At 45.6% G+C, this 71,391-nt stretch overlaps 2 protein-coding genes across 6 annotated transcripts; both read left to right on the plus strand.

Moving 5' to 3' along the window:
• Nucleotides 1-3,836: 3,836 nt before the first annotated feature.
• Nucleotides 3,837-13,348, plus strand: anapc15 (anaphase promoting complex subunit 15). 2 transcript variants are annotated; one of them, XM_072576749.1, is made up of 5 exons: nucleotides 3,837-4,001; nucleotides 7,121-7,241; nucleotides 8,208-8,267; nucleotides 10,625-10,765; nucleotides 12,409-13,348. In XM_072576749.1, the coding sequence occupies exons 2-5, from the start codon at nucleotides 7,122-7,124 to the stop codon at nucleotides 12,454-12,456; spliced, it is 369 nt and encodes a 122-aa protein (XP_072432850.1). In that variant the 5' UTR covers nucleotides 3,837-4,001; nucleotide 7,121; the 3' UTR covers nucleotides 12,457-13,348. The 2 variants fall into 2 exon arrangements, with proteins under 2 accessions (XP_072432850.1, XP_072432851.1); XM_072576750.1 differs by having other exon boundaries at nucleotides 10,628-10,765.
• Nucleotides 13,349-25,365: 12,017 nt separating this feature from the next.
• On the plus strand, nucleotides 25,366-59,364 carry folr (folate receptor). 4 transcript variants are annotated; one of them, XM_072576754.1, is made up of 5 exons: nucleotides 25,366-25,421; nucleotides 37,617-37,746; nucleotides 41,587-41,775; nucleotides 47,011-47,146; nucleotides 54,917-59,364. In XM_072576754.1, exons 2-5 carry the CDS (start codon nucleotides 37,621-37,623, stop codon nucleotides 55,207-55,209), a joined length of 744 nt encoding a protein of 247 aa, XP_072432855.1. In that variant the 5' UTR covers nucleotides 25,366-25,421; nucleotides 37,617-37,620; the 3' UTR covers nucleotides 55,210-59,364. The 4 variants fall into 4 exon arrangements, with proteins under 4 accessions (XP_072432855.1, XP_072432852.1, XP_072432853.1 ...); XM_072576751.1 differs by lacking the exon at nucleotides 25,366-25,421 and adding an exon at nucleotides 26,946-26,989; XM_072576752.1 differs by lacking the exon at nucleotides 25,366-25,421 and adding an exon at nucleotides 27,757-27,803.
• The last annotated feature ends 12,027 nt before the right edge of the window (nucleotides 59,365-71,391 follow it).

A 71,391-nucleotide genomic window follows, 5' to 3' on the forward strand; every position in this document is an offset into this window, starting at 1 on the left:
GGGGGGAGGGAAAGAGGGAGGGAGGGAAAGAGGGAGGGAAAGAGGGAGGGCGGGAGAAGGAGAGGGAGGGCGGGAGAAGGAGAGGGAGGGCGGGAGAAGGAGAGGGAGGGCGGGAGAAGGGGAGGGAGGGCGGGAGAAGGGGAGGGAGGGCGGGAGAAGGGGAGGGAGGGCGGGAGAAGGGGAGGGAGGGCGGGAGAAGGGGAGGGAGGGCGGGAGGGAGGGCGGGAGAAGGGGCGGGAGAAGGGGAGGGAGAAGGGGAGGGAGAAGGGGAGGGAGGGCGGGAGGGGGGGCGGGAGAAGGGGAGGGAGGGGGGGAGGGAGGGAGGGAGGGAGGGGGGGAGGGAGGGAGGGAGGGGGGGAGGGAGGGAGGGAGGGCGGGAGAAGGGGAGGGAGGGGGGAGGGAGGGAGGGAGAAGGGGAGGGAGGGAGGGCGGGAGAAGGGGAGGGAGAAGTGGAGGGCGGGAGGGAGAAGTGGAGGGAGGGATGAGTAGGGAGGGAGTAAGAAGTGGAGGGAAGGAGTGAGAAGTGGAGGGAGGGTGGGAGGGAGAAGTAGAGGGAGGGAGGGGTGGAGGGAGGGAGAAGTGGAGGTGGGTGGAGGGAGAAGTGGGTGGAGGAAGGGAGAAGTGGAGGGCGGGAGGGAGGAGTGGAGGGAGGGAGGGAGGGGTGAGAGGGAGGGAGACGTGGAGGGGTGGAGTGAGGGAGAAGTGGAGGGAGGGAGGGAGAAGTGGAGGGAGGGAGTGGGAGAATTGGAGGGAGGGAGGGGGAGAATTGGAGGGAGGGAGGGGGAGAATTGGAGGGAGGGAGTGGGAGAATTGGAGGGAGGGAGGGGGAGAATTGGAGGGAGGGAGGGAGGGAGGGGGAGAATTGGAGGGAGGGAGTGGGAGAATTGGAGGGAGGGAGGGGGAGAATTGGAGGGAGGGAGGGAGGGGGAGAATTGGAGGGAGGGAGGGAGGGAGGGGGAGAATTGGAGGGAGGGAGGGAGGGGGAGAATTGGAGGGAGGGAGCGGAGATTGGAGGGAGGGAGGAAGGAAGTGGAGGGAGGGAGGGAGAGAGGTGGAGGGGTGGAGGGAGGTAGAAGTGCAGTGGTGGAGGGCTGGAGGGAGGGAGGGGGATGTGGGTGGAGGGAGGGAGAAGTGGAGGGAGGGAGGGAGAAGTGGAGGGAACGAGGGAGGGGGACGTGGAGGGAGGGAGAATTGGAGGGACGAAGGGGAAGGATTGGAGGGAGGGTGGGGAAGGATTGGAGGGAGGGTGGGGAAGGATTGGAGGGAGGGTGGGCGAGAATTGGATGAAGGGAGAAGTGGAGAGAGGGAGGGAGAAGTGGAGGGAGGGGCATGAGAGTGGAGGGAGGGAAGGAGATTTGGGTGGAGGGAGGGAGAGGGAAGTGGGTGGAGGGAGGGAGAAGTGGAGGGAACGAGGGAGAGAGAATTGGAGGGAGGGGGAGAATTGGAGGGAGGGTGGGGTGAGAAGTGGAGGGAGGGAGAAGTGGAGGGAGGGAGAAGTGGAGGGCGGGAGGGGGAGGGAGAAGTGGTGGGAGGGAGAAGTGGAGGGACGGGGAGAATTGGAGAGAGGGAGAAGTGTAGGGAGAAGTGGAGGGAGGGAGGGAGAATTGGAGGGCTGGAGTGAGGGAGAAGTGGAGGGGGGGGAACGATTAGAGGGAGGGAGAAGTGGAGGGAGGGAGAGGAGAAGTGGAGGGAGGGAGAGGGGAAGTGGAGGGAAGGAGGGGAAGTGAGTGGAGGAAGGGAGGGGAAGTGAGTGGAGGGAGGGGGGAAGTGAGTGGAGGGAGGGGGGAAGTGAGTGGAGGGAGGGGGGAAGTGAGTGGAGGGAGGGGGGAAGTGAGTGGAGGGAGGGGGGAAGTGTTGGAGGGAGGGAGTGGGAAGTGGGTGGAAGGTGAGAGGGGAAAGTGGGTGGAGGGAGGGAGAAGTGGAAGGAGGGAGGGACAAGTGGAGGGAGAGAGGGAGGGACAAGTGGAGGGAGAGAGGGAGGGAGAAGTGGTGGGAGGGAGGGGATGTGAGTGGAGGGACGGAGGGAGGGGGAAGTGGAGGGAGGGAGGGAGATGTGGAGGGAGGGAGAGAGGGGGAAGTGAGTGAGGGAGGCAGTCGGGAGAAGTGGAGGGAGAGGGAAGTGGAGGGGGTTAGCGAGGAAAGAATGAAGAGAGACTTGAAAAGGCAATGAGGTCGAGGTCAGACGAGATGAGCACATCCACAGAGAGTTGTTGAGGGTCGGGGGGTGATGTTTGTCATTTGGGAAGAGCCATGATCACAGTGGGGGATGGGGAGGGGCAAGGGGAAGGGGGAAGGGTGAGGGGGAAGGTTGAAGGGTGAGGGGGGAGGGGGGAAGGGTGAGGGGGGAAGGGTGAGGGGGGAAGGGTGAGGGGGGAGGGGGAAGGGTGAGGGGGGAGGGGGAAGGGTGAGGGGGGAGGGGGGAGGGGGGAGGGGGAAGGGTGAGGGGGGAGGGGGAAGGGTGAGGGGGGAGGGGGGAAGGGTGAGGGGGGAGGGGGGAAGGGGAGGGGGAAGGGTGAGGGGGGAGGGGGGAAGGGGAGGGGGAAGGGTGAGGGGGGAGGGGGAAGGGTGAGGGGGGAGGGGGAGGGGGAGGGGGAAGGGTGAGGGGGGGAGGGGGAGGGGGAAGGGTGAGGGGGGGAGGGGGAGGGGGAAGGGTGAGGGGGGAGGGGGAGGGGGAAGGGTGAGGGGGGAAGGGTGAGGGGGGAAGGGTGAGGGGGGAAGGGTGAGGGGGGAAGGGGATGGGGAGGGGGGAAGGGGATGGGGAGGGGGGATGGGGAGGGGGGAAGGGGATGGGGAGGGGATGGGGAGGGGGGAAGGGGATGGGGAGGGGGGAAGGGGATGGGGAGGGGGAAGGGGATGGGGAGGGGGAAGGGGATGGGGAGGGGGGAAGGGGATGGGGAGGGGGGAAGGGGATGGGGAGGGGGGAAGGGGATGGGGAGGGGGGATGGGGAGGGGGGAAGGGGATGGGGAGGGGATGGGGAGGGGGGAAGGGGATGGGGAGGGGGGAAGGGGATGGGGAGGGGGGAAGGGGATGGGGAGGGGGGGAGGGGATGGGGAGGGGGGAAGGGGATGGGGAGGGGGGAAGGGGATGGGGAGGGGGGAAGGGGGTGGGGGGGGGGGGTGGGGAGGGGGGAGGGGTTGGGGGGGGGGAGGGGTGGGGGAGGGGGGAGGGGTGGGGGAGGGTGAGGGGGGGAGGGGATGGGGAGGGGGAGGCGGGGGGGGGAGGGTGGGGGGGAGGGGGGGGGGGGGAAGGGGATGGGGAGGGGGAAGGGGATGGGGAGGGGGAAGGGGATGGGGAGGGGCAAGGGTAAGGGGGGAAGGGGAAGGGGATGGGGATGGGGAGGGGGATGGGGAGGGGGAGGGGGAGGGGGAGGGGGGAGGGGGAGGGGGAGGGGGAGGGGGGAGGGGAGGGGGAGGAGGGGGAGGGGGGAGGGGGAGGGGGGGGGAGGGGGGAGGGGGGGAGGGGGGAGGGGGGGGAGGGGGGAGGGGGGGGGAGGGGGGGAGGGGGAGGGGGAGAGGGGATGGGGGAGGGGGAAGGGGAGGGGAAGGGTGAGGGGGGAAGGGTGAGGGGGGAAGGGTGAGGGGGGAAGGGTGAGGGGAAGGGGGAGGGGGAAGGGTGAGGGGGAGAGGGAGGGGGAGAGGGAGAGGGGAAAGGGGCGGGGAGGGGGAAGGAGAAGGGGGGATGTGGAAGGGGAGGGGGAGGGGAAAGGGGGGAGGGGGAGAGAAGGGGAGGGGGGGAAGGGGGAGGGGGGGGAAGGGGGAGGGGGAGGGGAAGGGGAGGAGGCGGGGGATGGGGTGGGGGAAGGGTGTGAGGCGTGGGAGGGGGAGGGGATTTTGTTTTCTCTGCTGCAAGCCCTTGGTTCCGGACACCGTCTTAACCCGCCCGGACACCGGAAGCGCTGCACACGGGCACCGGAATCGGAAGTGGTCCCATTCCAGGTTCGCCGTGTCCCCGCTCCGGGTGCGGGTATTCAGCGGCGGAACCGCTTCCGGCGGCCGCTCAGGTAGGCGGTGTGCCTGGGTCGGGGTATGAGCAGGGACCGGGCGGAGGAGATCGGTCACCCTCACCTCCCCTTCCCCCTCCCCCCTCCCCCTCCCCCCGGCCCGCGTCAGGCTCCGCCCACAAAACCGGCCCCACGTGATGCAGCTTCTCCCTGCAAGCCTGAACCAAATGGGCTGAAGGGTCTCCTCCTGTGCGGTGTCTCCCTGAGGTTGAGGAAGGGTTGCTCTTCCTCATCATCATTGTTGCTGTTGAATCTCTAAGAAGCCATTCAGCCCATCTGAATTCTTCAGGACCACAGCACAGTGTCTGGTTTCCTCTCTACCTTTGCCTCCTATCCTCGACTTTTTTTTGTTTTAGTTAAAAACCATCAGTCCCACATTTTGATCAATTACAATTCGATTCGTTGGATGGATTTACACTCCACTTCAATCCCTTATTTGGAGCAAAGAGTCTTCCCCTCATGAAATGTCCCACTTTATACCATATCCTCCAGTGCTAAACACCTATAGTTTTGTTTTTGTTTATTCATTCATTCATGGAACGTATCTGTTGCTGACAAGATGTATTTGTTTCTGGATTAGTGGTGCTGGAAGAGCACAGCAGTTCAGGCAGCATCCAAATAGCTTCGATTTCGAAGCTACTTGGATGCTGCCTGAACTGCTGTGTTCTTCCAGCATCACTAATCCAGAATCTGGTTTCCAGCATCTGCAGTCATTGTTTTTACCAAGATGTATTTGTTGGCTGTCCCTATGTGTGTTGAACTGAGAAGCTTGCTTCGGTCAATTCAGAGGTAGTCGAGCAGGATTCTGGGAGGTGGAGAAGTCTGGGAGCAGGCAGCATCAGGAGGTGGAGAAGTCAATGTTTCAGGTGCAACCCTTCAGCCGATTCGGAGGGAAAATAAGAATTAACTACATTGCTGCATTCCTGATGAAGGGCTTTTGCCCGAAACGTTGATTTCGCTGCTCGTTGGATGCTGCCTGAACTGCTGTGCTCTTCCAGCACCACTAATCCAGTACATTGCTGCATGTCTGGGCTACCAGGTAAAGATGGCAGATTTCCAATTCTATAGGACATTAGTGAACTAGATGAGTTTTTAAAACATTAATCATCGTTAGAAAAGCTTTTAAATTCCAGAATCATTAACCGTGTACCCTAGAACTCCTGTGAGAATCTAGAGAAGTGAATGCTGGGCCTTTTGCTGAGATATTTGTATTATCGATAGTCACAGGTGAGGTGCCGTAGACTGGAGGTTGGCTAACGTGGTGCCACTGTTTAAGAAGGGTGGTAGGGATTAGACAGGCAACTATAGACCAGTGATCCTGACATCCGTGGTGGACAAGTTGTTGGAGGGAATCCTGAGGGACAGGATGTACATGTATTTGGAAAGGCAAGGACTGATTAGGGATAGTCAACATGGTTTTGTGTATGGGAAATCATGTCTCACAAACTTGATTGAGATTTTTGAAGAGGTGGGACTAGATTGAGTTGGGATATCTAGACGGCATGGACGGGTTGGACCGAAGGGTCTATTTCCATGCTGTACATCTCTATGACTCTATAGCAGAGCAGTAGATGTGACCTATATGGATTTCAGTAAGGCGTTCAACAAGGTTCCCCATGGGAGACTGGTTAGCAAGGTTAGATCTCACAGAATACAGGGAGAACTAGCCATTTGGATACAGAACTGGCTCAAAGGTAGAAGACAGACAGTGGTGGTGGAGGGTTGTTTTTCAGACTGGAGGCCTGTGACCAGTGGAGTGCCACAAGGATCGATGCTGGGTCCTCTAGTTTTCGTCATTTATATAAATGATTTAGATGTGAGAATAAGAAGTACAGTTAGTAAGTTTGCAGATGACACCAAAATTGGAGGTGTAGTGCATAGCGAGGAGGGTTACCTCCTGTTACAACAGGATCTGGACCAGATGGGCCAATGGACTGAGAAGTGGCAGATGGAGTTTAATTCAGATAAATACTAGGTTCTGCATTTTGGGAAAGCAAATCCTAGCAGGACTTACATACTTAATGGTAAGGTCCTGGGGAGTGTTGCTGAACAAAGAGTCCTTGGAATGCAGGTTCATAGCTCCTTGAAAGTGGAGTCGCAGGTAGATAGGATAGTGAAGAAGGCGTTTGGAATGCTTTCCTTTATTGGTCAGAGTATTGAGTACAGGAGTTGGGAGGGCATGTTACGGCTGTACAGGACATTGGTTAGACCACTGTTGGAATATTGCGTGCAATTCTGGTTTCCTTCCTACCGGAAGGATGTTGAGGCTTGAAAGGGTTCAGAAAAGATTGACAAGGATGTTGCCAGGGTTGGAGGATTTGAGCTATCGGGAGAGGCTGAACAGGCTGGGGCTGTTTTCCCTGGAGCATCGGAGGTTGAAGGGTGACCTTATTTACCAAATTGAGGGGCATGGATAGGTATAGTAGACAAAGTCTTTTTCCTGGGATCAGGGGAGTGCAGAGGTTTAGGGTAAGATATAAAGAGACCTAAGAGGCAACGTTTTCACGCAGAGGATGGTACGTGTATGGAATGAGCTGCCAGAGGAAGTGGCGGAGGCTGGTACAATTGCAACATTTTAAAGGCAAATGGATGAGTATATGAATAGGAAGGGTTTGGAGGGATATGGGCCAGGTGCTGGTTGGTGGGACTAGATTGGGTTGGGATATCTGGTCGGCATGGACAGGTTGGACTGAAGGGTCTGTTTCCATGCTGTACATCTCTATGACTCTATAACTAAATTCAAATTTATCCATGTCACATTGGGATTCAAACCAATGTCACAGAACGTTAGCCTGGGATTCTGATGTTTACTTGTCAGTGGCGTTACATGTGCACCACCACTACCTTCCTTAAATAATGAGGAAAATATTTCTCTCTATCTACTGTACCTGGTCCCATTGCCCTTATAGAACTTTGAATGCTGATATTTTAAGAGACTACATGAAGCCTGGTTTGGAGCAAATTAATTGAAAACCTAAAATGCTTTAGAACTCTTGGAGGAGAAACTGCAAAGGTCACAGACTTCCACTTCCTGTCCAAGTGTATAAACATCCACAAAGGAAAGGAAGCACCTCCACTTTCTCTCTTTCTAACTGCCCTTTTATTTTCTGTCTGTTGAGGATGTCAACACTTTTTCCCTCACTCTTTCCCCGAGTGACAGAGTCTTTGTGGTTTAACCTTGATCGACCATGTGTGGATGAAAATGAACTCCAACAACAAGAGAACCAACATCAGGCTTGGGTCAGTGTCTGTGTGTGTATATGCGGATTCGTATGATTTTTTCAACTTCTGTCTCTGACAGTTGTTTTAATTCATGGGATGTGGGCATCGCCAGTTAGACCAGCATTTGTTGCCTATTCCAATTGTCCAGGGGGCAGTTAAGAGTCAACTACATTCTATGGGTCTGGCATCCCATGTAGACGAGATTGGGTAAGGACAGCAGATTTCCTTCTCTGAAGGACATTAGTAAATCCGATGGGGTTTTCCTGACAGTTGACACTGGTTAATGGTCATCATTAGGTGCTTAATTCCAGATTTTTATTGAATTCTTCCATGGTGGGACTTGAACCTGGATCCGCAGAACATGATTTAGGTCTCTGGATTAATAGTCTTGCAATAATACCACTATGCCATTACCTCCCCTCTATTTATATAGCTAGTCTAGAATGTTGATAGTTAGGCATTCTTTGATAATAACACCATTTAATGCCAAGAGGTAATGGTTAGACTTTGCCTTGATGGAGATGGTCATTGTCTGGCACTTAATATTTATCAGACAAAGCCTGGATATTGTCAGGCAATTTCTAGCACTGGGAATGAAAATTTAAGCAGAGAATGCCCTCCGTTTGAAACAGCACTCACACGTTCCAGTACAGAAACAATGGGCCAAAAGGCCACCTCCAACATTACAATTCTGTGATTTTAAACAACTCTTCACATATTGATGTTAGTAGGAGGAAACAATTAAAGTTTAAAGTTGTAACAAATTAAAACTATTACAGTGAAGAATATTTCTCGTTGTGCTATATGTTCCAAACAATGTGAGGGATGAGGGTCAGATGTTGAGGAAACTCAGGTTGTCATGAGTAATGGGGATGAGTGAGCTGCATTTTTAGAGTGTCGGTTTCAGTAGCATGCTGTTCCAAATTTCATTTCTCTCATTCTCATTCTCTCTCTCTCTCACACACACACACATCCTGTACACAGCTGCAGAGTATTGCTGAGAAGAACAATACTTTGGTCCCAATTGGAAAGCCTGCCTCTGAGGTGAGTGTCTGACTGGGTCCTGGCTTTTTGTAATAAACCTTGTTGTTAGATTCGCTGAGATCTCTTTGCGTTATGAGGTTAGGGAAATGCTGGTCAAGAATGGAGCAAAGACTCAGCATAAGGGGTTGGCTGTTTTGGAATGAATTGACGAACATTGCACGGAGGTATGTGAATCTTCTGAATTCTCCACCCCAAGAAACCTGCGATATTCAACTAAATCAGTTAGGATTGTATTCACTGGAGTTTAGAAGAATGAGGGGGAATCTCATAGAAACCTATAAAATTATAACAGCACTAGACAGGGTAAATGCAGGAAGGATATTTCCGATGACCAGTGAGTCCAGAAGCAGGGATCACGGTCTAAGGGGTAGGCCATTTAGGACTGACATGAGGAGAAATGTCTCCACCCAGAGAGTGGGTAGTCTGTGGAATTGTCTGCTACAGAAAGCGGTCAAGGTCAAAACATTGTGTGATTTAAAGGAGTTAGATATTGCACTTGGGATGAAAGGGATCAAGGGACATGGAAGAAAAGCAGGAACAAGTTATTGAATTGGATGATCAGCCATGGTCAAAATGAATGGCAAAATAGTCTTGAAGGGCCGAATGGCTACTCCTGTACTTTTTTTTTCTATTTCTATCAATAAATTTCTGATCTCAAAGGAAATTAAGGGATACAGAGACTGGGCAAGAAAGCAGAGTTGATGTCAGGGCTTGGGCTGGATCGTATTTAATGGCAGACCAGGTTTGAGGAATCAAGGGAACAATGCCTGTTCACATTCATTATGTTTTTAGGACATTGGTTAGTTCAGTCGGTTAGACAGCTGGCTTACAATGCAGAGTGATGCCAACAGCATGGGTTCAATTCCTGCACTGGTTGAGGTTCCATGAAGGATTCTCCTTGTCAAACTCTCCCTTCACCTGAAGCATAATGACTGTCAGATTGTACACCATCGGCTGTCTGTCTCTAAAAAGGTAGCAGCCATATGGTCTGGTAAGACAATGGTGACTTCATCTCATGAGAGGGAGTTCAACAGAGTTTTGGCAATACGGCAAAGTATTTTTGGAAACAATTGTATTTGAAGTTTAAGTGGTGATCTAATTAAGATGCTTAAAGGGCTGCATTGAAATTTTTTCATCATTCATTCATGTGATTTACACATCACTGGATGGGTCAGCATTTATTGCCCATCCATAGTTGCCTTTGAGAAGATGGTGGTGAGCTGCCTTCTTGAGCTGCTGCAGTCCACATGATGTAGATAGACCCACAACGCTGTTAGGGTGGGCGGTTGGTGGAATGGTTCCTAAGATCTTGAAGAAATGGCAATATATTTCCAAGTCAGGATGGTGAACAACCGGTATCCTTCTGACAAATAGAACTGAAGGTTTCAAAACTGAGATTGTTGGATGTTTCTTGGATGAAGATCATGATAGTTATAAAACCGAGCTGGGAGAATGGAGTTAAAATACAGATCAATTGTGATTTAAGTGAAGTGAAACAGGTTCAAGGCCTGTAGACCATATACCATAGGAGCAGCCCTTTTGAGTCTGCTTCTTCATTCATGACTGATCTGATAATCCTCAACTCCATTTCCCTGCCTTTTCCCCATAGCCCTTGATTTGCTTCCTGATTAACAATTTCTCTATTTCAGCCTTGAATATACTTAATGACCCAGCCTCTGCGATAAAGGATTCCATAGATTTACCACCTTCTGAGACAAGAAATTCGTCCCCATCTCTGTCGTAAATATGTGCTCCCTTTGTTTGGAATGATGCCTTCTGGTCCTAGACTTTCCCAATGGGGAAGCAACTTTTCCAAATCTACCCTGTCAAACCTAAGATGTTTCAATAAGGCCACCTCGCATTTTTCTATATTCCAATGAGTACAGACCCAGCCTACTCAACCTCTCCTCATAAGACTGAACCTCTATACGTAGTAGCAACTGAGTGAACCTTCTCTGGACTGCCTCCAATGGCAGCATATCTTTCCTGAGATAAGGGGCTTTACACTGTTCATAGTATTCCAACTGTGGTCTGACTAGTGCTTTGTACAAAATCTCCGTATTTTTATCTTCCATTCACTTTGAAGTAAAAGCCAACATTCCACTTGCCTTCTCTATTACCCACTGTACTTGGATGCTAGCTTTTCGTGATTGGTGGAGAAGGAGTCCCAAATCCCTCAGTGTTTCAGTTTTCTGCAGTTTTTCTCCATTTAAATAATATTCATGCCCAACGTGAAATATAATTAGGGTATATAGAATATCTTCCGTATATATCTGGGATTTTTCAATTAAATATTTAAATGTGTGGTGTGCAATGAGGAAGTGTCGTCAGTCTGTTTTGTGTTTGATGCCTCACAGCAGAACTATGATGATGAGGAAGAGGAGGATGATGAGGATGATGAGGACAGTGAAGAGGACTCTGAGGAAGATGAAGACATGCAGGACATGGATGAGATGAATGATTACAACGAATCTCCAGATGATGGAGAGATAAATGAGGTGAGTGGGGTAACGGCCAGAGGAATGGGTGCTGGAGCACAGCAGGGTGGGATCCCCATCTGTTCTAGTACAGAATCACTTGTACCCCATTGGGGAAATAGTTTATTTACAGGGCTGCTATGTTATATTTGTCACAAGTGAGTCAACTGTTGAAATGAGGAGGGGGTTTGGTAATGAGAATTGCACAAGCTTAAAGAAACACAACACTGCGTTTTGTTTGTGAGGCCTAGATAACCTCAACATTCACCCCTGGCTCCAGTTCCCAGCTGAACTGTAAAAAGGTACTCTCTGCTTGTGTTAATGACTGCCCTTGTTCTTAGCTATTTCAGTCAGGAGATCTGCTGTCATGGTCTATCAAATTTGTCTGTTTTTCACTATCACTATCCATCCACTTCTCGCATCCAGTGTCAACAGTCTGTAAGTGCTCTGCGAGTCATTCAACTACACCTTTCTGCCCCACTCCCAACTCCAATGGGTTTGTTTTTCTTTATTCAGGGAATGAGGGCATCACTCGCTAGGCCAGTATTTCTTGTCCATCCCTAGTTGCCCCTTGAGAAGGTGGTGGTGAGCTGCCTTCTTCAATTGCTGCAATCTGTATGTTGTTGGGGTAGACTCTCAATGCTGTTAGGGAGGGAGTTCTAGGATTTTGACCGAATAAAACAGGTTATATATTTCCAAGTCCGGATTGTGAGTGGCTTGGAGGGGAACTTGGAGTGGGTGGTGTTCCCATATATCTGCTGCTCTTGTCCCTCTAGATGGAAATAGTGGTGGGTGTGGATGGTGTTAACTAAGGAGACTTGGTGAGTTTACTGCAGGGCAGAGCATCTCTATTCATTGTTATGTTGAGATCTGGCAATAACTCACTGAACCTCTTAGTCATAGTCATAGAGAGGTACAGCACAGAAACAGACCCTTCAGTCCCAACTCATCCATACTGACCAGATATCCCAACCCAATCTTGTCCTACCTACCAGCACCCGAACCGTATCCCTCCAAACCCTTCCTATTCATATACCCATCCAGATGCCGTTTAAATGTTGCAATTGTACCAGCCTCCACCACATCCTCTGGCAGCTCATTTCATACACGCACCACCCTCTGTGTGAAAAAGTTGCTCTTAAGTCTCTTTTATATCTTTCCCCACTCACCCTAAACCTATGCCCTCTAATTCAGGACTCCCCAACCCCAGGGAAAAGACTTTGTCTATTTATCTTATCCATGCCCCTCAAGATTTTATAAACCTCTAAGGTCACTCCTCAGCCTCCGATGCTCCAGGGAAAACAGCCCCAGCCTGTTCAGCCTCTCCCTATAGCTCAAATCTTCCAACCCTGGCAACATCCTTGTAAATCTTTTCTGAACCCTTTCAAGTTTCACAACATCCTTCCGATAGAAAGGAGACCAGAATTGCATGCAATATTCCAAAAGTGGCCTAACCAACGTCCTGTACAACTGCAACATGACCTCCCAACTCCTACACTTGAGGCTCTGACCATTAAAGGAAAGTATACCAAACACCACCTTCACTATCCTATCTACATGCTTCTCTACTTTCAAGGAGCTATGAATCTGCACTCCACGGTCTTTTTGTTCAGCAACACTGTCTAGGACCTTACCTTTAAGTGTATAAGTCTTGTTCCTTGCAGATCGACATGGAAGGTGCAGAGCAGGATCAGGACCAGTGGATGATCTAAAAGGCCTTCAACTGCGCTCTTCAAATCCAGGCATTGACTTCAGTTTATTTTCCAACTTTGATGCTGGGACCAAGAGACATGAGTGGAAAAAGACCAGTCCAGTCACAAATACTTGCACCCTTCTCCTCCATCCTCCACTCCCAGCCCTAACCTTGACTCCTGCATATCCCTTAGGTTTCTCCAAATGGCTAATGATCGCTCTCTTCCAGACTAAACGGGAAGCCATTCAGCCCCTTGGGTTTGGTCATAGCTGTTCTGTCTCTCCTCCACATGCTTAGGTTCTACAACCCTCGAAGATGTGATTCCTTGGCCTGGTGAAATCAACTTCCATCTTGAGGTTTCAGTTGACTATCTCCCTCCTTTCCTCAGACAAAAAGTTCTGGATTTACACCGCCTATTCCCACGCCAGTGAAATGATGTTTGTGGAATTTGTGGAATCAATTATCCAGTGGGATGTTGCCATCCTGTCTTATGGTTTGTAGAATCAAAGGGGTTTTTGGAGCAGGTCTCTCTGAGATCCCAACCTCAGCCCAAAGGTCAAGGACCTAAGCTGAGACCAGGTACAATTTGTGTGACATGCAGCCCAAATGCTCCATGCTGCTCTTCATCACACCTTTTTGAACTTCAACTTTCAGCACACCCTTCCCTCCCTCCACTTCTCCTTCAGCTCTTTTAATTTACCTTCAATGCATCTCAGCTGTTCACCATTGAACCACTGTTTGCCGTGGCAAGTTCCACATTCTCACCAGGAAACTGATTCTCCTCCAAAGACAGGACTGAAAGCAACCTTGCTCTGTTCATTGCAGTTTTCTATTTACTGCCTCTATTGAACAATTCCTTGAGGATATTTCTGGTGAACTTTTAAAATAAAATGTTTTCTTTTGAAATCTCACTGGTCCTCCCTGTGTGTTTATTTTGTAATTATCTTTAGCCTCAGTTTGAAACACTCTCAGGACAGGTTCTGGTACTAAGACTGGCTCTAATGTAACAAGGGCTATGTCAGGTTCCAACCGATCGATTGTGATAGGGAACTCTCTAGTCAGAGGCATAGACAGACATTTCTGCGGCTGATAGCGAGAAATCCGAATGGTGTGTTGCCTCCCTGGTGCCAGAATCACGGATATTCCTGACAGAGTGCAGAATATTCTCAACAGGAAGAGGAACCAGCAGGGGGTCGTTCTACACATTGGAACTAATGACATAGAATCTTGTCCTTTTCTCTTTCTGAGAGAAGAAGATAGAGATCAGTCTGAGACTGGTGCTCTTGTGAAAAGGAGCAAGTCAAACAGGGCAGGCAGGAACAAAGCAGAGAACGAGTTTGGATTGATAAATTAAACTGCATTTATTTCAATGCAACAGGCCTAACAGGGAAGGTAGGTAAACCTAGGGCATGATTGCAAACTTGGGACTGGGATATCAAAGCAATTACAGAGACACAGCTCAGGGATGGACAAAGAGAAAGTGAGGACTGCAAATGCTGGAGATCAGAGTTGAGAGTGTGGTGCTGGAAAAGCACAGCAGGTCAGGCAGCATCCGAGGAGCAGCAGAATTGACGTTTTGGGCATAAGCTCTTCATCAGGAGGGCTTATGCCCGAAAGGTTGATTCTCCTGCTCCTCGTATGGTGCCAGACCTGCTGTGCTTTTGCAGCATCACGCTCTGGGATGGACAAGACTGGTAAGGAGGATATTTCTAGGAATACATCCAGGGAAGGTATTAGGTGGAACTGAGAAATAAGGAAGGGATGATCACCTTGTTGGGATTGCACTTGGACCCCAGTAGGAAGTTGAGACACAAATTTGTAAAGAGATCTCTGTTATATTAAGAATAATAGGGTGGTTACGGTAGAGGATTTTAACTTTCCAAACGTAGATTGGGACTGCCATAGTGTTAAGGACTCAGATGGAGAGGAATTTGTTCAGTATCTACAAGAAACTTTTCTCATTCAGTATGTGGATGTACCTACTAGAGAAGGTGCAAAACCTGACCTACTCTTGGGAAATAAGGCAGGCCAGGTGACTGAGGTGTTGGTGGGGGAGCATTTTGGGACGAGTGACCATAATTCTACTAGTATTAAAATAATGATGGAAAAGGATCTAAAAGTTAAAGTACTAAATTGGAGGAAGGCCAATTTTGATGGTGTTAGGCAAGAACTTTGAAAAGTTGAATGGAGGCGGTAGTTTGCAGGTACAGGGATGGCTGGAAAATTGGAAACCTTCAAAACTGAGGTAACAAGAGTCCAGAGACAGTATATTCCTGTTAGGGTGAGAGGAAAGGCTGGTAGGTGTAGGGAATGCTGGATGACTAAAGAAATTGAGGTTTTGGTCAAGAAAAAGAAGGAAGCATATGTCAGCTGTAGACAGTAGAGATCAAGTGAATCCATAAAAGAGTATAAAGGCAGGAGGAGTATACTTAATAGGGAAATCAGGAGGGCAAAAAGGGGACATGAGATGGCTTTGGCAAATAGGGTTAAGGAGAATCAAAAGGGATTCTAACAATACATTAAGGACAAAAGAGTAACTAGGGAGTGAATACAGATCCTTAAAGATGAGCTCCCTCTACACTGTCCCCATCAAACACTCCCAGGACAGGGATAGCATGGGATTAGATACAGAGTAAACCTTCCTCTATACTATCTCCATCAACTACTCACAATACAGGGTTAGATGCAAAGTAAAGCTCCCTCTACACTGTCTCCATCAAACACTCCCAGGACAGGGACAGCATAGGGATAGATCCAGTTTTTCCCTGGACTGTTTCTAGCTCTGTTATGTTGTATTCTGTTTTTCAGTGAGATTAACAGTTTAGTTCCAGATAACTGTCATCTTGGATTCAGTCCTATAACTGGCTTCACCTTTCACCCAGATTCATCTCATGCCTTTATTTTAGCAGAGAGAGAGAGAGAGAGAGAGAGAATTGGGTTGAGCTTGTGACTGTGGACCTGATGTATGTCAATTATTTTTAATAATTCACTGCTTCTTATTGTTGGTGATAAGCCCAGCTTTACCTATTGATTAATTACCCTTGAAAAGATGTTGTTGTGTTGCCTTAGGAACAGGAGTAGACCATTCAGCTCACCGAGCCTGTTGTATCATTCTGCATGATGATGGTATATCAAACATTTCAATGCCTTTTACTCTCTTTGTCCCCATAACCCTATATGCCACTGGCAATCATAAAACTATCAAACGCTACCTTAAAAACATCTTTAAAGACTAAGCTCTCACAGCTCTCTGTGGCAGAGAATTTTCAAGGTTCATAACCTTTTAAATAAAAAAACTTCCTTATCTCGATCTAAGTGGCATGTCCTTATTTTTAAATTGTGCCTCCAGGTTTTGGACTCCCGATCAACCAGGAGAAACCAAGAGAAACAATTAATCTCTTTGTTGTCTGTACTGGACTCCCACACCAGCTGCTCCTCCTCTCTGTCTCTGTCAAAAATGTATGACCCACCATTTCACTTCCAGTTCTGAAGAAAAGTCACATTGGACCTGAAACGTTACCTCAGTTTTATTCTTCAGAGATGCTGCCAGACCTACTGAGTTTCCCCAACATTGTCTATGTGAGGATTTAGTTCTGGCAATTCTTTTTTAAAGACTGTAGGTCAAGGAGAGATTTGATGGGAGGCCCATTTTGGATTTTGATAGACGGACGAGGGAATATGGTTTCCCTCAGCAGAGACATTGGTAGCTAAAGGTGATAAAATTAAAACAATCAGCAAAAGAACAAGATGGTTTTGACAGAAAATTTCTTCTGAGAGAGGCTTGTTAGGATCTTGAATAAGCTGCCTGAAAGGGCAGTGGAATCCAATTTCACAGGATCCTCAAAATTGGACATTTGCTTGAACAGAACAAATTTGCAGAGCTATGATAAAACATTGGAGTTTGGATCTCATTGGGATAGTTCTTTCAAAGAGCCAGCTCAGGCACAATGGACAGAATGGTCTCCTGCATAAAGTCACACTTTATTTATTGTTCATTTTATACCAATTCCACGTGAGGCTCATCTTACATTGTCCCCCAGTTTCATCAGCCAAGGTTCAAATAGTGCCTTTTCAATGTACAATCTAAGGATGTCAGGCCAGATCCCTTTGCCTGTTTCTGCAGCATTGAGCCATGTTTTGTACCACTACAGAAAAAGAACTTGGATTCCTCCAGAGCCTGTCTCATGCTCAGTACATCCCTAATCAACATCTCACAGACAGACATATTTTAGCCATGCCACAGATAATAAAGACTTATTTTATGAATAGTTATAGACTACATTACTGTCAATTTGAACACAGGAAGATCCCACAAACAGCAATGAGATAATGAGCAGGGAATCTGCTGATAGTATTCAGGTATAGTGACTTCAGGATCACTGACTGTCCTCACCCAAAAGATAAAGACAGGCACTTGTGACAACTTCCTCAGTACCACAATGGGACTCATCGAAATAGGAGTGGGCCATTTAGCCCTTTGAGCCTGCTTCATCGTTCAATATGACCATGGTTGATCGTCCAACTCAGTTTTTCTTCCCCAATAGCCTCCAAGAAGTATATCTAACTCCTTTTTGAAAACATTCAGAGTTTTGGCATCAACTGCCTTCTATGGCAAAGAATTTCACAGGCTCCCCACTCTCTGCATGAAGAAAGTTTTCCTCATCTCAGTCCTAAATGGCCTACCCCAAATCCTTAACCGTGCTCCTGGCTCTGGACTCTCCAATCATCAGGATAATCACTCTTGCATTTATCCTATCTAGTCCTGTCAGAATTTTATACATTTCTAGGAGATCCCTCCGCATTCTTCTAATGAATTGACTCAAAACCATTCAGAATCTAGAACTGGTATGCTGCAGGAGGCTATTCGGCCCATTGTGGCTGCATAGGCCATCCAAATGTGGACTAGTGTCATTCTCTTACCTTCTCCCAACAACCCACATCCTTCTAACCAGGAGGAGGTGGAACCTCCCTCGCCACAATTGACAGGATGCAGAGATTGTAGGATGGATGTAGGACAGGACTGCAGCAGTTCAAGAAAGTAGCTCACCACCACCTTCTCAAGGGTATCTAGGGAAAGGCAATAAATGCTGGCCCACCCAGTGACATACACATCCCTTAAGTGAACTACAACAAGCAATGTCAGTCAGGCTAACACGGATACCATGAATGCCAACAATTTGCATTTATATGTCATCTGGAACAGTTTAAAAAATTTCAAGGTACCCTACATGAGAGATAATCAAACATAATCCAACACTGAGCCACATAAGGAGCTATTAGGACAGTTAGCCCAAAGCTCAGACAGAAAAATGAAAACTGAGGTTTTTTGCAGTCTGGGATTGCAGGAAAAAACATGTTTTGTAAGCAAATCAGCCACAGCTGAAAAGATACAGGATGAGAAGTAGAGAAACAGTTAGATAAAACACAAAGGATTGAGTTCAATAAAGACCTTGAGACAGTTCCGATAAAATAAAAACCTTCCAGCCAGTCTCAACCTCTGCATCATTAAACTACTCACTACTGTTTTGTTTTTGGTTCAAAAATAGCATACAGGTGCCAACATTTGTCACTGATGACTAATTGTCTTTCAGAAGGCATTGGGCACAACAGAGTGGCTTAAAGGCCAGACTGGGTAAAGGTGATAGACCACCCCTTCCATAAATATAGCTGATACAGAAATCTCCAAATATTAATTCACAGAGTGCTGTTCTTTGCAGATAAAAAGCAACTGTACACACACTGCACCAGTTTCAATTCAACAAAATAAGTGGGCCATTTTTTGGTTCAGGAAATGTCTTGATTGATTTGAGTCAACTTGCTAGGTTTAAAATTTAACAAGGTTTAGTAGTTAAATGTCAGAAGGCAAATGTTCTATTGGCCTTCACTGCAGAAGAAGGAAATCTTGTTGTGGCTATACATGGCCTTGGTGAGACCCACAAGCCTATGGGTCAAGTGCTGGAAATGAGATTAGAATGGATAGATGGTTAGATGGCCAGCATAGACACAATGGGCTGAAGGGTCTTTTTAAAGATTATAAAAACTCCATGACTGTATTGTGTGCAGGTTAGGTCTTCTTATCGAGGGAAGGATGTATCTTCCATTGAGGAAGTGCAATGAAGGTTCACCAGATTGATTCTTGTGTTGGCAGATCTGTTGTTTGCAGAGAGACTGGGTCAACTGGGCCTGTATTTACTGGGATTTAGACAAATGAGTGGGAATCTCACTGAAATGTTTATAATTCTGTTAGAGCTGGATAAACTGGATGCAGGACTGACATTTACACTGGCCAGTGATTCCAGATGAAGGGGTCATGATCTCAGGATATGGGGCAGGCCATTTCAGACTGAGATGAGCAGTTTGTTCACTCGGGGGTAGTGAACCTGTAGGATAAATTTAAAAAGACTGAGGGGAATTTCTTTTTACACAGAAGGTGGTTCGTGTGTGGAATGAACTTCCTGAGGAAGATTAGATTAGATTAGAATAGTTACAGTGTGGAAACAGGCCCTTCGGCCCAACAAGTTCACACCGACCCTCTGAAGAGCAATCCACCCAGACCCATCCCCCTACATTTACCCCTTCACCTAACACTACGGGCAATTTAGCATGGCCAATTCACCTAACCTGCACATTTTTAGACTGTGGGAGGAATCTGGAGCACCCGGAGGAAACCCACGCAGACACGGGGAGAACGTGCAAACTCCACACAGAGTTGGAAGTGGTGGATATGGGTACAATTACAAAGTTTAAAAGATATTTGGATAAAAACATGAATAGGAAAGGTTTGCAGGGATATGGGGCAAGGAGGAGGCAGGCAAGACTAGTTTAGTTTAGGATTATTTTCAGCATGGACTGGTTGGACTGAAGGGTCTGTTTCTGTGCTGTATGACTCCATATGGAGACAAAGCTATTGAATATGTTAAAGAAAGACTTATTAATAGATTTCTAGAGGCTAAAGATATCCTTGAACCCTTGAGGGTCCTCAAGGGAACCATGGCATTTCTCCCCCCTGTCCAATTTCTCAGCTAATTCCTCCAGCATTTCCATCCGTTGGCCTCAAACATTCTCTCTGCCTGGAGTTCAGGTTGCAAAACCTTCCATTGAAACCATATTTGATTTGTACAGTTTCCCTTTAGGAGAGAGATGGATTTTCAGAATATCAGATGCTGCCTGAACTGCTGTGCTTTTCCAGCACCACTCTAATCTAGACTGTCGTTTCCAGCATCTGCAGTCACTGCAGGAAAGAGGGTACAGAACAAGACTCACAGGCAGATTTGAAAAGAAGACAGCAGTGCTGTCGGGACAGAAACTAGTCTGAAATCAATAGATGAGGTGGGAAGAAGAATATTTTGCCCTGCCTACTTTGATCTGAACATTATGGGCACATTGTGAATGCCCAAAAATCAGGCCCTTTTATTACCAGTCTCGTAACATATCCACTACATGACCATTGCCAATGCATAGAGAAGATAAGATGGGAAAGTGATGGTCTAGTGGTATTATCATTGGACGGTTAATCCAGAGACCCCAGGTAATGTTTGAATCCTTCAAATGCAGATGGTGGAATTTGAATTCAATAAAAATCAGGATTAAGTGTCTAATAATGTCAATTGTTGGGAAAAACTCATCTGGTTGCTTCATGGAAGGAAACTGCCATCCTTACCTGGTCTGTACTACATGTAATTCCAGACCCATGGTGATGAGATTGACAGTTAACTATACTCTAGGCAATGACGGATGGGCAATAAATGTTGACCTGGCCAGCGACTCCCTCACTCCTGTGAATGAATAGAGAAAAAAAATTAAGAATGATATTTCAGAGCTATAATTTCCCTTTGTCAGCTGTGACCAATATCTCTGGGTCAGAATATTGAGGGTTCACTTTAGTTACTTTTTTAAAATATTCATTTGAGAAATGAATGCGTTGCTGGCTATGCCCACATTTATTGTCCATCCAGAGTCAACCACATTGCTGTGGGTCTGGGGTCATATGCAGGTCAGACCAGGTAAGAATGATAGTTTCCTTCACTAAAAGAACATTAGTGAACCAGATGGGTTTTCAACTGGCAATGGATTCACAGTCATCATTAGACGAATAGTTCCAGATTTTTATTGAATTCACCATCTGCCACTGTGGGATTTAAACCTGGGTCCCAGGACATTACCTGGATCTCTGGATAAAACAGCCCAGTGATAATAACACTAGGCCATCCCCTCCCCTAAATTTGAGCATAGAATGCACGTTGACAGGGCAGCACTGATTCAGTAGGCGAAAGTGAGGACTGCAGATGTTGGAGTTTAGGGTTGAGAGTGTGGTGCTGGAGAAGCACAGCCAGTCAGGCAGCATCTGAGGAGCAGGAAAAGGCTTTTGCCTGAAGCACTGATCCAGTGTCAAGCTGTTAGAGATGTCGTCTTTCAAGGGAGATCTGAAACCAAAGCCAGCCTCAGATTAACATAAAAATCATTATTTGAAATAAAATGTTATCAAGTATTGTGTCCAACTCTAGGCACTGAATTTTCAGAAGGACTTGGAGAGGTTGCACAGGACATTAACTAGAATGATAATAGGGTGAATGTCTCCAGTTATTGTGCAGACATTGGATAAACTTGGATTTTTCTCCTTAGAGTAAAAGTAGGGATGTGTTGTTGCGAACATAAAAGGCTTTGGTGAGACCACATCTGGAGTACTGTGCACAGTTTTGATCCTCTTACCAGAAGAAGGGTGTAATTGCATTGGACACAGTTCCGAGAAGGTTCACTCAATTAATTCCAGAGATGAAAGGCTTGTCTTATGTGGAGAGATTGAACAGTTCAGGCCAATACCTGCACAAGTTTAGAAGAACAAGAATAGACCTAATTGAGATCGATAAAATGCCAAATGAGATTGGCAAAAGTGACAAAGACAGGACATTTCCTCATGTGGGGCAATCTAGAACAAGAGATAATAATTTTAGGATAAGGGATAGCAGATTTAAAACAGAGATGAGGAGGAATTATTTCTGACATTTGGGTTGTGAATCTGTGCGATTCACTCCCACAGAATGCAGTGGATGCCAGGAGAGACAGGTTTTTAATTAATAATGGGTTAATATGTGGTGGAGAGTGGGCAGGAAAGTGGAGTTGAGATCAAAATGAGAGCAGCCATGACTGTATTAAATGGAGGAGCAGGCTTGAGGGGCTGAATGGCCTACTCCTGCTCCTAGTTCTTATGCTTTTAGAGCAGGGAAGAGAGAGTTGATCGACCATGAAGGGTTTTGGTAGAGTCAATGAGAGGAAACTATTTCCAGTAGTGGGAGGGTCAATCACCAGAAGGATACAGTTTGCAACCTGAGGACAAGATGAGAGTATATATTAAGGTAGCAACATGCTGCCTGAAACAGCAGTGGGAGAAGATACAATGTTTTCAGACAGGAACTGAATAAATACTTTACATGGGAAAAATCTACAGGACAAAGGAGAAACATTGGGGTAAGGAGGAAGAGGATCTAATTAGAAAGCTCCTTCAAAGAGCTAGTACAGGCTCAATGGTTTCCTTCTGTATGAAATTATTCTACAATTTTAAGAGCAGAGAAATTCACCCTCAAACAACAACACCAAAGATTACCTGGTGACTCAGTGAGATTCTGATAATTATTATACTGTATAAATGTATACCTTAGCCACAGGAGTAAGCCACTGTGCTGAGAGACAAGTGACAATATGTTAAATAAACCTAAAGCTAATCTAATTTTTCAGCATCCCCTTACTTCTGAAGAATCACTCTCGTTCTCTGCCTTAAAAATACTCTCAGCCTCTGCTTCCAACACCTTTTGGGGGAGAGAGTTCCAAAGCCTCACAATCCTTTGAGAGAAACATGTCTCCTCATCTCTGTCTTAAATTGAAGTTGTAAACAATATTCCCAGGTTCTTGACTCTCTCCCAAAAGGAAACATCTTGTTTATCCATTTTAAGCTTTAATATCCTCAAAAGGAACTTCAGTTCTCCCTCAGGTTTTGCATAATCCAAAGTGCCTCAACACTGTGTGAGAGTGAGATAAATTAACGTACAGGTTAGGAAATCTCTTTTTCAAACTTCACAGAGAAAAGACAAAACAACTGTAGAAACAGCAACAGATAAGCTGGAAAAAGCAGTAAAACTTGCATTGGCCTGTCAGCCATGCCATTTCAGTGTTCCAAGATTAACATTTGAGTTTAAAACAGTGTCAGATTTGCTGAGCATTTTGTTTCTTTTTCTGATGCTGGTGATTGTGCTGGGAAAGTTCAAAAGTGTTTTGCACACAGTCTGCTTCCAGGCGAGTATTTTCCTAATTCTTTCAGAGGATGTGGATGTCGCTGGCTAGGCTAACATTTACTGTCCATCCCAAATTGCCCAGAAGGCAGATAAGAATCAACCATATTGTTGAGGGTCTGCAGATACATGTAGGCCAGACCAAGCAAGGATGGCAGTTTCCTTCCCTAAGGACATTAATGAACTAGGTGGGTTTTTCCCCAACAATTGGCAACAGTTTCATGGTCATTAGACTCTTAATTCCAGACTTTTAGTGAATTCAAATTCAAACCTGGATTCTGAGAACATTAGCTGAGTCTCTGGTTAATAGTCTAGCAATAATACCAATAGACCATCGGCTCCCTCTGAGTATCCTTCACTTTTGGAATCAACAATAATTCACTCTAAAAGACAGTGGTCTGTACCCTGTTGAATAAGTGATTAATGTTTATCACTCCGATTAAAATCAATTTTAGAATAATTGAAACGAAGAACAGATATAGCACAGAAGGAGGCTCTTCAGCCCCATTGGGTTTGTCCTGATTCTTTGCAAGAATAAATGAGCTCATCCTGCTCCCCAGCATATTTCCCCCATTCTCTCATAGAGTTACATCTAAATCATTTATATAAATGACAAAAAGCAGTGGTCCCAGCATCAGACCGTGCAATGCACTGCTGGTCACAGGCCTCCAGTCAAAAAAAGCAACCCTCTACTACCATCCTCTGCCTCAGACCTTGCAGCCAATTTTCTATCCAAATGACTAGTTCTCCCTGTGTTCCATGTGATCTAATCTTGTTAACCAGTCTATAACGAGGAACCTTGTTGAATGTTTTACTGAAGTCCATATAGACAACATTCACTGCTCTGCCTTCACCCATCCTCTTTGCGACTTCTTCAAAAAACTCAATTAATTTGACTATTTGCAATGAAAAATCTCTGCAAGCTGGATGCCGATATTGCAGAATGTAAATGTTTATGGTACAGTGCAATTGTGGAATGTAGGAGATCTTTGATGCAGGAAAACACATTTTCAGGGTTTGACGTTTGAGCAGATTCAGCTCAAAAGTTTATAAGCTCAGAGGCTGATTATAGTCACTACAATACTTCAGAGAGGAGGAATGTTACCTGGATTCTTTACATAGGGGTAATCGTATCCTTTAAAATAGGATCTTCTGATTTGATCAGCGTTGAGGGAAAGGAAGTTGTGACTGTGAATGAGGCAAGTAGGGAGACTCAGAGTGTAGGAATTTTGGCATGTCTGCCTCTGCAATTGTCCAATAGGTTTGAAATTCTGTAGCTCTGTTGGATGGGAACAGGGTGGTTATGCTAAATGACCATGGCTTGTGGTACAGGAAGTTATTCAAGTGGAGGGAGCAACAAGGAATGTTGTGGGTGTAGGGGACTATATAGTGAGGAGGATTGACATTATTCTTTACAGCTAAGAGTGCGAGTCCACACAGCTACCCAGTACCGGAATTTGGAACATCTGTTCAGGGCTGGAGAGGGGGAGAATCCAGTGGCTGTGACCAAACAGGAACCATTGTCACAGCTAGGACAGATTACAAATGAGGAGGTTGGAGAAATGGGAGCTCCATTTTTGTTTGTTTTTCTTTTTCCTTTCTGTAAATAAAAGCTCATATTTGCACTTGTCTGATTGCTTGTCTGTCTGTGGTGTTCCCTGACTGGATGGTAACAAGCTGCGGGCCTAAACTGGGTAGCGCTGACTTAGTGTTCAGATGGGAAAGTAGCTACAGACTGGTAAACTGTGTGATGTGGTGTTTAAACTGCAATGTGGGTGAAAGAATGGGGTTATCTGTCTGAGGGTGTATTGGCCATGTAGATGCACAGCATCCTTTCTAAGATGGTACAGCTGCAAGGGATATTGGTATTAATGTGGATGTGCACGTTATTCTGGGAATGGCATGTGGTAAGATGGAGCTGGAATTAGATGCCATGGGCCGGTATATGTATTTGTAGCAGTAAGTTTGTTAACATACAGTGAGAGAGCTCGCTAGACCCTGTGGCAAAAAGCCCTCCGCGATACATAATGCAACCTGGATATCCAAAAAGTAAGGTTCGGGCTGATGTAAAACAGCATTTTGAAAAATTCAAGATAATCAGGCAGGGTCAATCTGGTTTTGTGAAAGGGGAACCAGGTTTAACCAATCTATTGGGTTTTTTGAGCTACTAATATCTTATATGTTGTGGATAAAGGGGATGTGGTGGATGCCCTCTACTTAGGATATGCAGAAGGCATAAGGTGACAAATTGTACGTTATTGTGGAATGTAAAAGCTCATGGTATAGGGGGTAGAGTATTGCCATTGACTGGCTAATAGGAAACACAAGAGGTAGTGGATATGGGGCATTCTCAGGTTGGCCAAATGTAATCAGTGCAACAAGAGATCAGCGCTACCCATCAATTTATACCAATGATGTAGATACTGACAAGAAACGGGACTGCAGGAATAATAAACTAAAACAGATTCTAACTGAAAGCAAAGAACGGTGACAGAAAGAGTCAATCAATGCCCTTACCCCGAGACCAGCCCAAGGTTAACCTGGGCGAAGCGCGCCCGAGCCCTGGCCATGAGACACAGCGCGCGCATGCGGACAGGGGGAGGGGGTGGGCAGGGGCTCCACGTGGGTCGAAGGAGGAGGACAGGGAAGGAGGGCGCACGCGCAATCGGCTGGAGAGTGCGCCGCGTGCAGCCGGTTACAGGTGAGAGGGAAACGGAGGGGAGTGCGCGCGTGTGACAGGTCTGACCCCTCAGCCCTGGGGCAGTGTCAGGTAACCCCGCCCCCCAGCCCGGGCAGTGTCAGGTACCCCGCACCACCCTCCAGGCTGAGCAGTATCTAGTAACCCCATCCCCCCTCAGCCCTGGGCAGTGTCTAGTAACCCCATCTTCCTCACCCCAGCCCCGGGCAGTGTCTATTAACCCCATCCCCCCACCCACCCCCACAGCCCCGGGCAGTGTCTATTAACCCCATCCCCCCACAGCCCCGGGCAGTGTCTAGTAACCCCATTTCCCACCCCAGCCCCGGGCATAGGGAGTGACCCACGGACATGAGCACCTTTGGAGTGCAGCTTTTGGAGAGAGTCTGCCTGGGCAGCTCCCCCTCTCCCCTCCCCTCTCCCCTCTCCCCCCCCTCTCCCCTCTCCCCCCCCCCCCTCCCCTCTCCCCCACCCTCTCCCCTCTCCCCCCCTCCCCTCTCCCCTCTCCCCCCCCTCCCCTCTCCCCTCTCCCCCCCCTCCCCTCTCCCCTCTCCCCCCCCCTCCCCTCTCCCCTCTCCCCCCCCCTCTCCACCCCCCTCTCCCCCCCCTCCCCTCTCCCCTCTCCCCCCCCTCCCCTCTCCCCTCTCCCCCCCCTCCCCTCTCCCCCCCCTCCCCTCTCCCCCCCCTCCCCTCTCCCCTCTCCCCTCTCCCCCCCCTCCCCTCTCCCCTCTCCCCCCCCCCCTCCCCTCTCCCCCCCCTCCCCTCTCCCCCCCCTCCCCCCCCTCCCCCCCCCCTCCCCCCCCTCCCCCCCCCCTCCCCCCCCTCCCCTCTCCTCCCCCCCCCTCCCCTCTCCTCCCCCCCCCTCCCCTCTCCTCCCCCCCCCTCCCCTCTCCTCCCCCCCCCTCCCCTCTCCTCCCCCCCCTCCCCTCTCCTCCCCCCCCCTCTCTCCCCCCCTCCCCCTCTCTCCCCCCCTCCCCCTCTCTCCCCCCCCCTCCCCCTCTCTCCCCCCCCTCCCCCTCTCTCCCCCCCCTCCCCCTCTCTCCCCCCCCTCCCCCTCTCTCCCCCCCCCTCCCCCTCTCTCCCCCCCCCTCCCCCTCTCTCCCCCCCTCCCCCTCTCTCCCCCCCCCTCCCCCTCTCTCCCCCCCCCTCCCCCTCTCTCCCCCCCCCTCCCCCTCTCTCCCCCCCCTCCCCCTCTCTCCCCCCCCTCCCCCTCTCTCCCCCCCCTCCCCCTCTCTCCCCCCCCTCCCCTCTCTCCCCCCCCCTCCCCTCTCTCCCCCCCCCTCCCCTCTCTCCCCCCCCCTCCCCCCCCCTCCCCTCTCCTCCCCCCCCCTCCCCTCTCCTCCCCCCCCCTCCCCTCTCCTCCCCCCCCCCTCCCCTCTCCTCCCCCCCCCCTCCCCTCTCCTCCCCCCCCCTCCCCTCTCCTCCCCCCCCTCCCCTCTCCTCTCCTCCCCCCCCTCCCCTCTCCTCCCCCCTCTCCCCTCTCCTCCCCCCTCTCCCCCCTCTCCCCCCTCTCCCCCCTCTCCCCTCTCCCCCCAAGGCTGGCTCTGAAGTGATTGCTCGTGAATGACTGAAATGTGAGTAGATTTGTGATGGAGTTTGAGAATGGAGAGGGCTGTGTAGGGGAGATAGGGATCTGGGTGTGAGGCTGAGGTGGCTGAGAAGGGAGGGTACTCAGTGAGTTTGTGGTGGCAGTGGGTGGTCAGAGTTTTGTTTCCATCCCTCCCTCCGTTAATCCATATTTCACTGCATTTCCTACTCGAATGAGTCATACAGATGTGCCACCGTTAGAATTTGCCACATTGAGTCTGAGCCATCATTGGTTTGGTAATTCTGTACCGTCCTGCGTGACATTTTCTGAGTTTTAAAACAAAAAAAAACCCTGAAAAGTCCTTGCGAAGGTTTGTTTGTGTCAAGTGCTGATGATGTGACTGGCTTCTGCCTTTCCAAGTAAATGTTCTGGCTCTGTGGTCAGTCAATTATTCAATCTGTTGAAGATCGGTGAGCTGAGTAGAGCCCAGGCTTCACGCCAGACTCCAGCCTGTACTAAGAGTGCAGAGTCAGAGGGGACATTTTAAAAGTAAAACTATATGCTGGAGATTAATCTTTTCAAACTGAGTGTTTTACTTGAGAATTTGCTTAACTTTACATTAAACTGCTTAAAATGACTCTGAGCATCAGGAAGGGTTGTAGATCAAGGCCAATAAGTCCTGTAAACCAATCTTGTCCCTCAATTAATTAGTTAATATCATTGGAAACAGATGATCCAACTGTTTTCATACTGTAGTTTGTGGGGCTTGCTTTGTGTAGATTGGCTGTTGCGTTTCCTAACCAGCGAGAACTCCAGAAGCACTTCCAAAGCGATTTGCAGCGTTCTCTGGAAGACAGCATGTAGTTTGTATTTTTTTTGCATGTTTTGAGGGAGCCTGTTAACAGTGAAGTTTGATATTTTGGAATACTTTTTGGCTGATTTTATGAGTTAGTTGTAACAACGGAGAGGAAGGCTAGGATTCTCTACATGCTGGAGAATGGATGTCTTGCTCCTAGGGTGTGGTACTGCATATACTTGGTGGGGTGGTGGGAGGGATGTAAATTTCTGATACCTTGGGCTATGTATGAGATGGCAGAGTGCCATCTGCACATGATGGGGAGATAAGGTGTGTTGGCACATGTGGAAGAAACAAATATCTGAATAACAACAAAAAACTTAAATTTGAAGCTTTATTTTCTTTTTTTGTGCATGAAATACATTTGTATTTTTAACTAACATTGTCTTGCTATCCACATGGATAAAGATTAGCGGATTCATACTCTTAAAATGTTTGTTGTATTTGCACCTATGACGACCAGAACTTCAAATGGAAGGGTGTATAAAAGAGCAAATATCGCACACACCGTTGTTTGCTCATAAACAGCAGAAAGATTGGCAATGTAACTTTGCTAACTTCATTCTCATCTAATTGTTCTTCCTTGCTTTCCCTCCCTTGCTTTCCTTCTCATGTAGCCCACCTCACTCCAATCCATTCAATTCAGAAGGCAACTTGTAGATATGTTTAGAACGGTTTTTGTATTGCTGACATTTTTGTTTGAATGTGACTTGGTCGAATAAGTGGGTTCTGCCGACCTTGCTATTTGAGTTTTTCATTCTCTATTTGAATTGCTCGGCTTTAGCTGGGTGACTATTATAAACAAAACCCAAAATAGGATAAAGTACATTCAACTTCATTGGTCACTGAGAGGGCAGTTCAATCACATTGCTGTGGGCCTGGAGTCACACGTAGATTAGACAGGGTAAAGGTGGCAGGTTTTCTTCGCTAAAGGACATTGACAATGGTTTCCTGGTCGTCATTTGACTCTCCATTCCACATTTGTTTAATTGAATACAAATTTCAACCTGGGTCCCCAGAACATTACTTGGATATTGGGGTTAAGAGTTTAGAGAGCATACCACCAGGCTTTCATCACATCACCTCATATTGCAAATGTATTTATCTTTTAAATTTTGGACTAGGACTTAAAATATGAACTCTTTGTCTCTCCATAAATGTTGCCAGACCTGTTGAGTTTCTCCATCATTTGGTTTTTCTTTCAGGTCTTCAGCATCCTCAGTAGATTCATAGAATTCTATGGCATGGAGACAGGCCCTTTGACCCAAACTGGTCCAAGCTGACCAAAATGTACGTCCATGCCAATATGGAGGAAACTGCATGATATATCAAGTGTGCTCTCATCAATGTAACTGGAGCACAAACTCATTATTTCTGTACTCCAAGCCCCTTGCAGCAAAGGCCAACATGTTTTTTTGCCTTTCAAATTGTCCTATAAAACACAAGTTCCAGGATTTGTCATTGTGATTGCTAACCTAATCAGTACAATGTAATTATTCATCAGGTCTTTGTATCTAAGTGGCAGGCATGCTGAAGGTGTTTGGTTGGAAGTACTCATAGAGTCATATAGTCATAGAGATGTACAGCATGGAAACAGACCCTTCGGTCCAACCCGTCCATGCCGACCAGATATCCCAACCCAGTCAAGTCCCACCTGCCAGCACCTGGCCCATATCTCTGAAAACCCTTCCTATTCATATACCCATCCAAATGCCTCAAGTGTTGCAATTGTACTAGCCTCTACCACTTCCTCTGGCAGTTCATTCCATACCCGTACCACCCTCTGTGTGAAAAAGCTGCCCCTTAGGTCTCTTTTAAAACTTTCCCCTCTCACCCTAAACCTATGCCCTCTAGTTCTGGACTCCCCGACCCCAGAGAAAAGACTTTGCCTATTTACCCTATCCATACCCCTCATAATTTTATAAACCTCTATAAGGTCACCCCTCAGCCTCTGATGCTGCAGGGAAAACAGCCCCAGCCTGTTCAGCCTCTCCGTATAGCTCAAATCCTCCTAACCCTGGTAACATCCTTGTAAATCTTTTCTGAACCCTTTCAAGTTTCACAACATCTTTCCGATAAGAAGGAGACCAGAATTGCAAGCAATATTCCAACAGTGGCCTAACCAATGTCCTGTACAGCCGCAACATGACCTCCCAACTCCTGTACTCAATACTCTGACCAATAAAGGAAAGCATACCAGACTCCTGCCTTCACTATCCTATCTACCTGCGATTCCACTTTCAAGGAGCTATGAACCTACACTTCAAGGTCTCTTTGTTCAGCAACACTCCATAGGACCTTGCCATTCAGTGTATAAGTCCTGCTACAATTTGCTTCCCAAAAATGCAGCACCTCGTCTGTTTGCTTGTGGTCTGTAATTTCCCCTTGTATTGTATCATCTGTGTCTCAGGTATTTCTTTTCTTTACTGACTCTCTCACTATTTCCTCTCAGTTAGTCCCCTTCGCTACATCTAGACCTATTGTCCTCATCGTTTTCACTCAGATTACATGCAATTTGTTTGGCTTCTCGTCTGACTCTCCTGTATTTCCTTCTCGTCCAGCAGCCACAATTTCCTGTCTGGTCTCTGATTAGACATGATCACTCACGCTCTGACTGTTGCTCTCGCTCTGGCTTTCTCATGCTCTTTCTCTGTGCTGTGGTAGCCCTGTGAGATTATAGGGTGTCTGCAGAGCAGTTTCTGAAATGAGGACGTTCCGTTGTATTGGGTGGGGAGTACATGGGAGTTCAAGCTGATTCACTAATCCCCTTTTTATGGAAGGAAATCTGCCATCTTTACCTGGTCTGCCCTACCTGTGGCTCCAGACCCACAGCTATGTGGTTGATTCTTAACTGCCCTCTTGGCAGTTAAAGCCAGAGGATAAATGCTGACCTGGTCAGTGACACCCATGAATGAATAAAAAAAGAATTGGGGAGCCGTGAAAGGAATATAGGGGTCCAAAATCTGGGGTCACACTGCTAAAGGTCATGTGTGGGTGGGTCTCCACCATTACTTTCTCCAAGGCCATTCCACATCCAGTTATAGTGGTATACCACAAGTTTTGGTGTTGGGTCCACAGCTGTTTGTTATTTTTATAAATGACCTGGATGAGGGCATGGAAGGATGGGTTTGTACATTTGCAGACGATACTAAGGTCGGTGGAGTTGTGGATAGTGATGAAGGATGTTGTAGGTTACAGAGAGACATAGATAAGCTGCAGAGCTGGGCTGAGAGGCGGCAAATGGAGTTTAATGCGGACAAGTGTGAGGTGATTCAGTTTGGTCGGAGTAACCTGAATGCAAAGTCCTGGGCTAATGGTAAGATTCTTGGTAGTGTAGATGAGCAGAGAGATCTCGGTGTCCATGTACACAGATCCTTGAAAGTTGCCACCCAGGTTGACAACGTTGTTAAGAAGGCATGTGGTGTTTTAGCTTTTATTAATAGAGATATCGAGTTCCGGAACCAGGAGGTTATGCTACAGCTGTACAAAACTCTGGTGCTTGGAGTATTGTGTACAGTTCTGGTCACCACATTATAAGAAGGATGTGGAAGCTTTGGAAAGGGTGCAGAAGAGATTTATTAGGATGTTGCCTGGTATAGAGGGAAGGTCCTACAACGAGAGGCTGAGGGACTTGAGGCTGTTTTTGTGAGAGAGAAGAAGGTTGAGGGGTGACTTAATAGAGACGTATAAGATAATCAGACGGTTAGATAGGGTGGACAGGGAGAGCCTTTTTCCAAGTATGGGGATGGCAAGCACAAGGGATCATAGCTTTAAATTGAGGGGTGATAGATATAGGACAGATGTCAGAGGTAGTTTCTTTACTCAGAGGGTAGTAAGGGTATGGAATGCTTTGCCTGCAACGGTAGTAGATTCACCAAGTTTAAGTACATTTAAGTTGTCATTGGACAAGCATATGGACGTACATGAAATTGTGTAGGCTCGATGGGCTTCAGATTGGTTCCATAGGTCGGCGCAACGTCGAGGGCCTAAGGGCCTGTACGGCGCTGTAATGTTCTATGTTCTATCCAATGTTCAGGATGATGGAGAAATGAGAGTGAGCTAAATAACTTTTGTAGATGGGTTGGCATGAAGAAAATGGGTAGAATGATTGTCACCCATGCTGTAAACACTCAACAGTTGAAGGTATGGGTGCATGGTAAGTGATGGAAATTGAAGGTGCATGAGATGAGTCTGAATTGAAACACAGTTATTACCTTAGAGGGCTTTACTGTCTGTGCCTTTCTATTGTGGAAATTGTGCTGCGCACTAACCTTTAGCAACTTGTGCACTATAACACCAGGGTCCCTTGCACATTGGAATTCTGTAGTTCTGTTTGTGATAATACTCTATTTTTTTAATTTTTCCTGTCAAAGTGAATAAAACTATGCAAGAAACCAAGTACCCTGTCTTTCCTGATTTCATTCTCCCCAAATTGACCGTGCCACCTAGATGGCTGGTGCCCTAAATTTGGGAAGTCTCTTTTGAGGTCCTTCTGTCCTTTCAGTGACTTTTAAACCTTCCTGTTTTGATTAAGCCTTCAGTCACCTACCTTAATGTCTCTAGTGTAACTCAAAGTTTTTTTCAATTCAGTTTGTTTTCTGACAAACTGCGATCATTTATTTTTGTTTGATAATATTCGAGTGAAGCAACTATAATATTGGTCCTCTATAAATGAATTTTTAAAGAGGGAGTGTGTTATGGATTTAAAATAATTTCAGTGTTCAGTAAATGTACTCTATTTTCCAGATTTTGGAGGAGACTGAGATTTTGAACTTAACTGTAGGTTAAATTACACCAAAGTTCAATGGCATTTGTACTTTGTAACTCGGGTGAAAGTTGAGTGATTGGAATAAACCTTGTGTTGAGATAAACTTTCAAGAAATGTTGATGCTAGGGAGGAGTATTGGAACAAACTGAGACATAGTGTTGTAGAGCTCAGCGACCGAACACTTGATCACGGCTGCTCGAGACAGGAACTTGATTCAAAACCTTAGAAGGGATTGAAGGAATTGGTAGGTCTGTTTGAATGTTTTCAACTGTACTACTTTTAATCCTGTTGGCTTATTTTTTGTCAAACCACTGACAACTTGTCTTTCAGTTTTGCTCAAAATACATGTTTCTGACCAAGTCTTCACTTTACTCTGCTACAGAGCTACTGTCCTGTCTTTGTTCTGTGAAATGTCAAAAAGTTTTGAAGAGGAATCTTTACTCTGTGTCTTACCCCAGGCTGTCACTGCCCTGGGAGTGTTTGATGGGGACAGTGTTGAGGGAGCTTTATTCTGGATCTAACCCCGTGCTACCCCTGTGCTGGGAGAGGGAGATGGGGGTGGAGAGGATGGAGCTCCCTATCTAACACCATGTTGTGCATAATACTGTTTCCTTAAAGTTGGAACTTTCTTCTAACAATATGTCACCTTGATTCACAGCAAAAATCCTCAATTCTTAAACTTCGAGGACAGAGTCCTGAGTTTCTTGTTGACTTCTGACTCTGTTCCAATATTTCTTTGTAAGTAGAGTTGGCTGAAACTCAGACTTTCTTCTGCCCAAGGTCATTTGCTGAGCAGACAAACCATAAAGGCAACAATCAGATGATTAACTTTAGCAAACAAAAACTGAAATTATAATGTACAGAAGAGGGAATCAAACCATGAATCAGCAGAATTGTACAAATGGCTTATCAGCATCTGGTAGTATCAAGATAGATTACAGTATATATTCATGGTATGGCCTGAGGCCATTCAGTCCATCATATCTGTATAGTGTAATCCCACTGTTCAATGCTGAGTTTTTAGCATGGCTGGTTTTTGATATTTAAGATGTTATCAATACTGGAATACACATTTTCTGCCTCTATCAAAACATTTAACAAAATTGATCACCCAGTTAAGGAAATCTAAATGCATTACAGTTCAGAGAAGGTTTGCTGACTAGTACCGTAAGGGATGTGAATGTTCTCAGGACATGGGTTGAAATCCCATCATAGCAGATGGTGAAATTTGAATTCAATAAAAGTCTGGAATTTAAATATAAAAGCTACCCTTATAGTGACCATCCAACCACTGTCAATTGTTGTAAAAACCCATCTGGTTCATGAATGTCTTTTAGGGAAGGTCTTTACCTGTCCCGCTGATATACGACTCCAGACCCACAGCAATGTGGTTTGAATCTTAGGGTGGTGATAGACATTGGTCGAGCTGTTTAAGACAAAGATTAGGAGAATAATTTTCTCATGGGCATCTTAATTTTGAACTCCTATTTCTAGACTCTTCCACAAAAGGAATTGTCCTGTCCATATGCATCATATCCGACCCTAAGGATGGGTGAACCAAAATGGATGGATGAAAGAAAAAAAATTAATCTGCCATCTCCTTATTTTGCATTAATAATTTCCCAGGTACATTCTTTTGAGAACCAAGACTCATTTACTCTGGCCTGAAGAATCTTATGTCAGTTCTTATATTTTTAGCTAGCTTTTTCTCAAGCTAATTTTTCCCTCATTAATCTTTCGGAATATTTTGCTGTTTTTAAATTCTAACCAATCTTGTGACCTGTCTTCACAAAAATATCCATTCATCTTTACAAAGTGATGTACATTTTCTTTAAGTTGATATTATCATTAACTTTTTTAGACACACAATAGCCATCCTTCCCCTAGAATCTTTCTTTCCAACCTATCTTTGCTTATCTATTCGGTCCAATCTATATTGTTATGGACATACCCAGGCCACTCAGAACATTTTTAATCAGGCAGCCCACACCATAACTTTGCAATTTGTTTCGGTAAGTGTACAGTGAAAATTGTCCGGAGTGAGGTAGCTAGGTTGACTACCAAGTTTGAAAACAGATGAAAATTTATTCACGTGATTACACAGTGAAACACAAAGAACAGAATAAAGAACTCCTACAGAACTCAATCTATCCAAACTAGATTTAATTTTGCTGTTCCAAATATACACAATAGACCTAATAAGCAATCCCTCTTGAAACAGTTTAAAAAATGGAACAGATGCTTACAGGTTGAAGTTAGAAGAGCAGAAGGACAGAGAGTGAGTTTCCATACAGCTTACTATTGAACTCTCAATTAATTCTGGACTGAACTGAACTGCTCAGCTAGAGAGCTAACTACTCCCCTTTGATTATACACGTCACTTCTGAAACATGACCACTTTGGCCTGAAGTCTCATCTGTTTACATAAAAAGAAAAAGGCACCTCAATACCCTTTAATTTCTGTACCAAACCAGTTTAATTAGCACTGGCAGTGGTTTGCAACGCCTCTGGAAAAAACCAATGACATAATATCCTTGAGAAAAGGAACAGCTTTTAGAAGAAAGGAAACCAGCTTTGTGACAATATGGACACTAGAATAAACCATGATAATTGCAGTCCACATGTTTCTTCCTGTAGATTCAATTTTAGAGTGTGATTAGTGTTTGAAGCTAGATCTTACTACTCCTCGTAGTTGACTTTTCTTTGCTAGTTATAGTCATAGCATGGAAACAGACCCTTCGGTCCAACCCATTCATGCCGACCAGATACCCCAACCCAATCTAGTCCCACCTGCCAGCACCCAGCCCATATCCCTCCAAACCTTCCTATTCATATACCCATCCAAATGCCTCTTAAATGTTGCAATTGTACCAGCCTCCACCACTTCCTCTGGCAGCTCATTCCGTACATGCACCACTCTGTGTGAAAAAGTTGCCCCTTAGGTCTCTTTTATATCTTTCCCCTCTCACCCTAAACCTATGCCCTCTAGTTCTGGACTCCCCGACGCCAGGGTAAAGACTTTGTCTATTTATCCTATCCATGCCCCTCATCATTTTGTAAACCTCTATAAGGTCACCCCTCAGCCTCTGATGCTCCAGGAGAAACAGCTCCAGCCTGTTCAGCCTCTCCCTGTAGCTCAAACCCTCCAACCCTGGCAACATCCTTGTAAATCTTTTCTGAACCCTTTCAAGTTTCACAACATCTTTCCGATAGGAAGGAGACCAGAATTGCACACAATAATCCAACAGTGGCCTAACCAATGTCCTGTACAGCCGCAACATGACCTTCAAACTCCTGTACTCAATACTCTGACCAATAAAGGAAAGCATAGCAAACGCCACCTTCACTATCCTATCTACCTGCAACTCCACTTTCAAGGCGCTATGAAATTGGGGATAGAGTTTAAGAGCCGTGAGGTTTTGCTGCAGCTCTCCAAGTTCCTGGTGAGGCCACACTTGGAATATTGCGTCCAGTTTTGGTCGGAACTGAAGAAGGGCTCATGCCCAAAACGTTGATTCTTCTGCTCCTTGGATGCTGCCTGACCTGCAGCGCTTTTGCAGCAACACATTTTCAGCTCGAGTTCTGGTCGCCCTACTATAGGAAAGATAGAGGCTTTGGAGAGGGTGCAAAGAAGGTTTACCAGGATGCTGCCTGGACTGGAGGGCTTGTCTTATGAAGAAAGTTTGAAAAGGCTCGGACTTTTCTCTCTGGAGAGGAGGAGGAAAAGAGGAGACTTGATAGAGGTGTACAAAATAATGAGAGGAATAGACAGAATCAATAGCCAGAGACTTTTCCCCCGGGCAGGATTGACTGGTACAAGAAGTCATAGTTTGAAGATATTAGGAGGAAGGTATAAAGGAGATGTCAGAGGTAGGTTTTTTTACAGAGTTGTGAATGCATGGAATGCGTTACCAACGGTGGTGGTGAAAGCAGAGTCATTGGGGACATTTAAGTGTCTGCTGGACATGCACATGGATAGCAGTGAGTTGAGGGGTGTGTAGGTTGTTACTATATTTTACATTAGGTTTAAATCTCGGCACAACATCGTGGGCCAAAGGGCCTGTTCTGTGCTGTACTTTTCTATGTTCTAAGTACACATTACTCTACTAAAGGCCATATTTGCTCCTTCACAATCTGCAGACCCAGAAAATAACACCGTCTTATTCCTCTACAAACACTGCCCCAGGTTAAATTTCTAGTTATGGATTATATTTTAAATTTAATCAAGAGACATATCTCCAAAAACACAATCAAGAAAGAACCCATTCTACTCACTACTGCAGATTCTTTGTAGGCCACACTTAAGACAATGATTAACTTACCTGATTCTGTGCTGTGAACTTCACCCAACAGTTTCTCCAAGATCAGTTGTGAATTTGACTGTTTGTTAATTTTCCCAGATGCACTCTGATGTCCAGCGATACATTACTTCAAACAGCAGAGGTAGTAACTGTGCAGGCTCTCGCTCTCGCTCTCTCCACACAATGACCTCACCTTTTACAACTACTGTTGTTTGGACTGTTTTGGAACTTTGGGGAAAAAAAATGCAACACCATATAAAACAGTCATTGCTGCTCCTGGAATTCAAGGAAATCACCTCCACCTAAAATAACTCAAAAGGAGCAGCTGTTACAGCCAGAAATTTTTCCCGTCCTCAATCTTGGATTACCCAGAATCCTCCTCTTTTCTCTAACTGACTCAGTTCTACATCTTGACCTTTAACACTTGGGTCTTCTCTCACTTTTGTACTAATATTGTCCTTATTTAAAATCACCATTCTTGATGACAAACTTAGTTAGGGAGGTAAGTCGGGAGAACGCAAAGTTATTATGTCACAAGTACTGTGTAAATACAAGTTGGCACTACTGCCTGACCAGCTGAGAGTTACCTGGCATGTTTTCTGGTTTTCAGATTTCCAGCTTCCAAAATATTTTGCTGTTATTGCAGGATTTATCATTAATTCATCTGGCTTGGAGGGCAGAAGGGCCTGCTCCTGTGTTGTTCTTTGTTCTTTTTCATTTGCTTCTCCTACGTTCCATATCTTTGCAGGAAGATGCTGGCTGTGTTTGTTCTGGGGCTGACTCTATCAGTGACAGCTGCCGAGGATATTCTCAATATTTGTATGAGTGCAAAACACCACAAGGAAAAGCCAGGATTTGAGGGAAGTCTCTACAAACAGGTAACAGCAAGGCATGAGGACTGGCTAGTCTCTGCTTTTACAGCCTCCCCAGCCCCCAAATGTCTGAGGTCTGGCAAGACTGATACTGATAGGAGACAGTCACTGGTTTCAAAGAGTGACATTGTAGGCATGTGAGGTCTCACTGTCTGTTCTTCAATTCCCTCTCCCTGAACAGCAATTTGTACTTAAACGGCATTCCTTATACAGAGTCCTTCCTCCACCAATGCTCAGTAGCAGCAGTGTTTACCATCTACAAGATGCACTGCAGAAGTTCACCAAGGCTCCCCTGACAGCACCTTCCAAATTCTGGATTAGTGGTGCTGGAAGAGCACAGCAGTTCAGGCAGCATCCAAGGAGCAGCGAAATCGACGTTTTGGGCAAAAGCCCTTCATCAGGAATAAAGGCAGTGAGCCTGAAGCGTGGAGAGATAAGCTAGAGGAGGGTGGGGGTGGGGAGAAAGTAGCATAGAGTACAATGGGCGAGTGGGGGAGGGGATGAAGGTGATAGGACAGGGAGGAGAGGGTGGAGTAGATAGGTGGAAAAGGAGATTGGACAAGTCTTGGGGACAGTGCTGAGCTGGAGGTTTGGAACTAGGGTGAGGTGGGGGAAGGGGAAATGAGGAAGCTGTTGAAGTCCACATTGATGCCCTAGGGTTGAAGTGTTCCGAGGCGGAAGATGAGGCGTTTTTCCTCCAGGCGTCAGGTGGTGAGGGAGCGGCGGTGAAGGAGGCCCAGGACCTCCATGTCCTCGGCAGAGTGGGAGGGGGAGTTGAAATATTGGGCCACGGGGCGGTGTGATTGATTGGTGCGGGTGTCCCGGAGATGTTCCCTAAAGCGCTCTGCTAGGAGGCGTCCAGTCTCCCTAATGTAGAGGAGACTGCTTCTGGAGCAACGGATACAATAAATGTTATTAGTGGATGTGCAAGTAAAACTTTGGATGTGGAAGGCTCCTTTAGGGCCTTGGATAGAGGTGAGTGAGGCGGTGTGGGTGCAGGTTTTACAGTTCCTGCGGTGGCAGGGGAAAGTGCCAGGATGGGAGGGTGAGTAGTCGGGGGGCGTGGACTTGACCAGGTAGTCACGGAGGGAATGGTCTTTGCGGAAGGCGGAAAGGGGTGGGGAGGGAAATATATCCCTGGTGGTGGGGTCTTTTTGGAGGTGGTGGAAATGTCGGCGGATGATTTGGTTTATGCGAGGGTTCCGTCTTCACTCATGACCACTTCTGTCTCGAAGGACAAGGACAGCAGATATGTGGGAACACAGTCCCCTGCAAGTTCTCCTCCAAGCCACTCACCATCCTGCCTTGGAAATATATTGCTGTTCCTGCAGTGTCACTAGATCAAAATCTTGGAACTGTCTCCCTGTCAGGATTGTGGGTCAATTTACAGCACAATTAGATCTAGGATACAGGGAGAACTAGCCATTTGGATACAGAAATGGCTCAAAGGCCACAGGGTGGTGGTGGAGGGTTGCTTTTCAGACTGGAGGCCTGTGACCAGTGGAGTGCCACAAGGATCGGTGCTGGGTCCTCTACTTTTCGTCATTTACATAAATGATTTGGATGTGAGCATAAGAGGTACAGCTAGTAAGTTTGCAGATGACACCAAAATTGGAGGTGTAGTGAACAGCGAAGGAGGTTACCTCAGATTACAATGTGATCTTGATCAGATGGGCCAGTGGGCTGAGAAGTGGCAGATGGAGTTTAATTTAGATAAATGCAAGGTGCTGCATTTTGGGAAAGCAAATCTTAGCAGGACTTATACACTTAATGGTAAGATCCTGGGGAGCGTTGCTGAACAAAGAGACCTTGGAGTGCAGGTTCATAGCTCCTTGAAAGTAGAGTCGTACGTAGATAGGATAGTGAAGAAGGCGTTTGGTATGCTTTCCTTTGTTGGTCAGAGTGTTGTGTTCAGGAGTTGGGAGGTCATGTTGCGGCTGTACAGGACATTGGTTAGACCACTTTTGGAATATTGCGTGCAGTTCTGGTCTCCTTCCTATCAGGACGATGTTGTAAAAGGGTTCAGAAAAGATTTACAAGGATGTTGCTAGGATTTGAGCTTTTGGGAGCGGCACTGTTGCTGGGGCCAGCACCAGCTGAATATGAACATGGAATGAATGCATCTGTCAGTTTTGCACTCCAATCCAGTCCCCTCCCTTTCCTCCTTCCCCACACCAGGAATGCCCCCCTCCCTGCCCACTACATACCCATCAACCACCCACATCATTATCGGTGCAACATGTTTATTCAGCATTTTTAAAATCTTTCCTATAGCTTCTTCCCTATCTCTCCTCTCATTTGAATCTGCACTTGGCCCTTTGTTTTTCTGTTTGCATGTTTTAACAAGCTGATAAGGGAGATCTTGATGTCAGCATATTTAGTTAATAGGACAGTGAAGCTGATTTACTGTTATCAGCCTATGGAACTGGTGGGTAATAAGCGTAAAGACCAGCTTCTGTGTGCAGATTGGACTGACCTCGAATTTGCTTGATCCTTTGTATCTGGGAACAGCGGGTTGATAATACAACAGACAGATTAGATTAGATTAGATTAGATTAGATTACTTACAGTGTGGAAACAGGCCCTTCGGCCCAACAAGTTCACACCGCCCTGCCGAAGCGTAACCCACCCATACCCCTACATCTACATCTACCCCTTACCTAACACTACGGGCAATTTAGCATGGTCGATTCACCTAACCTGCACATCTTTGGAGTGTGGGAGGAAACCGGAGCACCCGAAGGAAACCCACGCAGACACTGGGAGAACGTGCAAACTCCACACAGTCAGTCGCCTGAGGCGGGAATTGAACCCGGGTCTCTGGCGCTGTGAGGCAGCAGTGCTAACCACTGTGCCACCGTGCCGCCACAGAGAAGTACCACTTTCAGGAGCTCTTTGGGTAGTCCAGGAAATAACTTTAAAAACTGTTTTTTTTGCAACATGTTTTAACTGATATTTCTCTGGCACATTGTGGGCCCTCTGTTTCCTAGCTGCTGACCTGGTGTGGGGGTTGTTGGGTAAATAAAACTGCCAAGGTTTCATTTGGTTTACTTCTATTTTCCTGGTATACCACAATTAATAAGAGATGGGTGTCGTGATAATGAGCTGAAAATGTGTTGCTGGAAAAGCACAGCAGGTCAGGCAGCATCCAAGGAATAGGAGAATCGACGTTTCGGGCATAAGCCCTTCTTCAGGAATCCTGAAGAAGGGCTTATGCCCGAAACATCGATTCTCCTATTCCTTGGATGCTGCCTGACCTGCTGCGCTTTTCCAGCAACACATTTTCAGCTCTGATCTCCAGCATCTGTAGTCCTCACTTTCTCCTCTCGTGATAATGACCTGTCTTTTAATTGTCTTTTAATTGCCTTTTGATGTACTCAATGTCTGAGTCATCTGGGCTAGAGAATTTCCCTCACTCTCTAAGGGAAAGAATTCCTCCTCAGCACTATACAATTAGGGGAGCCCGTTACTCTGATACTGTGTCCTTGTATTCTAAGCCCTCCTGCCAGGGTGATTTGGTGTCTCAGCACTGGCCCTGACAATCCTTCGAAGACTGTTACACATGGCTTTAGGGAAGGAAATCTGTAGTTCATGCCTGGTCTGGCCTCCATGTGTCTCCAGACCCAAACAAGTTGGTGGCTCTTAATGGCCCCAGCAAACCATTCAGTTCAAGGGTCATTAGGGATGGCCTTGTCAGTGACACCCGAGTCTCTAAGGAGCAATAGAAAAAAGTCCCTGGTCTTCAAATTAGTGGTTGTGGGATCTTTTACATGTTCAGTTATACATTTGTGACGTGTACCTTGCATACTCCTATTGCTAATGCTTGATTCTTTTCAACATGTGCAGTGTGAACCTTGGAAGGATAATGCTTGTTGTAGAGCCAACACCACCTTAGAGGCACACAATGACCAGTCCCATCTCTACAACTTCAACTGGAATCACTGTGGCATAATGACTGAAAAATGCAAGAGGCACTTTATCCAGGACACCTGCTTATATGAATGCTCCCCCAACCTGGGTCCCTGGATTGTGACGGTGAGCAGCGTTGTCCTTTGTCCTTTGAGATGCACTTCACACTTGTTCAGAAGTCAAGTAAATGAGTTTTGTGAAGAGAGCTTTGTCAAATTGTGTTGTGTCCTGTGAGTGTTTGATGGAGACAGTGAGAGAGCTTTACTCTGCATCTAACCTTGTGCTCTCCTTCTGCTGGGGAGATTTGATTGGGGCTATGTAGCGGAGGCTTTATTCTTTTATGTCTAACTTTATGATGATCGGTAATTGTTTGAACAGTGTTATAAACTTATCTGCTTTGAATTGTTCCCAGATGGATGTTGATGATTTGTGGCTTCTACCTATTGACCTTATTGTTACTGATATTCAATACAGGGACTCTGGGTAGCATCCCAAACTCTGGGCCAGAAGCTCTGGATTGAAGTCCCAACCTAGGACCTTTTGGCCAAGAAACTTGTGTCCATGACCTGGATAATCAGCCTGGCATTTCATTCAGTACTTCATTCATTCGTGGGCGGCACGGTGGCACAGTGGTTAGCACTGTTTCCTCACAGCGCCAGAGACCCGGGTTCAATTCCTGCCTCAGGTGACTGACTGTGTGGAGTTTACACGTTCTCCCCGTGTCTGCATGGGTTTCCTCCAGGTGCTCCGGTTTCCTCCCACAGTCCAAAGATGTGCAGGTCAGGTGAATTGGCCATGCTAAATTGCCCGTAGTGTTAGGTAAGGGGTAAATGTAGGGGTATGGGTGGGTTGCGCTTCGGTGGGTCGGTGTGGACTTGTTGGGCCAAAGGGCCTGTTTCCACACTGTAATGTAATCTAACCTCCTTCTCACTACACTCAAAGGGACAAAATGGTGTGTTACAGTACACCCAAAAAAAACCTGGATATTTAGCTATAAGCTGCAGTTACAATCCAATTGCGGTGGGTAGTACAGTGGCTGAGTGATTAGCACTGCAGCTTCACAGTGTCAGGGAGACGAATTCAATTCCACTTTTAGGCGACTGTCTGCATGAAGTTTGCACATTCTCTGTGTCTACGTGGGGTTTCTCTGGCTGCTATGGTTTCCACTCTTAGTCCAAAGGTGTGCGGGTTAGGTGGATTGGCCATGCTAAATGCAGGGTTACAGGCATATGGTGGAATGCTCTTTGGAGCGTCCGAACAGACTTGATGTGCCAAATGGTTGCTGTCTTTGTACCGTAAGGATTCTATGATTCTATCCTGACCAGAGTGTCCAAATGTATATAGCTATCAGGCTAGAAACTGATCTTTTTTTTAAAAGTAGATACAATAAGAGTCCCAGGGTCCTAGGGAGATTGTTGAAAACGCAGCACTAAATTTTACTATATCATTTGGAACAATTATGCAATCTGCAACATATACTATTAACTTCTTTTTCCCAGCATAGTTGTGGTAGATATGGGTAGTCAACTGTGATCATAGCACCATCAAACGGCATGGATTCCTCAGTAGTTACTAGTTACTACCAAATATCAATAACACGGTTATCAAATCACATTAAACACAATAAGGGATTCCAGTTATTCTCGTCTGCTGATTTAGCCTTAAAGTTTCTTCTCTAATGTTTTATCTGCTTCCATTCTGGTCAGTTACCCTCTTTGTCTGGGTTTACACTCCCCTAATCTCTGAAAGCGCACTGCAGTGCTCACTCGCAAGTGTGACTCTGGCTGTTCTCCGAAAGCTGGCCTCACCTAACCAAGCCTGTCCCTGGCTATGCTCAGAGTTTCAATCAATCTTACTCTGTTGCATCAAGCAAATAATGCTTGTGAGCTATTGAACAGTCACTGTCTCACCTGCAATGAAGTGTTAATGCTCACAGATGTCCTCTGAGCTCCTCAGTGTAAACCAGTGACCTTCCCATTTTGGTGACCCCCACCAACTTCAGTACTTAGCTGCCTACTCACTCCTTGTGCCTGTCCCTGAGTTCTGACAACAGTCATCCAACTCCTCATGAAGACCCCACTCACAACACATGTTGACTTAGTTCCTTCCCAGCAGTGGACCTAACAAAAACGTGGAACCTGTGTCTTTCCCTATCTCTTTATTTTTTTTCCTCGTCCCACTCGCCACTTGTAACTTTTGCGTTTCTATTCAGTAATCGCTGAAGTCTCCTGAATAACCAAATGAAAACCTTAAAAATAAGACTCCCTCCTCTGGTTGGATGGAATTGAATGTTGCTACTTAAACAACTCTTGGGAATTCTGTTCCAAAAATAGAATTGCTGCTTTGGCCAGTACAAAATAAAAGGATTTCATCTCACAGTCAAGGTTGGATTACAAAGAGCAAATTTCAGCAATGTGCAAGTTGTCTAAGAATGTTGACTAAGGCAGTTTATTGGAATAACAAAATATTGTCCTTTGATTTGGAGATGCTGATGTTGGACTGGGGTGTACAAAGTTAAAAATCACACAACACCAGGTTATAGTCCAACAGGTTTAATTGGAAGCACACTAGCTTTCGAAGCGTCGCTCCTTCATCAGGTGATAGTGGAGGGCTCAATCCTAAATAAATCCTTAATAAATTCTGTGTTAGGATTGAGCCCTCCTCTATCACCTGATGGAGGCGCGACACTCCGAAAGCTAGTGTGCTTCCAATTAAACCTGTTGGACTATAACCTGGTGTTGTGTGATTTATAACTATTGTCCTTTGGACTGTGTGGCCATTACCACATGTTTGCAAGATTATAGTAAGCAAATTGTCTTTACTTTGTCTGTATCTTGTCCTGTGATGTGAGTCATGAAAACTGTAGCCAATGGACCGGTGTCATGTCCCCTGATCACACTGAGTAACATCCCACTGGAGTGGTGAGCAAGCTGTGTTATCTCAGGTTCATAGTGACTGTCAGTCTACTCCTTGGTGCAGAGTCTGATACATATGTAGGGAAAACAGCTGCAACCAAGGGTGAACTTAGGAAACACATAAACATCAAGCTGTTGGTCCGTAAGGTCTATTTTCTCAACACCTTGTATGACTGAAACATGGGCAATTTAAACTCAGTGGTTTCCATCTTTGCAATCTATGGCATACTAGGTGGATATAGTTATGATTGAGTGGTTTCTTTAAAATATGTTGTCAAAAGTGTGCCATAAACATGGGGGATTTATCTAAGAATGCATCCTGGAAAGCACATGACTGTTGATAGCTTGATGTCAAGCATGAAGGGGCTGTTCAAAGAATCATACAGATCCTTCAGTCCAATCAATCTGTGCCAAACATAATCCCAAATGAAACTAGTCCCAACTGCCTTAATCTGGCCCACATCCCCCCCCCAAACGTTTCCTATTCATGTACTTACCTACAAGTCGTTTAAACACTAACTGCTCACATCCACCACTCCCCTCAGGAAGCTCATTGCACATGCGAACCACCCTCTGTGCAAAAAATATTTGTGCCTTGGGTCTTTTTTTTAATCTTTCTCCTCTCACCTTAAAAATATGCTGCCTTTTCTTGAAATTCGCCATCCTAGGGAAAAGACACCTACCATTAACCCTATGTCATGATTGTATGAACCTGTATAAGGTCAGCTCTCAACCTCCTACGCTCCAATGAGAAAAGTCTCAGCCTATCCAGCCTTTCTTTATAACTCAAACCTTTCTTACCTGACAAATTCTGGTCAATTTCTCCTGATCCCTCTCCACCTTAATACTGGTTCACTTGAAGAAAGGTCTAAGCACCAACTGAGTTAAGGAAGACTTGCATTGCAGAATCTGCCAAGCTGATCCCTGCTATTTCTGAAAAGAAAAACCTCTCCATCAGTTCAGGGTGACATCTATTTGTTAATTTGAAAGTATGTTGGAAGGAGCATCTGAAGATTGTGTTTCCTGAGCTAACTGTATCTGCCAAGACTTCAAAAAAACAACCATGTGTGATTAGTGAATTGACCACATTTGCCAGGAAATCACAGCAAGAAACTCTACAGCAATAAATCATTTTGCCTTCAAGAATAACCTGTTGAAAATACGAACAGGAGTAGACCATCCCACTGAGCCTGCCATGCCATTCAATACGATCATGGCTGATCAATCACTACGATACCTTTTACCCCCACCATATTCCTGTAAGCCTGTAGCCAAAGTGATGTTTTATAGCTGTATACTGACAGTGTATGTTAACCAATTATTGCATTTTTATTAAATAATTTTGATAAATGATTTTTTAAAATAAGAAACCTAACTGAGAGATCTCTTGTTTAAACCTGATATCAATGAAGAATTTAGCTGATGACCTTGCGAATTCTTGGTAAAGTATTTTAGTTTTTGTGGTGGGGTCTGTAGAACAATGGGACAACAATGATCAGTGCTCTCCTCCTCTAATAAAATTAGAGTCTCCCCAGGTCAGTCACTTTTGAACTAACAGCCCTTCCAGGCTTGACAGCAAGCTATCAGTAGTTATGTGCTTTCCAGGATGCCTTGTTACGTAAATCTCCAATGTTCTTGGTGAACCTAAAGACACCACTCCAGGTATGACTACAAAATTTGAAATAAGTTCCATCTTCCACAGTGCTTCAGAACTATAGTCCTCTACCAACAGTAAACCTAAAGCTTCTTCCTAATAATATCATAGCAGAACAAAATTTCAAATGTAGCAATCCGATCAAAAACAGAGCTCTCCGGTTTATTGGCACTTCATAAATTAAGGCAGCTTCATTAGCTCTGGCACTCCTGCAGAATGGAAAAATAGAAAATGGGAGCAGGGATAGACCATTCAGTATGACCATGGCTGATTGTGCAACTCGCTATCATCTTCCTGCTTTCTCCCCATATGCTTTGATCCCTTTAGCTCCAAGTGCTATGTCTTACTCCTCCTTGAGAATATTCAATGTTCTGGTCAGAGTTGTTTTCTGTACAGAACATTTCACAGGTTCCCCACTCTCTGGGTGAACACATTTCTCCTCATCTCAGTCCTAAACGATCTACCCCTTGTCCTTACACCATGGTCCCCCTGGTCTTGTACTCTACAGTCATCAGGAACATCCTTCTTGCATTTACCCTGATCAGTCCTGTTAGAATTACACATTTCTATAAGATTCTTCTAAACTCCAGTGCATATAATCCTAACTGATTCATGTTAGATCTGTCTTGTCATCTCAGGAATTATCCAGAAACTGGGGCCAACTCTGATATTCTATTTCTTTCCATTGATGGATTTGTTTGATTTTCTTTTGTAGGATGGTGCCACCCACCCCATCCTTTGTGGCGCACAGTTTTTATCGAATGACTGTCATTTGGCTGCTTGTCTCTGTAGGTTGATCAGTCTTGGAGGAAAGAACGTATTATGCACGTCCCAATCTGCAAGACTGACTGTGAAGACTGGTGGAAGGACTGTCAGGATGATCACACATGCAAGAGTAACTGGCACAAAGGATGGGACTGGAGCACAGGTGAGTGCCTCCTGCTCTCTGGCTCCGAGGCAGTAAGTGCCAGCTGCACTCAGCTGTGTGTTTAACACTTGGGGAAAATAAGAACATCAGGAGGTGGGGCTTGAAGAGACCATTTGGCCCTTTCAACCTGTTCCAACATGCGAGAAGATTGTGACAAATCATCGGGACTGGAACAACTGGTGTCCTCGTTAGGTGGTGTTGAACAATTAGGATTGGTGCCACTTTATACATGTGGCAAAGAGGAAAAAGGTGCATAAAGGAATGTGAGCATTGGACCTTACACGAGAAAAACATTGAAAGACAATATAAAATAGGAAGTATAATTCTAAAGGGGGTGCAGGACAGATGCACCCAGGTCTCTAAATGTGCAGGTTGTTTAAGGGGACAGGACTGGGACCACGGTTAACAAAGGAGCCTGGACTTCATTAATAGGGGCAGAGAATACAAGAGCAAGGAGGTGATGCTGAACTTGTACAAGACCTCAGCTGGAGGATTGTGTTTAGTTGTGCCACATTTTCAGAAAGGTGCATTGGAGACAGTACAGAAGTGATTTGCAAGAATGTTGAAATGTCTTTCCTGGAACCAATGAGGAGACTTTGAAGCAGCTGGAACTGTACTCCTTGCAGAGAGGATGACTGAGAGGAGATTTGATTGAGGTTTTTAAAATCAGCATGGGCTGGATAGACTAGATAATGAGAAGCTGTTCCAGCTCAAAAGAGAGAAAAGAGTAAGAGTGGCATAGATTTAAAGTGATGTATAAATGAAGCAAAGGTGATGTGAGGAAAAAAAATTCCTTCGGTGAGTAGTTGGTGTCTGGGAATGCATTGCTTGGAAATGTGATGGTAGATTCAAATGAGGCTTTCAAAAGGGGCATTAGGTAGTTATTTGGACAAAAACAGTGTAAAAGTTCATAGTCGTAGAGTGTGAAAATAGACCCTTCGGTCCAACTCGTCCATACTGACCAGGCATCCCAATCTGGCCTAGCTCCATTTGTTAGCATTTTTCGCATATCCCTCTAAACCCTTCCTATTTATAACCTCCATCCAGATGCCTTTTAAATGTTGTCATTGTGCCAGCCTCCATAACTTCCTCTGCCAGCTTGTTCCTTAAACGCACCACCCACTACCTGAAAAGGTTGCCCCTTAGGTCCTTTTTAAAATCTTCCACTTCTCGCCTTAAGCCTATGCCCTGTAGTTTTTGACTCTCCCACCCCAGGGAAAACACTTTGTCTATTTACCCTATCCATGCCCCTCATGAATTTATAAATCTTGATATGGTCACCCCTCAGCCTCTGATGCTCCAGGGAAAATGGCCACAGCCTGTTCAGCCTCTCCCTATAGCTCAAACTCTCCAACCTTGACAACATCTTTGTAAATCTTTCCTGTACCCTTTCAGGTTTAACAGCATTCTCCCATAGCAGGGAAACTAGACTGTATGCAGTATTCTAAACATGGCCTCACCAATGTTCTGCACTAACGTGACATAACTTCCCAACTCTATACTCATTCTTTTGACCAAAAGAGGCAAGTGTGCCAAATGCATTCTTCACTCCTATCTATCTGCAATTCTACTTTCAAGGAACTGTGAACCTTTACGCCTGGGCCCTACCACTAAGTGTACACATCCTTCCCTGATTTGCCTTTCCAAAATTCGACACTTCATCTTTATCTCAATTAAATTCCATGTACCACACCTTGACCCATTGGCCCATCTGATCATGGTCCAATTGCACTCTGAAATAATCTTCTTCACTGTTCACTACAACAATTTTTGTGTCATCGACAAACTTACCAACCATACCTCCTAAGTTTGCATTACTAAGTCTTTAAGTAGGTCAGAAATTAGAATAGTTAGTTGCTTGTTTTTGACCAGCGCAGACTCTGGGCTGTAGACCTCTAATAATTCTTGGTAGCTTAAGAAAACTCAATGCCGAAATTAAAAACCAGATTCTCTTTAATGGGGTCAATAGAAGGATAAAGATTTCCTGCACCATCTCCATTTCATGCATCAAAGTAACACTCAAATTGCACAGTATAACTAGAGCACTGCAGATGCTGGAAATCAGTAACAAAAGCAAATTACTGGAAAATTTTAGCAGGCCTCAAATAGAAATAATGTGTGGGAATATGGGGGAAAGGGAGGAGATTGGCACGAAATATTAGAACCAGTGCAGACACGCTAGGCTCAATTAATTAATTAAATGGGATACTAAGATGATTAAATGAAGATTGGTGATGTGGCTTTTCAATACATAAATACTTCAAGGCCTGTCTTATAACCGGTGAAACCAATATATGTCCAGATAGGTTCATGGAGATGTACGGCACGGAAACAGACCCTTTGGTCCAACTCATCCATGCTGACCAAGTATTCTAAATTAATCTTCTCCTATTTGCCAGCATTTGGTCCATATCCCTCAAAATGCTTCCTATTCATATATTCTGGGCGAGAGCAGGAAGCAATACTGATGACATCATCAGTATATCAAAGAATAAGAATTGTGGTTGGGGCGTGAATAAGGAATAATCCACAAAACCCACAGATAGTCTTAGCTGGGCCCATTGGGTCTCTGACTTGGAGAAAATGAGATGGGTGAAAGTAGAAGTTGCTCGAAGTGAGAATGAGCTAAGGTAGAGGAGGGTGCTGTTGAATGGAGGATGTTGAATGGAGACTGTTTAGGCCTCTTTTTTTTTAAAACAAACAGGAGCCTTGGTGAATTTCTAATCGAGAATATACACTGCTGTTACTGAGAGTTAGTGGTGGATGTGGTGCCAATCACGTGGGCTGCTTTGTCCTGAATGGGGTCAGGTTTCTTGTGTTGTTGGAGCTGCACTCATCCAGGCCAGTGGGCAGTATTCTATCACAGAGTATTAGCCAGGACAGATGGATTGCTAGCCCAGTGACTTGACCATTACATCAGCGTCTCCAGGCTAACTACACTACATTCTTTCTTTCTCCTCATTTGACTGGTTCCCTGCAACATGGTACAGTGGTCACTTTGCTCATCCACTCTGCTGCATGGCCTTCTCAGGTTCTCACAGTCCCCTCGCCTGTTAGGTAGCGTGAGATTGAGGCTATTCAGTTTTTAACTTGGCGATCTCCACATCTGCCTTACTTGCAGGCTCACCCTTCGATACATGGACTAATTTTTAAAAAATTCATCCATGTGATGCGGATATCCATGACTGGGTTTCAGCATTTATTCCCCCCTCCTTAATTGCTCAGACTGCAGTTCAGAGTCAGCCATATTGTTGTGTGTGTAGATCACATGTTGACCAGGTGGGTAAGGATGGCAGATTTCCTTCCCTGATTAGTGAACAATTTGGGCTTTCACCACAATCGATGGTGGCTGCTCAGTCACCATTTGATCGGCTTTTTGTTCCAGATGTTGTACTGAACTAAAATTTTGCCATTGAAATGGGATTCAAACCTATGTCCATAGAATCCCTACATTGTGGAAGCAGGCCCTTTTAGTCCAACAAGTCCCCACAGACCCTGCAAAAAATAAGCCACCCAGACCCATTCCCCTACATTTACCCCTGACTAATGCACCTAAACTACACATCCCTGAACTCTATGGGGCAATTTAGCATGGCCAATTCACCTAATCTGCAAATCTTTGGACTGTGGGAGGAAACCCACACAGACGCTGGGAGAATGTGCAAACTCCACACAAATGGTTGCCCGAGGCTGGCATCGAGCCTGTCACTGTGAGGCAACAATGCTAACCACTGAGGCACTGTGCTGCCCCTGTCATGGAGCATTGGCCTGGGGATCTGGATTACTAGTCCAGTGACATTATCAGTACACCACCACTAACAGATGACCATTTCCTGAACTGACTACATTGCAGTGTCTGGAGCTCATCAACTGTATTGAAATTTGTAAGCCACATCCATTTAATGGAGATGTCATTGCCATGGCTGTCCAATAGCTCTCAGATGCTACAGCTGCAAAGCATCAGCTGCCCTGATGTGTTCATTGTGTTTTCTTGAACTTCTCAGGTCATAAGTACAGAAATATTCCTGCTGGGGCTCTTGTGGTGCACTGGTAGAATTTGTACCTCTGGGTTAGAATGTCTGAGCAGGTCACAGAGATGTACAGCACGGAAACCAATCCTTTGTTCCAACTCATCCATGCCGACCGGATATCCTAAATTGATTTAGTCCCATTTGCCAGCATTTGGCCCATATCCCTCCAAACCCTTCCTATTCATATACCCATCTAGATGCCTTTTAAATGTTGCAATTGTACCAGCCTCCACCACTTCCTCTGGCAGCTCGTTCCATGCATGCACTGCCCTCTGCGTGAAAAAGTTGCCCCTTTGGTCCCTTTTTAAATCTTTCCCCTCTCATTTATAAACATTGTTTAATTCGCCTGTATCTATATTAAAATTTAGCTAGGTTATGCAATTATTGCAATTGCTTAGGGCTGTACAGTACTGCTTTAGGCCACTGTCTGTCTCTCCAAACCTGCTTACCTAATTCAAGTCCTTAAAGCACTCACCAGCTTCTGGATAGATTAGACTAGGTTAGATTCCCTACAGTGTGGAAACAGATCCTTCAGCCCAACAAGTCCACACTGACCCTCCGAAGAGTAACCTGCCCAGACCCATTTCCCTCTGACTAATGTACCTAACACTATGGGCAATTGAGCATGGCCAATTCACCTGACCTGCACATCTTTGGATTGTGGGAGGAAACCGGAGCAGCCGGAGGAGACCCACGCAGGCACAGGGCGAACGTGCAAACTCCACACAATTGAACCTGGGACACTGGTGCTGTGAGGCAGCAGTGCGAGCTACTGAGCCACTTGCTTCCTGCCATGTGCATAGAATTCCCCCCCAAGCTAATGTTGAAGCCTCATCGCAAATTGTGCTATCATGTGGTAGTAGAACCTGCCTAATTTTATAGAGAACTGGTGATTCACACCTTGGTTGATACTGCCAAGTCAGCTACCTGCTATCTTGTTAATGCCAATATGCTTTCAGGTATTTGATGTATAACTATCACTACCAGGCAGTTTCTGTTGATTGGGTTCCTTAACTATGTTATGATTTTAAAGCTCTGAACTAGAAACTGATTGCTAGCTTAAAATGAGTTTACAGAGAGGAAAGGTTTATTTTTTGAGGAGTTGAGCAGTTTAGGGCTATGCTTGTTGGAGTTAAGAAGATTGAGAGGAGATTCAATTGAGGTATATAAGATACTTAAGGAATTAACAAAGTAGATGTAGAAAAGATGTTCCCCTTACGGGGCAGTCCAGAATAAGAGGTCATAATGTTAGAATGAGGGATAACAGATTTAAAACAGATGAGGAGGAATTATTTCTTAAAAGGCCATGCATCTGTGGAATTCACTTCCCAAGAGTATAGTGGGCATGAAGTAATTTTAGAGAGGGGCGAGATTTTTAATTAGTCATGGTTAAAGGATTGTGGGGAGTTGGAAGGTGGCGTTGATGCCAAGATGAGATCAGACATGATTGTATTAAAGGGTGGACAGTGTAGTATCAAGGAGTTCTAGCAAAACTGAAATCAGTGAGCATCGGGGGGCAAACTATCCACTGGTTGGAATCATACTTGGCACACATGAAGATGGTCATGGTTATTGGAGATCAGTCAGCTCAGCTCCAGAAAATCTCTGCAGGAGTTCCCCAGTAGTGTCTGAGGCCCAACTACCTTCAGCTGCTTCATTAATGACCTTCCTTCTATCATAAGATCAGAAGTGAAGATGTTCACCGATGATTGCACAATGTTTGTGACTCTTCAGATACTGCAGCGATCCGTGTTCAAATGCTGCATAATCTGGACAATATCCAGACTAGGGTTAATAAATGGCATGTAACATTCACGTCTCACCAATGCCATGCTATGACCATCTCCATCTCCAATAAGAGACAATCTAACCACAGTCTCTTGACATTCAATGGTGTTACCATCACTGAATCCCCTATTATCAAAATTCTTGGCGTTACCATTGACTAGAAACTTAACTGGACTCGCCACATAAAGATAGTGACTACAAGAACGGATCAGAAGCAAGGAATGTTGCAGCAAGCAACTCATCACTTGACTCCTGAAAACCTGTTCACCATCTCAAGGCACAATGTCAAGAATGTGATGGAATACCCCCCCCACTTGCCTGGATGGATGCAGTTCCAACAACATGGTTGGCAGTTAGAAAACAGTAGGAATCAAGGAGTCGCCAATGCCCAGTGGGGTACAGCAGGATTCAGTGCTGGGATCTGCTATTCATAATGTATTAGTGATTTAGATGAGGGAACTAAGTGTAATATCTCCAAGTTTGCAAGTGACAAAATCTGGGTGAGAGGGTGAGTGTGAGGAGGATGCAGAGATGCTGCAATGTGATTTGGACATGCTGAATCAGTGGGCAAATCTTTGTTAGCTGCAGTATAATGTGGATAAATATGAGGTAGCAAAAACAAGAAGGCTGATTATTATCTGACTGATGTATCAGGAAAGGGGGGTGCAATGAGACCTGGGAATTCTTCTACACCAATTGTTGACAGTAAGCATTGCAGGTGCAGCAGGCAGTGAAGAAGATAACTGGGACGTTGACCTTCCTAGTAGAGAATTCAAGTATAGGAGCAGGGATGTCTTGCTGCATTTATACAGGGCCTTGGTGAGATCATACCTGGATTATTATGTGCAGTTTTGATCTCTTTACCTAAGGAAGGATATTCTGGCTATTGAAGGTGTGCAGCAAATGTTTTCCAGACATTTCCTGGGTTGGCTGGATTGAAGAGGGACTGGTTTGGTTTTTGCTGGAGTTTAGCAGAATGAGGGGGTGATTGCTACAAAACTGTACCAGGGCTAGAGAAGATAAATTCAGGAAGCGTGTTCCAGATGACTAGGGAGTCCAGAACCAGGGTCACAATCTAAGAATATGGGATTGATCATTTAGGGCTGAGATGAGGAGAAATGTTTTCATCCAGAGTGGGGGAAGCCAAAATGCTGCATAATCTGGACAATATCCAGACTAGGGTTAACAAATGGCATGTAACATTCACGTCTCACCAATGCCATGCTATGACCATCTCCAATAAGAGACAATCTAACCACAGTCAAAGTTCAAACTAGAATGTTGTCAAAAATACAATAAATATAGTTCTTTGGGTTAAAGGGATCAACGAGAATGGGGAGAAAATGGAAACATGATCAGCCATGATTATATTGAATGGCAGAGCAGGACAGAAGGGCCTGATAGCCTATTCCTTTTCAGATTTTCTTCATTTCAGAATTTCTAGGCTGCATGGTGGCTCAGTAGTTAACACTGCTGCCTCACAGCGCCAGGTTTGATCCCACCCTCAGGTGACTGTATGGAGTTTGCAAATTCTTCCACTATCTGCGTGGGTTCCCTCCGGGTGCTTCTGATTCTTCCCAAAGTCCAAAGATATGCAGGTTTGGTGAATTGGCCATGCTAAATTGCCCATAGTGTTCAGGGATGTGGAGATTAGGTGCAAGAGTCAGGGGTAAATATAAAGTAGGAGAATGGGTGTACGTGGGTTATTCTTCAGAGGATCAGTGTGGACTTGTTGGGCTGAAGGGCCTGTTGACAGACTGTAGAGATTCTATGGGTTCCCACTTGCATCAGATTCCCAAGATTGTACTTCTAGCTTATCATAGTCAGGCCTGCTCGCATTCTGTGCTCACGTTACTTTCTGTTTGGGGTTAATAAAGGTGTTTGATCTGTGTCACTTCAGACTTATTTCCAATAAGGTATTGTATTTTTTTTTTGACAAATCTTATTTTAGGGGTAAACCAGTGCCCGACAGGAAGCAAATGCGAGAAGTTTATTAAATTTTTCCCAACTCCCCGGGACCTTTGCGAGAAGCTGTGGAGTTACTCGTATGAATTCACGGAACATGATCGCGGGAGTGGCAAGTGTATTGCTATGTGGTTCGACACCTCCGGCTCCAGGCAGAACCCAAATGCGGAGGTTGCACGGTACTATGCCATTCAGAAGGGTCTGATCGCATCCTCTTCGTCTGTTGAGCTGACTGTCTCACTGTTCCTGACTCTTCTGCTGCTCTCTGTCTTGTCTTAGCTTTCCCTGGCTATAAGCAGAAAGGAGAGTGGACTGTTGAAATACATCTCTTGCATTTTCCCTTCTGCATTCACCGGCTCTGCCATATCTTGATTTTAAAAAAGAAATTTGTTTGCTTTTCTTGCTGAGGCAATCCATTGGCTATGTCCGGGGGTGAGATTTGTCAGGGGAGAGGAGATGTTGCACTTGTTATCACTGTCATTGTTATGGGTAAGTGGCAAAAACGCAAAGAGCATATTTATACAGCACCTTTTGTATAGCAACCTCAGGATATTCCAAAACACTTTACAACCAGTGGATTGCTTGTAAATTCTTGTTCCCTGTTGCAATGCAGGGAAAGGTGGCAGACAATTTATACACATGAAGTTCCTGCAGACATTTTCCAGTCATCCTGTTCAGAGATGTTATGACGCACCTCTGGAACAGGACTTCAGACTGGGCCCCTGGCTCAAAGGTAGGGATACTCCCACTGCACCACAGGGCCCACGAAGCTCTTGCAGATTCTTAACAATTGGATGGTAGTTCCCGGTCACAGTGACTAGCATTTGATGCCAGTTCTTAAATTTTAGTTAAATGCCATTTCTTGGTATTGTGAAATTTGAACCAGACCAATAGCCTGGACTTTGGGATTATTTGTTGAGTGACATTACCCTGCACTACCATCTGCTATACAGAGCTCTTGCAAACAGCAATGAGACAGCGACCAGATAATCTGTTTCCTGTGATGTGAGTTGAGGGATCAATCTTGGCCTTGAGAGTCTTTGGGTCCTCAGTTTAACATCTCACCCCTAAAGATGTCATCCTGGTGTGAATGACAGACATACTGTTGTTTCCAGGCTATTGCTGAGCCTCCATTCTGTTCATGGTTGGGATGAAAATTTAGAGCCTTGGTGCTGACCTTAAAAAGACTCTGATGTATAAACAGTTAAATGTTCATAATTCATCCACAGAGTGAGGGAATGTGTCATCAACAGTGCAATCAGACATTATTTACTCAGCAATAAACTACTGTACTCAGTGATGCCCAGTTCGAGTTCTGGCAGGGTCACTCAGCTCCTGCCCTCATGCCAGCCTTGGTTCAAACGTGGACAAAAGAAGTGAATTCGAGGTGAGGTGAGAGTGACAGCCCTTGACACCTCAGCTGCTTTCGAACAAATGTGCATAAGGTCATAAGAAGGTGGGAGCCAATGGCTGGACTCATTTAGCACAAATGAAGTTGTTTGCTGGAGGTCAGTTGTTTCAATTCCAAGAACAGGAATTTGTACCGTCAACAAGATCCACTGTACAACTTGCCAAAGCTCTTTAGGCAGCACCTTCCAAATGCATGACCACGTCCATCTGGAAGCATAAGGGCAGCAGATACATAGCACCATCCCATGCAAGTTCCCCTCCAAGCCACTCACCATTCTGACTTATATATCACCATTCCTTCAGTGTCACCTGGTCAAAATCCTGGAATTCCCTCGGGGCATTGTGGGTAAGCCCACAACACGTGGACTGCAGCGGTTCAAGAAGGCAACTCAGTATGATTTTCTTGAGGCTAGTTAGGAATGAGTAATAATGCTGGTACTTTGAGTTTGATGTATTCATGTAGTGTAGTAGTAACTGTTCTTAAAAAGTGATTCATTCGCTGTAAAGTGCTTTGTGTGGTCCACATAAATGCATTTATAGAACATAGAACAATACAGCACAGAACAGGCCCTTCGGCCCACGATGTTGTGCCGAACACTTGTCCTAGCTTAAGCACCTATCCATGTACCTATCCAATTGCCGCTTAAAGGTCACCAATGATTCTGACTCTGCCAGTCCCATAGGCAGCGCATTCCATGCCCCCACCACTCTCTGGGTAAAGAACCTACCCCTGACACCCCCCCCCCCCCCATACCTTCCACCCTTCACCTTAAATTTATGTCCCCTTGTAACACTCTGTTGTACACGGGGAAAAAGTCTCTGACTGTCTACTCTATCTATTCCCCTGATCATCTTATAAACCTTCATCAAGTCACCCCTCATCCTTCGCCATTCCAATGAGAAAAGGCCTAGCACTCTCAACCTATCCTCGTACCATCTATTCTCCATTCCAGGCAACATCCTGGTAAATCTCCTCTGCACCCTCTCCAAAGCTTCCACATCTTTCCTAAAGTGAGGCGACCAGAACTGCACACAGTACTCCAAATGTTGCCTTACCAAGGTCCTGTACAGCTGCAACATCACCTCACAACTCTTGCATTCAATCCCTCTGCTAATGAACGCTAATACACCATAGGCCTCCTTACAAGCTCTATCCACCTGAGTGGCAACTTTCAAAGATCTATGAACATAGACCGCAAGATCCCTCTGCTCCTCCACCTTACTAAGAACCCCACCATTAACCCTGTATTCCGCATTCTTATTTGTCCTTCCAAAATGGACAACCTCACACTTGACAGGGTTGAACTCCATCTGCCACTCCTCAGCCCAGCTCTGCATCATATCTAAGTCCCTTTGCAGCCGACAACAGCCCTCCTCACTATCCACAACTCCACCAATCTTCGCATCGTCTGCAAATTTACTGACCCACCCTTCGATCCCTCTTCCAAGTCATTAATAAACATTACAAACAGCAGAGGACCCAGAACTGATCCCTGCAGAACTCCACTTGTAACTGGGCTCCAGGCTGAATATTTACCATCTACCACCACTCTCTGACTTCGACCAGTGAGCCAGTTCTCTATCCAACTGGTCAAATTTCCCACTATCCCATGCCTCCTGACTTTCCACATAAGCCTACCATGGGGAACCTTATCAAATGCCTTACTAAAATCCACGTACACTACATCCACTGCTCTACCCTCATCCACATGCTTGGTCACCTCCTCAGAGAATTCAATAAGACTTGTAAGGCAAGACCTACCCCTCACAAATCCGTGCTGGCTCTCCCTAATCAAGCAGTGTCTTTCCAGATACTCATAAATCCTAACCCTCAGTACCCTTTCTATTACTTTGCCTACCACCGAAGTAAGACTAACTGGTCTGTAATTCCCAGGGTTATCCCTATTCCCTTTTTTGAACGGGGCACAACATTCGCCACTCTCCAGTCCCCTGGTACCACCCCTGTTGACAGTGAAGACGAAAAGATCATTGCCAACGGCTCTGCAATTTCCTCTCTTGCTTCCCACATAATCCTAGGATATATCCCGTCAGTCCCGGGGGACTTGTCTATCCTCAAGTTTTTCAAAATGTCCAACACATCTTCCTTCCTAACTAGTATCTCCTCTAGCTTACCAGTCCGTTTCATATTCTCCTCTTCAACAATACGGTCACTCTCATTTGTAAATACTGAAGCAAAGTACTCATTCACGACCTTCCTATCTCTTCCGACTCAATTTCTCTCCTGTTTAATCAGTTTATCTATAATCTCCTCCAGCTCTACAACTGTCTGAGTTCTCTGCACTCCTCTGGTTCTAGCCTGTTATACATTCCTGATTTTGGTCAGTTCACCATTAGTGACTGTCTTCAGCTGCACGAAGTTCTAGGAGACCCTCCTAAACCCCTCAGCCCCTAACCATATCTCCTTACCGACACACTATAAAGCAAGCCTCTTTGCCAAATCATTTGCCCTCACATTTCCTGAAATGTGTTGGGGTCAAATGTTTGATATTCCTGTTGAGTATCAACAAACGGTTAAACACGGTAAAGACACTATAGAAATGCACATCAATAAACTATTGCACTTAACATGGATATCTTCTGATTATCAGGCTTTTAAATACATAAATTTCAAGTGTAATTCCTTATCCTTTGAGTAATAACTGCCCCATTTAGTAATTCAAGTGCTTCCCTTAATTTTCTATACTAAATTTTGTTTAAAATTCAGGGATTTTCTATAATGTGTTTGCTATTAAGCTGAATGTCTGCAGCTTTTTAATGAGTTTAGCTATGATTTGATTAAAGACTGCAATCTTTAATTTCCCTCTGCATCTGCGCAGTGAGTTATTTATATGCTTCACTTCACCTGACGAAGGAGCTGCGCTCTGAAGGCTTGTGATTTCAAATAAACCTTTTGGACTAAAACCTGGTCTCATGTGACTTCTGACTTTGTCGACTCCAGCATCTCCGCATCAGAATTTATGTATGATCAGACTGTGGTAGCATTAAAGAACTTTAAGATCAAAATATTGTGTTTTCTCCACTGTGATTCCAAAGTTTGAACCTGGGCTGAGTGGACAGCCTGAAGGCTGTGGGTTTGAATCCCACAAAACCCCAGCATCAGAGGCCATGACTGGGGTTGTGATGCAAGCTCAAGCTGTTTTGGTCTTTCGGGTGAGATAGCTAAGCCGAGGCCCAGACTTTCTTATGGATTGACATTCCAGAGCTATTGGCACTCGGTCATGAAGAACAAGATTGTTCTCTCTTTCTGCTGTTCGTGAGACCCTTACATTTCAGCCACCAAACATGTTTGTTTAAGAAAAACACACACTGCTTATCAGATTACTTAATCTATTCAATCACTGATAATAGGCCTTTATTGTGTGAAAATTGCAGACTTAGCTTTTCATGTAACGACAAGGACAATTAAAAATTAATTTTTTTGTGTGTTTGTACATTGTCCTGGGAATTCCTTGGACTAAATGCTTCTGGTTAATTCAGAGTGGAGTTCCTTTTTCTCTTAAATCTCATCCATTGCAAGCTGTTCAGCAACTTACCATGATGCAAAGTACGCAGTCTCCTTTCAGCTGTCCTTGCAGTGAAACTGAAATGTGTCCTAATACTTGAACTCAAAAGAGCATAGGCAGTAGGTGTGGTGTCAAAGCAACTTTGGATGTCAAGGTGCATGTAAGAAAAATTAACCAATATTGAAATTCAGGAACTGGTGTGGGAGAGCTCTCAGAACAGAAGCAGCTAAGTGTTTAGTTTTTAAGTGTAACCATGCTATTATTTTTCTTTGTAATTCTACAACAGTGAGTACAGTGAGTTCTTTGTTTTATTGAGATCCGTCTCTTGATTAAATTTTAAGAATTCTAATGTCTGTTCTAAGTTAGCCTGCTATTTTTTGGGTCTGTAGATTAGCCTGGAGTAGAGTGATGTGCTATTCCTTTTGGAGTAGGAGTTTCCATGTTAATGATGATTATGTCTGTAGGAAGTGCGTTTGGTTGTGAATCCTATCAGATCACATGAATCAGTTGGAGCAGCAGGTTGAGGCAATGAGGAATTTACAAGAGCTAGGGGGTGTGATGGATGACAATGAGAGGAAGGGAGAAAAACTGGAGATACAGTCAGGTAGATGGGTTAACTCCAGGAAAGGTAGGAGAGGGAGGCAGGTAGTGCAGAAGTCTCCTGTGGCCATCCCCATTTCCCATAGTGAGGAAAGAGAACAATCCGAGACTGGTACAATCAGGAAAGGAAACGAGTCAAACAGTCAGGGCAAGCACGAGCAAAACCGAGAGCGAGGTAGAATGGATAAACAACATTTATTTGAATACAAGAGGCCTAACAGGGAAGGCAGATGAATTCTGAGTATGTTAGGAACATGCGACTTGGATATCATACTGATTTACAGAAACGTGGCTCAGGGATGGACAGAACTGGCAGCTTGATGTTCCTAGGAACCCTCCAACCACAAGGGATGAATGCAGATTTCTCCAGCTTTCTCATTTCCCCTCCTCCCCACCTTAGCTCAGTCCCAACCCTCGGACTCAGGCCTTCTTGACCTGCAATCATCTTCCCAACCTCTCTGCCCCCACCCCCTCTCCGGCCTATCACCCTCACCTTAATCTCCTTCCACCTATCGCATTCCCAACGCCCCTCCCCCAAGTCCCTCCTCCCTGCCTTTTATCTTAGCCTGCTTGGCACACCCTCCTCATTCCTGAAGAAGGGTTTATGCCCAAAACGTTGATTCTCCTTCTCCTTTGATGCTGCCTGACCTGCACTTTTCCGGGATACTAATGCTACAGGAAGGATAGAAGGGGGACCAGAGAGGAGGCGAAGTGGCATTTTTGAAAAGGAATAACGTTATAGCTCTACTGAGGTAGGATATTCCTGGGAATGCATCCAGGGAAGTTATTTGGGTGGAACTGACAAATAAGAAAAGGGATGATCACCTTATTGGGATTGTACTATAGACCCCACAATAAGCAGCGGGAAATTGAGAAACAAGTCCATAAGGAAATCTGTTAGAGTAATAAGTCCATTACTCTTTAACTTTCCAAGCATAGACTGGGGCTGCCATAGTGTTAAAGGTTTAAATGGGGAGGAATTTGTTAAGTGTACCAGAAAATTTTCTGATTCAGTATGTGGATGTACCTACTAGACAAGGTGCAAAACTTGGGAAATAACGAGGTGTCAACGGGGGAGCACTTTGGGGCCAGTGACCATAATTCTATTAGTTTTAAAATAGTGATTGGAAAAGGATAGACCAGATATAAAAGTTCTAAACTGGAGGAAAGCCATGTTTGACTGTATTAGGCAAGACTTTTCAGAGGTTGATTGCGGGTGGATGTTTGCAGGTAAAGGGATGGCTAGAAAATGAGATAAAGAGAGTCCAGAAACAGTATATTCCTGTTAGGGTGAAAGGCACGGCTTATAGGTGTAGGGAATGCTGGGTGACGAGAGAAATTGAGGTTTTGCTTAAGAAAAAGAAAGAATCATATGTCAGGTACAGACAGGAGAGATCGAGTGAATCAAAGTGTAAGGGCAATAGGAGTATACTTAAGAGGGAAATCAGGAATGCAAACGGGGACATGAGATAACTTTGACAAATAGGATTAAGGAGAATCCAAAGGGTTTTTATAAATACGTTAAGGACAAAGGGATAACTAGAGAGAATAGGGCCCTTCACAAATCAGCAAAGTTAAAAATCACACAACACTGGATTATGATCTAACAAGTTTATTTCTAGGCACTGCACCTTCATCAGGTAGGCAGCCTATATGTGGAACCACAGGAGGTGGGGCAGATACTAAACAAGTATTTTGTATCAATGTTTACTGTGGAGGAGGACTCCACAGTGAAAATATAGGATGTGGGGAAATAGGTGGTGACATCTTGAAAAGTGTTCATGTTACAGAGGAAGTGATACTGGATGTCTTAAAACACAAAAGTGGATAAATCCACAGGACCTGATCAGGTGTACCCAAGAGCTCTGTGGGAAGCCAGGGAAGCCGATTGCTGGGCCCCTTGCTGAGGTATTTGTATCACCAATAGTCACAGGTGAGGTGCCAGAAGACTGGAGGATGGCTAACATTTTGCCATATTTAAGAAAGGTGGAAAGGAAAAGTTAGGGAACTATAGGTAAGCTTCACATCAGTGGTGGGCAAGTTTTTCGAGGGGATCCTGAGGGACAGGACTGAGGTGTATTTGGAAAGGCAAGGACTGATTAGGGATAATCAACATGTCTGTGTGTGTGGGACATCATGTCTCACTAACTTGATTGAATATTTGAAGAAGAGGATTGATGAGGGCATATTGGTTAGCATGATGTATATTGACTTCAGTAAGGCGTAAGGAAGATATAAAAGCTTGTTTCAGGAGTTCAGCGTTCTTCAGGTTTTTTTTATAGCCGTTGGAGTGGGAGGAGTGACAACAAGGACCAGAGGCCAGACTGGAAGGTAAATTTTAAAAGATATAAAGGTTTACCTCGTATACACTGAGCGCCCACTGAGCAGGAGCAGAGATGGACTGCTGGGTAAGTGAGGCTTTATATTTGTGTAGTTGCTTTACCTGAAACACTTCTCGGGTAGTGTCTCCCACTTGTCATTGTCCCCTAACTAAAAAGTTGTGCGGCAATTGGTAAGTTGACTCATTTTTTTAATATCGTTTTTCAGTAGTCTAGTTGGGAATTTAGAATAGTGGGAATGGCGGTTAGGGTAGCTGAATGTGCCTTCTGCAGAATGTGGGAGGTAAGGGTCACCACTAGTATCCCTGCTGACTGCATCAATGGAATGTGCCCCCAACTCCAGCTCCTCTCAAACTGTGAGAGAACTAGAGCTGGAGCTGGATCACTCTGGGTCATTGGGGAGGCAGAGAGGGTTATTGAGAGGAGTTACAGGGAGGTGGTCACACCTCAGGTAAAAGAAAAAGGGTTACCATCAGGGGACAGAAAGGGAACTGGCAGGCAGTGGAAGGATCCCTGTGGCCGTTCCCCTCAACAACAAGTATACTGCTTTGGATACTGTTGGGGGTGGTGGTGACTTAACAGGGATAAGCAATGGGGCAGAGGTCTCTGGGGCAGAGGTCTCTGGCACAGAGTCTGTGCCTGTTGCTCAGAGGGGAAGGGGGAAAAAGGAACAGACCATTAGTCATTGGGGACTCCCTAGTTAGGGGGACAGAGAGGTTCTGTGGGGATGAGAGAGACTCGTGTTTGGCGTGTTGCCTCTCAGGTGCCAGGATTGTGATGTCTCTGATTATGTTTTTGGGATCCTTGAGGGGGAGGGGAACCAGCCCCAAGTCGTCCACACAGGCACCAACAGCACACATGAGTAGACAGATAGGGATTTAAGGCATAAATTCAGGGAGCTAGGGTGGAAGCTTGCAGCTAGAACAAAGAGTTGTTATCTCTGGTTTGTTACCTGTGCCGCCCATGCTAGTGAAGCAAGGAATAGGGAGAGGGAGGAGTTGAACATGTGGTTACAGGGATGGTGCAGGGGAGAGGGTTCGGATTTCTAGATAATTGGGGCTCTTTCTGGGGTAGGTGGGACTTCTACAAACAGGATGGTCTTCATCTGAACCAGAGGGGTACCAATAGCCCAGGGGTGGGGGGAGCGGATTTGCTAATGCTCTTTGTGCAGGGTTTAAACTATTTCAGCAGGGGGATGGGAACCTAAATTGTAGTTTGAGTAAACAGGAGGTTGTGAGTCATGAAGTCAGAACTAACATTTCAAGTTCGCGCGAAGGCACTGGCAGGCAAGAAGTTGAAGTGTGTCTATTTCAACGCCAAGAGCATCCGGAATAAGGTGAGTGACCTTGCAGCATGGGTTAGTACCTGGGACTTTGATGTTGTAGCCACTTATCAGACATGGGTAGAACATGAATGGAATGGTTATTGCAGGTTCTAGGATTTAGATGTTTCAGTAAGAACAAAGAAAATGGTAAAAGATGGGATGGTGTGGCACTTAATCAAGGACAGTATTATGGTTGCAGAAAGGATGTTTGAGGACTCCTCTACTGGGGTGGTATGGGCTGAGCTTAGCAGCAGGGAAAGAGAAGTTAATCCTGTTGGGAGTTTTCTATAGGCCTCCAAATAGTTCCAGAGATGTAGAGGAAAGGATAGCAAAGGTGATCCTAGATAGGAGCGAGAGTGACAGGGTAGTTGTTAATTTCCAGTTATTTAGATTAGATTAGATTACTTAGTGTGGAAACAGGCCCTTCGGCCCAACAAGTCCACACTGACCTGCTGAAGCGCAACCCACCCATACCCCTACATTTACCCCTTCACCTAACACTACGGGCAATTTTAGCATGGCCAATTCACCTGACCTGCACGTCTTTGGACTGTGGGAGGAAACCAGAGCACCCGGAGGAAACCCACGCAGACACAGGGAGAATGTGTATTGACTGGGAGCATTATAGTTCAAGTACTTTAGATGGGTCAGTTTTTGTCCAATGTGTGCAGGAAGGTTTTGTGACACAGTATGTAGATAAGTCAACAAGGGATGAGGCCACATTAGGTTTCGTAGTGGTCTTTGGAGGTAGGTGAGCACTTTGGTGATAGTGGCCGCAATTCAGTTATGTTTACTTTAGTGATGGAAAGGGATGGGTATATATCGCAGGGCAAAATTTATAGCTGGGGAAAAGCAATTATGATACGATTGGGCAAGATAGCTTGGAGAAGAAAATTGCAGGGGATGGGCACAGTTGAAATGTGGAGCTTATCATGGACCCACAATAGCTGGTCTTTGAATAAGTATGTACTGGTCAGGCAGGGAAGAAGTTGACGAGCACAGGAGCCGTGGTTTACTAGGGAAGTTGAACCTCTTGTCGAGGAAGAAGATCTATGTTAGGATGAGATGTGATGGTTCAGTTAGGGCGCTTAAGAGTTACAAATTAGCCAGGAAGGACCTAAAGAGAGAGCTAAGAAGAACCAGGAGGGCACATGAGAAGTCATTGGCAGATAGGATCGCGGAAAACCCTAAGGCTTTCGATAGCTATATCAGGAATAAAAGAATAAGATTGGGGCCAATCAAGCATAGTAGTATAAAGTTGTGCATGGAGTCAGGGGAGATAGGGGAAGTGCAAAATGAATATTTTTCATCAGTATTTATACAAGAAAAAGACAATGTAGTCGAGGAGAATACTGAGTTACATACTACTAGACGAGATGGGATTGAGGTACAGAAGGAGGAGGTATTAGCAATTCTAGAAAGTGTGAAAATAGTTAAGTCCCCTGAGCCGGATGGGATTTATCCTAGGATTCTCTGGGAAGTCAGGGAGAAGATTGACAAGCCTTTGGCTTTGATCTTTGTCGTCATTGTCTACAGAAATAGTGCCAGAAGACTAGAGGGTAGCAAATGTTGTTTCCTTGTTCAAGAAGGGGAGTAGAGACAAGCCTGGAAATTATAGACCTGTGAGCCTTCGGTTATGGGTAAAGTGTTGGAAAGGATTATAGGAGAGAGGGTTTACAATCATCTAGAGATGAATAAGTCAACACTTCTGTGAAAGGTAGGTTGTGCCTCACAAACATTATTGTTCTTTAAGAAGGTGACCAAACAGATGGATGAGGGTAAAGCAGTTAATGTGGTATATATAGATTTCAGTAAGGCATTTGATAAGGTTCCCCACTATAGGCTATTGCACTAAATACAGAGGCATGGGATTGAGGGTGATTTAGTGGTTTGGAACAGTAATTGGCTAGCTTAAAGAAGACAGAGGGTGGTGGTTGATGAGAAATGTTCATCCTGGAGTTTAGTTACTGGTGGTGTACCGCAAGGATCTGTTTTGGGGCCACTATTGTTTGTCATTTTTATAAGTGACCTGGATGAGGGCATAGAAGGATGAGTTTGTAGATTTACGGATGATACTAAGGTCGGTGGAATTGTGTAGAGTGTTTGAGGATGTTGTAGATTACAGAGAGACATAGATAAGCTGCAGAGCTGGGCAGAAAGGTGGCAAATGGAGTTGAATGCAGAAAAGTGAGAGGTGATTCACTTTGGAAGGAATAACAAGAATTCTTCGTAGTGTAGATGAGCAGAGAGATCTCAGTGTCCAGGTACATAGATCTTTGAAAATTACCACCCAGGTTAATAGGGTTATTAAGAAGGCATATAGTGTGTTAGCTTTTATTGGTAGAGGGATTGAGTTTTGGAACCATGAGGTCATGCTGCAGCTGTGCAAAACTCTAGTGTAGCTGCATTTGGAGTATTGTGTATGGTTCTGGTCACCACATTATAAGAAAGATGTGGAAGCTTTGGAAGGGATTCAGAGGAGATTTACTAGGATGTTACCTGGTCTGGAGGGAAGGTCTTATGAGAAAAGGCTGAGGGACTTGAGGCTGTTTTCATTTGAGAGGTGACTTAATTGAGACATACAAGATGATCAGAGGATTAGATGGGTTGGATAGTGAGAGCCTTTTCCTTGGATGGTGATGGCTAGCATGAGGAGACATAGCTTTAAATTGAGGGGTGATAGATACAGGACAGATGTCAGAAGTGGTTTCTTTACTCAGTAGTAGGGGCATGGAACGCGCTGCCTGCAACAGTAGTAGACTAGCCAAACTTAAGGGCATTTAAATGGCCATTGGATAGGCATATGGACGAGAATGGAATAGTGTAGATAAGATGGGCTTCACATTGATTCCACAGGTTGGTGCAACATTGGCTAAAGGGCCTGTACTGCACTGTAATGTTCTATATTTGACAAGGTTTAGGGAATCGGTTTAGCTCAATTGGCTGGATTGTTGGTTTGCAGAGCACTGTGATGCGAACAGCATGGGTTCAATTTAGTTTAATTTTGATAAATGTAAGGTGCTGCATTTTGGAAGGCAAATCAGGGCAGGACTTATACACTTATTGGTAAGATCCTGGGGAGTGTTGCTGAACAAAGAGACCATGGAGTGCAGGTAGGTAGGATAGTGAAGAAGGCTTTTGTTATTCTTTCTTTGATTGGTTAGAGCATTGAGTATTGGAGTTGGGAGGTCATGTTGTGTACAGGACATTGGTTAGGCCAGTTTTGGAATACTACATGCAATTCTGGTCTCCCTCCTGTCTGAAGAATATTGTGAAACTTGAAAGGGTTCAGAAAAGATATACAAGGATGTTGCCAGGTTGGAGGATTTGAGCTATAGGGAGAGGCTGAATAGGCTGGGCAGTTGCCCTTGGAGCATTGGAGGCTGAGGAGCGACCTTATAGAGGTTTATAAAATCATGAGGGACATGGATAGGATAAATAGACAAAGTCTCTTCCCTGGGGTGGGGGAGTCCAGAGCTAGAGGGTATAGGTTTGGGGTGAGAGGGGAAAGATATAAAAGAGAGCTAAGGGGCAACCTTTTCATGCAGAGGGTGGTATGTGTATGGAATGAGCTGCCAGAGGAAGTGGTGGAGGCTGGTACAATAATATTTAAAAGGCAACTGGATGGGTATATGAATAGGAAAGATTTAGAGGGATATGGGTGAAGTGCTGGCAAATGAGGCTGGATTAATTTAGGATATTGGGTCGGCATGGGGAAGTTGGACCAAAGGGTCTGTTTGTGTTCTGTACAGCTCTGTGACTCTATGACACAACCCATTTGGAAAAGTGCACTAATATTCAGGCTGAATAATCCAATTTTTCCAATTTACCTGGCTGATGGACTCCAGTGAACAGAAAACAGGTTTTTGTCTTTGAATTCTAACCACAGACAAATAAGAGGATTGACTGGGTGGTTGACAGTGAGGAAGAAGGTCTTTGGTTGTAGGAGGATGGAACTTAACCCTGATAAATGTGAGGTGATACACTTTAGAAGATGGGACAAGACAATGGATTAGTGGTGCTGGAAGAGCACAGCAGTTCAGGCAGCATCCAACGAGCAGCGAAATCAACATTTCGGGCAAAAGCCCTTCATCAGGAATAAAACAATGAACGGTGGGACATGAGGAAGTATAGAGGAACAGAGGGATCTTGGGGTGCTTGTCCACAGGTACCTGAAGTGGCAAAACTGGTTAATAAGGTGGTTAAAAAGGCATATGGGCCATTTGCCTTTATCAATCATAGCCCAGATTGTAAGAGCAAGGACATCATGTTGGAGCTGTACAGGACTTTGGTGAGGTCACAGCTGGAGCACTGTGTGCAGTTCTGGTCTCCACACTCTAGCAAGGATGGGATTGCACTGGAGAAGGTGCAGAGGAGATTCACCAAGATGCTGCCTGCGATAAAGAGAGGCTGGATAAACTCAGATTGTTTTCTTTGGAGCAGGGAAGATTGAGGGGGACCTGATGGAGGTGTATAAGATTATGACAGGCATGGACAGGGTATTTAGAAAGTAGCTATTCCCTATAGTTGAAGGGTCAATAATAAGCAGGCATAATTTTAAAGTGAAAGGCAGTAGATTTAGAGAGAATTTGAGGAAATTTGGTTTTACTAAGAGGGTGGGAGTTAGTTGAGGGGGAAACTTCACAACTTTTATAAAGTAGTTGGATGAGCACTTACAATGTTATAACATTCAAGGGGCTATTGTCAAGTGGGAGTCAATAAAGTGTGGAAAAAGCACAGCAGGTCGGACAGCACCTGAGGAGCAAGAGATACAATGTTTTGGGCATAACCTTTCATCAGGAATGTGCAACTCAAGTTGATTGGTGATAAAGATTTGATGTACTGTATAATTCTATGACACTTATATGAGCCGAAACTCTAATTCCTCTCTCAAATTCTGACCCATGTGCATGCACACAGACAAACACAATGTTAAATGTGGAGAAATAAATGAAAAAATTGAAAGAACTGTGGACAATGGAAATCAGAAACAAAAACAGAAATTGCTGCAAAAGCTCAGCAGATCTGGCAGCATCTATGGACAGAGACCAGAGTTAATGTCTTGGGTCCAGTGACCACCTCCAGAACTGATGGTAGCTAGGAAAAGGATGGTTTTTATTCAGAGAATAGAGTAGGGGCAAGGATTAAACGATAGGTGGAGATAGAGCCCAAAGAGAGAGAAGGATAATTGGACAAACAAAGGAATGGATAATAGGTAAAAACAAGGACTGCAGATGCTGGAAACCAGATTTTGGATTAGTGGTGCTGGAAGAGCACAGCAGTTCAGTCAGCATCCGAGGAGCAGCAAAATCGACATTTCAAGCAAAACCTTTTGCCCAAAATGTTGATTTTCCTGCTCTTCGGATGCTGCCTGAACTGCTGTGCTTTTCCAGCACCACTAATCCAGAAAAAGGAATGGACAATGGTCAGCTGATGAGAACGAATAGCTGTTTATGGAGACTTAGTGACTAACAATAGTCTGTGTGTAATAGCAGGTATGAGGCATGTATTTATGGTAGGAGGTATGAGGCATGTATTTATGGTGGGAGGCATGAGGCATGTATTTATGGTGGGAGGCATGAGGCATGTATTTATGGTGGGAGGTATGAGGCATGTATTTATGGTGGGAGGCATGAGGCATGTATTTATGGTGGGAGGCATGAGGCATGTATTTATGGTGGGAGGTATGAGGCATGTATTTATGGTGGGAGGCATGAGGCATGTATTTATGGTGGGAGGCATGAGGCATGTATTTATGGTGGGAGGCATGAGGCATGTATTTATGGTGGGAGGTATGAGGCATGTATTTATGGTGGGAGGCATGAGGCATGTATTTATGGTGGGAGGCATGAGGCATGTATTTATGGTGGGAGGCATGAGGCATGTATTTATGGTGGGAGGGAGAGAGTTCAAAGGAGATGTGAGATGTGGTTGGAGTCTAGAACATACAGCCAGGGGTGGTGGTAGAGGCAGATATAACACGGATGTTTAAGGGACTTTTCAATAAGCACATGGATATGCAAGGAATGGGTGATATAGACCAAGAGCAAGCAAAAGGTATTAGTTTAATTTGGTGTCATGTTCGGCACAAATTGTGGGTCAAAGGGCCTATTCCTGTGCTGTACTGTTCTATGACCTGTCCTACCTGCCAATCTCCCTTCCCACCTATCCGCTTCACCCTCCCCTCTGACCTATCACCTTTATCCCCACCTCCATCCACCCATTGTACTCTTTGCTACCTTCCCCCATCCCCGTCTCTGATCTATCACCTCCATCCTCACCCCCATTCACCTATTGTACTCTTTGCTACCTTCTCCCCTCCCCCCCCCCCCCCATTTATCTCTCCACCCTGGAGGCTTCCTGCCTCCATTCCTGATGAAGGGCTTTTGCCCAAAATGTTGATTCTCCTGCTCCTCGGATGTTGCCTGACCTCCTGTGCTTTTCCAGCACCACTCTCATCTAGACTCTGGTTTCCAGTATCTGCAGTCCTCACATTTGCCTACCTGTACTGTTTTATGTTCTAACAAGGCCTTGGATTGGGGTGACGACATAGGAGAAGGTGCCTCATGCCCTAAAATTGTTGAGCTCGGTTTTTGAGTCCTGGAGGCTGTCGAAATCCCAAGCAGAAAATGGGGTACTGCTCTTCCAGTACCACCAGTTCCATATTCCCCTCCCCATCCTTGTCAGCCTTCCACAAGGGCTGTTTCAATTCAATTCAATCCAACCAGGACACCCTGGTCAACTCCTCCTCCATTCTGAACAAACAACCCCCCCCTGCCCAATGGCACCTTCCCCTGCAACTGCAGAATGTGTAACACCTGCTCATTTACTTCCTCTCCCCTCAGTATCCAGGGGCCCAAACACACCTTCCAGGTGAAGCAGTGCTTCACCGGCACTTCACACAGTCTAGTTGACTACATACACCGCTCTACATTGGGACACAAGGCATAGACTGGGTGACCGCTTCACAGAACACCTGCATTCTCTCCACAAAAAAGACCCTGAGGCTTTTTCTTGCCTGCCACTTGAACAAACCACTATGTATTCTGGCCAACACCTCTGTCCCAGGTTTACTGCAGTGCTTTCTTTTTGGGAGCTCTACATCCTTCTGGTCTCAACATCACGTTCAATAACTTTACGGCTGGAGGCACCTTCACTCATGTCCTTACCCCAACCCCCACACACCAGGCCTTGTTATCATATGGTCTGCTATTACACATAACCCATTGTAAGCCACTAACAGTCCCCGTCAGCAGCCATTTAT

The sequence above is a fragment of the Chiloscyllium punctatum genome, chromosome 9, assembly GCF_047496795.1.
Source record: "Chiloscyllium punctatum isolate Juve2018m chromosome 9, sChiPun1.3, whole genome shotgun sequence".
Lineage (NCBI taxonomy): Eukaryota > Metazoa > Chordata > Chondrichthyes > Orectolobiformes > Hemiscylliidae > Chiloscyllium > Chiloscyllium punctatum.

Excerpts from the sequence above, each read along its gene's own strand:
- folr (XM_072576751.1), top strand. Across the intron at positions 37,747-41,586 it reads AGGGAAGTCTCTACAAACAG|TGTGAACCTTGGAAGGATAA; the intron begins GTAACAGCAAGG and ends CAACATGTGCAG. Across the intron at positions 41,776-47,010 it reads TGGGTCCCTGGATTGTGACG|GTTGATCAGTCTTGGAGGAA; the intron begins GTGAGCAGCGTT and ends TTGTCTCTGTAG.
- anapc15 (XM_072576749.1), top strand. The coding sequence starts at position 7,122 with ATGTCAACACTTTTTCCCTCACTCTTTCCCCGAGTGACAGAGTCTTTG. Across the intron at positions 7,242-8,207 it reads AGAACCAACATCAGGCTTGG|CTGCAGAGTATTGCTGAGAA; the intron begins GTCAGTGTCTGT and ends TCCTGTACACAG. Across the intron at positions 8,268-10,624 it reads TTGGAAAGCCTGCCTCTGAG|CAGAACTATGATGATGAGGA; the intron begins GTGAGTGTCTGA and ends GATGCCTCACAG.